This window comes from Rhipicephalus sanguineus, chromosome 9 (assembly GCF_013339695.2).
Source record: "Rhipicephalus sanguineus isolate Rsan-2018 chromosome 9, BIME_Rsan_1.4, whole genome shotgun sequence".
Lineage (NCBI taxonomy): Eukaryota > Metazoa > Arthropoda > Arachnida > Ixodida > Ixodidae > Rhipicephalus > Rhipicephalus sanguineus.
This window is the reverse complement of record NC_051184.2, coordinates 27,103,561-27,175,649: the sequence shown is the minus strand read 5'-3', so window position 1 is coordinate 27,175,649 and position 72,089 is coordinate 27,103,561. Positions and strand designations below refer to the sequence as shown.

The 72,089-nt window shown below is 46.1% G+C and overlaps 1 protein-coding gene across 1 annotated transcript; it reads right to left on the bottom strand.

Moving 5' to 3' along the window:
* Nucleotides 1–26,417: 26,417 nt before the first annotated feature.
* Nucleotides 26,418–71,779, bottom strand: LOC119404831 (terminal uridylyltransferase 7). The gene is made up of 28 exons (XM_037671505.2): nucleotides 71,634–71,779; nucleotides 70,995–71,072; nucleotides 69,885–70,638; nucleotides 66,918–67,021; nucleotides 66,210–66,327; nucleotides 65,949–66,126; nucleotides 64,716–64,856; nucleotides 63,856–64,052; nucleotides 62,421–62,534; nucleotides 60,154–60,201; nucleotides 58,910–59,081; nucleotides 57,903–58,114; nucleotides 55,581–55,958; nucleotides 54,665–54,715; nucleotides 54,455–54,551; nucleotides 53,367–53,453; nucleotides 52,329–52,429; nucleotides 51,020–51,181; nucleotides 50,778–50,867; nucleotides 48,874–48,987; nucleotides 45,844–45,924; nucleotides 43,934–44,111; nucleotides 40,722–40,769; nucleotides 39,514–39,605; nucleotides 36,851–37,035; nucleotides 34,186–34,529; nucleotides 32,874–33,202; nucleotides 26,418–28,366 (listed from the first exon to the last, which is right to left on the bottom strand). The coding sequence occupies exons 5-28, from the start codon at nucleotides 66,261–66,263 to the stop codon at nucleotides 28,028–28,030; spliced, it is 3,792 nt and encodes a 1,263-aa protein (XP_037527433.1). The 5' UTR covers nucleotides 66,264–66,327; nucleotides 66,918–67,021; nucleotides 69,885–70,638; nucleotides 70,995–71,072; nucleotides 71,634–71,779; the 3' UTR covers nucleotides 26,418–28,027.
* Nucleotides 71,780–72,089: the final 310 nt, after the last annotated feature.

The window sequence follows — 72,089 nt, the reverse complement described above, 5'->3', positions numbered from 1 at the left end:
CGACAAAAAAAAAAGCTGGCGTACATTTTCATTTACTGTTTTTCAAGGCCGCGGCAACGTCAGGAAGAACTCTGAATGATTGTCAGTTAAGTTGCCAGGTGTCAGCAATCATACCAGCGCTCGTAAATATACGGCTCGTAAGCGCTTCTTTGATTAATGAACCAGGTGCGTTGTGACCAGCGACAGCATGCTGTCGCGGGTCGCAACCCACCTGGTTCGTCCGAATTCTAGCATGCTTTTTCGGATGACACAGGAGTACTGCGGCGACAGTGACGGAAGGAGTGCTTTGACGGGATAGATCAAGGCCACAAAAATTTCAGAACCATGGCCCGATGTTATGCTTTGGTGATCGCGGAGGTGTTTGGGGTGTTTTTGGGAGATTTACGGCCGTGCCCGCACAAGTGCGACCTCAACCGGCGCGTATGTTCACGTTGTGAGGCCTGACTCTTTCGCCAAGACCGTCCTCGCCTGCTTTCGGCCCTGGTCCTCCCTTCATAGGTCTTCTGGTGCACGAGGCAAGCACGTCTTCACACACACGACAGAAGCCCACGTCGATGCGTCAGAAGAAAAAAAGCAGGGCGCCAATGCCCTCTGTAATGTAAACGCGAACGCACACAGAGGCACAATAGAGCCTCAAAGATTGGCGCACACAATTTCGGAGGCCATGACGCACCTCTGAAGATTTATTCTGACCGCAAGAGAGGTATTTCTCTTACAACGCGATTCTGACGATTTGGCGGTGCCCGCGCTTGCGTTCCCGCGCTCGCACGTGCTTGGTGCATCTTCCGTGACAGCGCGGACATAGCACCTCTTCGTGCCTGGGCGGTAGGGTACATTCGTATCAAACGTCGCGGGGTAAAAATTTGTTCGCAACAACCATACTCCATTACATTGCAGGCCAATGGGCCTTGGCCAGGACCAAAGAAAAATTCGTATCACCCTGAAATTCGTATGAGCTGTGATCGTATCGCCGAGGTTTCACTGTAGTGTCTTGTAATTACCAGTACTCACTAACTTTACGAGGCAACGCTTGAAACAAAAGATTTTCAATAAATAACCAACGCTTTTCAAAACGTACTGCCGGAATGTCACGACCGCACTGAAAGAAAGGAAAGAAAGGAAAGTGGCGAATGGAAAAAATTGTTTTCTTAGGTGACTAGGGGGGGGGGGGGTCAATGTATGGGGCAGATTTTGCGCCCGCCTCTTAGGAGAGTAGGGGGGGCGCCCCCCTGCCTCCCCTTGCGCTCGCATATGCCCCCCCCCCCCCACACCAAAATGCCAAATGCGATGTTGGGGCCGATTTTGCAGCTTCTACTGGCAAGGCCAGTGGTCTCAAACTAGCCTCAGCTAGCGGGGTTCCGGAAAAAACGTCCCCGGAAAAAATGTCCCCGGAAGATACGTCCGCTGAATAAACGTGCCCGGAAAAAATGTCCCTGGAAAAAATGTCCCCATTTGCGTTGTCGGAAAAAAGGTCTCCAGAAGGGACCATCGAACGTTGCGCCTTCCAGGCGCCAATTCTTCATTTCTCAACGCAAAAAAAAAAACAAGGGATATGCGCGAAGATTGCAGTTTACTGAAATAATACAGACGCCATAATGACATATCAACTTCAGCCACCCGTCATTAAAGGAAAATTAAAGGAAATAATTAAAGGAAAATTAAAGGCAAATAATTTATGTCAGAGTGAAAGCTCAATGTATGACAACTTCTAAAACGGCAATATTATCGACAGCAGTGCCATACTTATCGAAAATTAAGGTAAATGTATCACACGATGAGCGCCACGAGTGGGACGTTTTCGAAGTGATCCCGATGACGAGAGTCTGCCTACAATAAATCACCAGTAATCAAACTAGCAGCAATAAAAAAGGAAACTTCCGTGCATCAAAAGACGTAATAAAATGCTGTTTGTTCGTTTCCGTTTGATTCATGAAAAAAAAAGAACCTCTGTGGCGTTGCCATGGGGAACAATCATGCGGAGGCCTGGAACAGAAGGCTGGGAAGCATGGCCCAGTCTCGAGTCAGTTCACCCCCAAAGAAGAGGAACAAATCAGCGGTCATGGCCATGCAGCAGCGTGTTCATAACCTATGTGAGGACTATACTGCCGGGAAGACGAAAGTTGATTTCCTGACGGCTATCGGGCATACGATTCGGTTTTATTTCACTTATTTCACTTTTCGAGCAAAACGTGGTCGAAAATTTGAGAAGTGTCGAATAAAAAATGCAGTGTTTTGTCAAGTGAGTTCGCACAAGATAGGTTTTTCGGTTAATTTTTCACTTGGGGACTTTTTTTCCTAGACAGCAATGCCAGAGGGGACGTATCTTCCGGGGACGTATATTCCGGGGACGTTTTTTCCTACACCCCAGCTAGCGGGCCACAGTCACGAAATTTAGTCCCACAAGGGCCGGGACAGTGAAGATGGTGGGAGCAGGGGCTAACATTGTCATTTGAAAGAACGTCTTTCCAATATCACATATATGGGCATTTATGAAGGGGCTTTGACGTCAGGTTTCGAAAAAAAAAAACATATCTATACTGATTTCCACAGTGACTGAAGTCTAAACGCCGATTCTAAAATATGGAATGTTCCTTCCACGGTGAAGTTTGTACACTCATAGTGACCGCTTGGTGTGCCTGACGAGAAAAAAAGAAATGCTCGAGACTAGTCCCGTTTTTGTAACTAACCCGAACAAAGCGCTATTAATTGCGATAGGCGAGACATTAATGCAAGTAATGTTTAGCCAGCTTTATTCCATGTGAGGTCACGTGTTTGAGACCCTTGCGCTAGGCTGTGTGCTCTGGGGCGCCTCTCGAAAACGACTGTCGGCGAAACTTGGGAAAAAAAAGGAGGCCTGTGAGTGAGTTTTCGCGATGGTCATCCCATGATGCTGGCGCTATGAGTTCTCGCAGCGGTGAGCGCGTGCGAATTTTTTTAAAGCAAACGTTTTGTGTGACCGCTTCGTTTACCGTTCCACTGTACCGTGGCTCTGAAACTGGAATGAAAAGATCTCCGGTATCATGCGCGCGAGCTGATCAGGCTATGACAGGTGCGCCGTCGCATTCGTGAAAGCGCGGCAAGTGCGCCGGTAGTGTGCGAAATTTCTATCCCAATAAAACTCGCCGGGTCCCTTAAGCATTCGCCTAAGACGATTCGAACGCTGAAAAGTCTTTCTTCTCAGTCGTCTGTATACTGACCCGCCGAATGCTTTCTGCACCCTACGCGGGTTTTGCATTGCCTCCGGGATCGGCCCACCTTTGACCAAGCGACGATGTCATGTGATGACGTCAGATTTCGGCGATCTTTAACATCAGTATGACGTCATAGGGTGACGTCACCAAATGATTTGGGCGATTACACATTTTTATTATTCGACACTCCTCATCGGACGCAATTCGCGTCCGTCTTACGAATTGTGCTCTTCACTGCGTCGCTAGGACTCGTTTCATAACTCCCATACATAGCTTGCATTGACGTCACCGTGGCCGCCATCTTTGTGAACAAACTGTTGAGACGCAGGGTGAACGCTTGTTCGAACGCGCGGAGCAAGAAACGGTGCCATCAGATTAGTTCCGCTGCCCCCTCCAATCCTTTGTGTTCCCCCTTGGCGTAGCTAGCGAATAGAAGAAAGCGGGGAGAGCACAAAAGAACGCGCTGGGAGGGAACGACTGGGTGTCCTTAAAGTCCCTAGATTTGTCCTTTTTACATAAGTACCGACAACTGCCTCCTTTCCCGGCCCTCTCTCACGCGCAGCTGGCGTCCGACGCCATTTTCTTCCTAACTTGGAAGATTTACAAAGCCATGCGCGTCTAAGTACATTAGCCACGCATCTTTCAGCGAACAATATGCTAACGCGGAGCGCCTTTCTCCTCCCGTCAACTCCCTGTCATTAGTGAATGGGGGATCGCGTTTCACCGGGTGCTGGAAAAGCGTTAGGAAGAACATGGCTACCGAAAACGAGCGTTAGCCAATGAGATTCGTCGACGGCGCTTCAATGGTTGTCGGTACTTAAGAAAGAACAGGGAAAAATCTAGGGACTTTAGGTGTCCTCGGCTGAAATGACAATCCAATTAGATAAAAAGTCACGGTGGCCGCCATGTTTGTGAACAAGCGCGGAGAAGCTGTCTGTGACGTCACGTGCAAGCCATGTATACGTTTCGCTAAAGCTCAGCAGTGCATTCGTGTGTATGTGTGTGAGTGCACCTTCCAAGTATGTATGTTGCGTAGCTTGACAATAGAGTTTTAGTGCCGGGGACCCCAAGCCACCTGCGTACGCACGCTCTTGCGTTCCTTTGTACTCCCAGCCGCATCCACGGAGAATACAAAAGAACACAAGGGCTTGCGTACGCAAGCCGCTTTGGGGCCCCGGCACTAAAACTCTCTATTATCTTACCCTCTCAGCCTTCTCGGCCCGCTTGCATTACAATGTCCCACTTTCTGGGGAGCTTCTCTGAATGTAGGGACATAGGTATCAGGTGAAGCGGCCCCATGCGACACCAGCACTACATTTGCAGTCGAACCAAAACAGGTGGCAGCGGAGATATCTCTTAACTGCTTTGCACGTTCACATGATCCTGGCTGTTCCACGCGACCCAACACTGACGGTGTTCGGCAAACATACTCGAGAAGTTGCTACACAAACGAGCTCTCTTCCTTTTTTTTTTTTATAGACAGAGAGAGGGAAAGAGTTGGTTTAGAAACCGAACCATTATTTCCTGCAACCCTGGCAGGCAGCATGGCTACGCGTGCCCAACCGCTCTATTGTAAATTGTTATACGCTTCCACGAGAGCGAGAGGGGGCACCTCTTTTCTGGACAGTTCCACGGGAGTACAAAGGCTGTAATGTAGATAGCTGGCCCAGTGGATCCATGGAAGCAAAAGCCGCGCGAAAAGCAAGACGACGCACAGAGGGAACAGCGCTTGTTCGTGTCATTCCTTCCTGTGTGCGTTGTCTTGCTTTTCACGCTCTCTCTGGGCAGTGCACATATTTTTCTCGTCGAGCGGGGGAAAGGGGACTGTCACGCACATTTACAGCAAAGCTCTCGGGTGTCGCGAAGGGATTAGCTGCAACAGGAAGAGCCCCGATCATGGCAGAGAGAGAATAGATTAAAAGGAAAAGGTAGGGAGGTTAACCTGGTAGTAATAACCGGTTTGCTACAGCAAACACAAACTGATGCAGGTGGCTGTTGGTTGCTGACATTAAAACAATGTAGATGCCGCGAGGTGGGGCGTTTCGCGTGCAGTTGCGCGACACGCGCTCTAAAACTGATTTTAAATATCTTCCAGGCCATATTAGCCGTTGAAATATTGTACATGATAGCGTGTGTGTGCACACAAATCTATCCAACAAGTAATCTCGCCTTTTAAGAGCCAGGGTATAGAGGCTAGTTGGCTGTACCACCTGGCTGTACATAGTTTTCGTACTTGTTCTGCCCAGTCTCGCTTTTTTTTTTGTGCGTTCGTCTTAGTAGTGCGCTGAAATTTTCAGCTGTTCTGCTTGTGAATAGAACGACAGTAACTCTGTTCTCAGGCTGCCAACACTTGCAGTTTCTGCACCTGCTTTGCCGAACTCCCGGTCAGCTCTACCTACGGAATTTTCTCTTGCCTGTATGGGAATTCTCCGCTCCCTTTGTCCTCTACTTAACGGACACCTTTCAGAAATGCCCAGGCTCTCTGAATCATTCTTTCCATTCACCACTAATCCCCGTCATAGCTTTCTCTCGTTTCTCCCTCTGCACGAGCGAGCTTAGAATGAGGCATGACATTCCTGCACTATCTTTTGGAAAGCCTTAGTCACGGCTCATGCATTCTCCCTCAAACCAACTGAATGAAAGGTTGGCCTTGTGGTCACTGCACCTGCCATTGCCACGTCAAATTCAACCATCGGGCGAGGAGGACCGGTCCGGCAAACAACGCTTTCCTCCTTTCTAGCTCGTGCGCGACGGCGCACAGTGTGCATGCTGGTTCTTGGATGAGTGGCGTTGTCGAACAATTTTTGCGAGCTTTTAAGTCTACCTGCGGATTTTCTCTTACTGCGATGTCAGCCAGTGAAATGTGAACGGGAAACCACTGTGCCGTTTTTGGTTGTTCCAACAGCTACAGAAAAAAAAAAAAAAGGCTGCTGTCCGAATAAGTACGCGACCTGCATCACCAAACGCGGAGTGTTTGCGGACTCTGCAAGGTACATCGTTTCTGTTACGTTGCAGGTCCTAAATTGGCAAGTGCCGCAATATATCTGGACTGAGCAGCGTCCCACGCAGTCAAATGATAATCGGATATGGCTAGATTGGCGAAGAAACATAAGCGATCAAGTACGGCCCTGTTCGGTAAAATGCAAAATATCTAAGCACACCTCGAGTAGCCACCTGTGTTGTTTTCGCTTCATTTTATAATTATGTTTTAATATGATGTGTTTGGTCTAACAATTAGCTTCGTAGCTCGGATCAACACGGTGATCGCTGCAGTTGATGTATACCAGTATTAGCACGGACGAGAAATCCCTCACTTCTCAGCGGGGTAACAGGCATCATACATTTAATTATTGCTTCGTACCAGCCTTGTAAAACCGAAACATTCACTGAAGACACTGCGATATCCTTGTCGTAAGCTTACAAATTCCGTAAGAGAGCGGTGTGTATCGTATACGACATGCGATATGAAAGCCGAATAGTCAAAAAAGAAAAAGGAGTACCGCCGCTCCGTCTGTAGAACAACTACCTCAGGAAGACAATTTTTCACGCGGTCAAAAACAGTGTCCGACAAACCGCGTTGTTACGCTTGTCTAGTGTTTCTATAACTGCAAATTTTGCTGCTTAGTGTTGCAAAATTCATCAACGAGAATTTCGCAAAAAGAGCACATCTGGTAGACGAACTCAAAAAAAAAAAAGAAAACACGAATCACCTCCGATGCCGATCATAGGTTCGAACCCGGGCACGCTTGGTGCCTCACCGGCAGAAGATACCCTCTAACCATCTTCACCTTATCGCCGCCGAAATTCAATCAACTATCGCGACTCTCAAAAGAAAAAGAGTGCGCCGGCATGTGAACATCAGCAGCGCTTTTTTTGTACCAGCACCTCCCCGTAAACAGCTCTAATTTCTTCCCCACCAGTGGGCAATAAAATGAGCGAGTAATATGCGGTCACTTGAATGTTGAGAAACGCGATAGACAACAGCATGAGAGCAATAAACAGATGCCGTCCGCGCCACGAAATCGAGACTGCACGCTCACGCACGACCGCATGTACGAGCGGTAGTCGGTTCGGCGCTGCATAAACACACCGTGAACTAAAAAACAAACTAAAAGATTACAGTCCAAGAAAAAACAATCATTGTATCCCCGAAGTGCTAGCACTTGCTTGCCCAGCTAGAACGAGTCGAAATGTTTGCGCGGTTTTCCGACAGAGTGCCGAAAATATGACACTGACCACTTGCGACACCTTCGCGCCGCCGTATAATTAAGGATAGACACCATTAACTACATACTACTGAGTTAATCTCTAACTTCGGTAAAATAAAAAATGAAGGCAGGAGCAAAGAATGCACAAACACTTACCTATCGCAGTCGTTGCGAAGAGCTCGCGCAGGTCTGCAGCTTGGCAAAGGTCCGTGCACTGAGATGACCACGTTCGTCTTGTCCAAACTTGAGTCCGAGCGTCAAAACGTGCAAAGAGCCTTTATGTGCACCTCGCGGGGGGTGTTGGCATAAAGCGCCGCCCCTAGTCCCGCCCACTTAAATCGCTGCCATCTGTCGGACACTTGACGAAGCCACCGACGCGGCGCCATCTTTGTTCGCTCCGAAGCTTGACTGATGACTCATTGTCCCGGAAAATCTTAACATGCGTAAAGGGAATCGCATGCACGGTAACGAGGGACAAAAGAGATCCACTGGTGTGGGTTCCACCCCCAGTGCTGCGGTGCACAAGCTCGTTTTTCCAATGGGCAAAGAGACGTTGAAGTAGTACTCGTTTCTCGGCGTTGTGGTGATTCATTTCTCGATAAGGTAGCTTCTCCTTTCCGCTCTCTTCTTCCAGTGCCCTTTCCCATCCCCCAAGGACACTGAGCCATGCTACCCCGTGTGGGTTGCAGAAATACGCGTCTTCCTTATCATGAAAATCACTAACAAAGTAGGCGATGCAGACACGCTGAAGACAAGATATTACCGGAGCAGCTTGCATATCACAACTTTCCTCTCGTACAAGTATGAGTGCGATAATCAAATTCTGTGTCACTCAATATAATCGAAGACGTGCTGACACACGACTGTCCTTTCCTTCCGATATTAATAGCACGTCATAAAGCCACTGTAAAGCTTGGTAACAGGCTTTTGATGTCGTAAGTTGGAACAAAGCCATTGCAAGGCTTTGTTCCAACTGTCCCTAGAAAAAGGTTTTCAGGCTTCTTGCACACTGGGAGAGCTCCCACCCCCACACCTGCCGTCCACCGTTGGACTGAGCGCTTCTACCGGCAGGTGCGGCAGCATGCCCGCAAATGTACTCTGCGTTCCTTTCTTCCTGTATACTCGCGTTTGAAACTTGCTGGAACCCTTCATTACTCATCATGCATCAACTGGCCCAGAAAACCACACTTCTTGACCTTTCCTCGTTTTTCAAGGGCGAGGAATGTGGTTTTGCGAGAGAGCGCTTCTGCCCGGGCGTTTTTCGTGGCACCTGTGTATGCAAATAGTGGTCGACAGGTGTGCACTAAGTGACATTGTTCGTCAAAACTTGACAGCTTCATGAAGGGACAAACCTCCCCCCTCTCCCTTCACTCGTGGCTGATATGGAGAGAGGATTAAGTGGTGACTGTGATGTGACTGTGCCATTGTATCAACACCCTCTAGACTTGTTGTGTGTCGTCGAAATGGGGAGATTAGCTATACTCAGCTGCGCCGTGCGCTCTCAAGGGCGGAAGAAATTAGCGTCATTTCACCCCCCCCCCCCCCCGCCCCTAACGACTACTACCACCACCATACTCACGGCAAAGGGCAGCAAGGGTAAATTGACGGTCTTCAGGAAGCTAACGGTGATGCTTATTTATTTATTTATTTATTTATTTATTTATTTATTTATTTATTTATTTATTTATTTATTTATTTATTTATTTATTTCGTACTGCCGGCTTCTTTTATTAGTCATAGTCAGTTGCAGATGTACCAAAAACATTTTTCATGCAATGGCATGAGAAACGCAAGAGACAATGGTATCCAATAAACACGTAGGATACCGTCGGAAAAAAATATTGACAGTAAATCCAGAGATCAGCAGAAGAAATAACGACAATCAATGTAGGACAAATAACAATAAAAAGAATAAAATATTCAGGAGCCCTTCCGCCATCGGGGAAATGGGGGCAAGCGTAGCTTGGCGGTTGCGTGCCTAATGTATTGCTTTTCCTTCTTTCTTTCTTTCTTTCTTTCTTTCTTTCTTTCTTTCTTTCTTTCTTTCTTTCTTTCTTTCTTTCTTTCTTTCTTTCTCTAAAAGGGAAAGCAGGAGGGTTAAACTTTTTCGAACAAAACAACGAAGTCGGCCATTTTTTTCTGGCCCTTGGGAGGCCCCCTACAACCGGAGGGCCCGGTTCATTTGAACCCTTTGAACCCTGGATAATCCGCCCCTGAGTGGCGGGAAAGGTTAAACGTTCTAATCGGTATAGTGTGTCGCGCTGCAAACGGCGCCTCCTCCGTAGCGCGTTGTTTCGTTATGTAAGCCACCCTAGTTATGTTGAACAGTTTTGCTGCACTGGCAGTACAACGGACGCTTGTACAGCAAAAACGCTGTTTTTTGTTCACACTGTTTTCAATGCCATGAAATAACGCTCCAGACTATAGGCGTCAATACTAGCTGTCATTAGAAAGCGGAGAACGTAAACTTTCTAATGCAATACAACTCATATTCATCCATTGAGCAGAGCAAGCACAGTCAGCCAGTAAACAACGACTAAAATGTCGAGCGCTTGCCACTGGAGTGGGACAGCCACCTTAACCGCGGTTAGGCTAACTGTACGGCAGGGGCGTAGCCAGAAATTTTTTTCGGGGGGGGGGGGGGTTCAACCATACTTTATGTATGTTCGTGCGTGCGTTTGTATGTGCGCGTGTATATATACGCAAGCAAAATTGAAAAATTTCGGGGGGAGGGGGGTTTGAACCCCCCAACCCCCCCCTTGGCTACGCCCCTGCTGTACCGCGGTTACGGTTAACCACGGTTAGCTACACGGCAGACGTAACCTCCTAACTGTGTTTCGCAAACCGAGCTAGGTAAGCACGGTTTATCTTCCCCAGCATTGAAGGACTCCGCTTTCACAAACCAAGAAGCTGACAATATGGCGGACAAAGACAAGCTGCGAGTGCACCAGCCGTGAACCGGCGCTTCGCAGAGGATTTGTGTTTTACACCGTCGGGTACTTTCGAGAACTACCGGTAATGAAATTGGTCCCTCCGTATTGAATATGTTCGATATTTTTTCCTCGTAAATTATGCAGTTAATATGAAAACTAAGTTCTTTTTCGGGCTACTGGGTGATATATGTGCATAAAATATAAAATACTCAGTCAAAATCTAAAATATTCATTTTTGGATCCGTGTCCATCTTGTGGAATCACCCGTTTGCGGTAACCACGGTTAGGACACTAACTGCGCTTATGTCTGCCGTGTAACCGTGGTTAGCCGTAACCGTAGTTAGCTTATCCACAGTGAAGGCTGTTCGTGTGACAGCAGTATTAATGGGCTTTGGTTGAAACAGAGGGACGCCAACCAAAGTAGTGAGCGAAAAGTTTTTTTTTTTTTTTTCAACTGGGGCTGTTTGTGAGGAGGTTGCTAGGGCTCTTGAGGGTAAGGTGCTCACTCATCACGTCATTACATGGTTCCCGGCGCACGAGGGCGCCGAGGTAGGGGGGTTGGCCAACGTTAATGAGTTGGCCCATGCCCAGGCGCGAGGTCTTGCCGGCCGCGCCGGGCACTGGGAAGCCGGTGTGCCGGGTGGGACCGGCGACGGGCTTGGTCCGACCTTTTCGGAGGCTGACCCACCCCGCTTCAGGGACATTCTCTCCACCTTTAACGAGATCACTAGCCACTACCAGATGAGCCGCAGGGCTTTCCCCTTGCCACATCGAAATCTCACGAGGCCCCAGGCCGTGACTCTCAGGCTTCTGCAGACAAAGTCGTATCCCACACTCTCCGTCTTCAGTAGGTACACAGAGGTCTCCCCTCTGTGTCCCGACTGTGGGGCGGTTAGCGACTTTAAGCACATGCTCTGGGCGTGCCCCTCTTTGCAGCACCACACAGACCACGGCTTGACGGAGGAAGCCTTTTCTACTTTCCTCACGAGCCACGACTGGTTTGATCAGCTCCGGCCTGTCCAGAAGGCCCACGATGCGGCGGTGAGGCTTGGCCTCCCTGTCCCAACGTAGGAGCGGCCCGCAGTCTTGCCCCTATAGACCGTTTTCACGGAGAGGAGGAGCGCAGCCTCGAACCGGTGTATTTTCACCGCTTTCTCTCTCTCCACCTCGGCCGACCGCTGCCGCTGGTGTGTGCGGATTCCCGAGTTTAGCACTGCGTGGAGCGTGGGAGGTCAGCGTGTTTCCATTTTTCGACGCGCTGAAGCAATTGTGCTGCCGCAAATCGAAATGTCGGACGAGAACAAGTCGACAAGCTACCACTGCGCTGTGTTTGGCTGCGGCAACAGCAACGGAAGCCTGAAAGACTGGCAGCCAAGGCATGCGAAGTGCACAATGCTTTTAAATGACTTGGCTTTTCTCAGGTCGCACGCCTTCTCCCGCAAATAGTGTATTATATGTGGTGTCTTCACTTATGGCCACATTTTCAAGTCATCACACCAGCTTGTGATTGTGCTTGGGTGCTGGTACACTTTATCATCTGCACCAAAGAGAACCAATGTCAAGGCTGACGATTAATAAACAAAATGTTTGGCCAACAGTTGTTTTCTCATAACATCAACCTCTCTGATATCTATGCTACAGCACATGATTTACAATGCCTGCGGCTGGAAAATGTTCCATCTTTGTGCGTGCAATTTCGAGGTTATCGAATTAGCACTTTCCAATCTACATAACAGAAAGGCCTGCATGACATGTGTGCTTTGGCGCAGGTGCGCGTCTCGAACGTTTCGTCGAGAGCACGTTCTTTCTCGACTTGACAATATTGTGACGATAACTAAGGTAGCGTTATGACAACCGCACCTTTTTTTTTCTTTTTCGCGCGACAACCTGGGTGTCGTGAATAATCGGCCCACGTTCGTTAAAGCCAGGTCGTTACCTGGACACGTGCGCTCGTCGTAATGCTTCTCAAATACTCGCCAGAAAACAAACTAGTTGACAATAATGTTACCAAAAGCGGGCGCCCTTTTGGCACATCGCTAGCGGCGGCGGCTCGCGCCGATGCGAACTTACGCCATGTCATGCTTCCAGACGTGCAACAGGCTTATTTTAATTTTATCATCGTGTTGTTTCTACGTCGAATTTTGAGCTCACCCGTCGTACATCTGTTTCTTATCCTGTGCAACGATCAGAGGCCACAAGCTTTTAACTACGACGGCGACACAAATGAACACAGGCATCGGTGTTTGTGCTCCTGTCGTTCCATGAACATTGTATTGCAACGTGCTAAGCGGAACCAAATGGTCTGTTAGGGATTAGAGTTACGTATAACTTGCATAATCACGGCACGGAAGCCCGAGAGTCATCTTAAACTCTAGTGCGCGCACCTAGCGCGCAGCCGGACAATGGCCTACGTGTTCGCTCGTCTCCATTTACGTTCCTTCGATTACTTCGAGTTGTCCTAAATATTAACGCTCTCTTATAGCGCATATTCCAAGAACCACACCGAGGTCAGCTATAACAAAGCATACAAAGCAATTGCCAATTTTAAGAACTGCACTGGCATTCTACTCATCGTCGGCGCTGCTGCGGGAACGTCTCGTGGGCCGCCGCTGCTTGCTGTTTCAGCCATTTTGAAGCTGACAGCTAAGCGATTATTTACCAGCGCCTTTAAACTCGCGAAGCGTTGCTCTGTTTTGCCCGTGTACCGCGAAGAACAGCAATACCTTGTGAACTGAGCGTATACGCTGCATACACCGACGCGGAACCCCACACACCGGAAGGGCGGCGAAACATCGCAGACGCTAGACGGCGCTGCGGCGGTGGCGAGCTTTAAAAATGGCAGCCTCCTTGTGAAATTGGTGTATAAAAACGGGGTGAAGATTCTTCCGGACCTGAATAAAGTTAACTATCTATCTATCTATGCGTTACAAGACAAAATCCGACGTTTCGCGTCCCACTCGCATCCTTTTCCAGGGTTTTCTTCCAGCCGTGGGGGGATGCCTATTCTCCATGATGTGCAGCCTCCTTTCACGGCCCTCTCTCACGCGCAGCTGGCGTCCGACGCCATTTTCTTCCTAACTTGGAAGATTTACAAAGCCATGTGCGTCTAAGTACATTAGCCACGCACCTTTCAGCAGACAATATGCTACCGCGACGCGCCTTTCTCCTCCCGTCAACCCCCTGTCATTAGTGAATGGGGGACGCGTTTCACCAGGTGCTGGAAAAGAGTTAGGAAGAACATGGCTGCCGAAAACGAGCGTTAGCCAATGAGATTCGTCGCCGGCGCTTCAATGGTTGTCGGTACTTAAGAAAGAACAGGGAAAAATCTAGGGACTTTGGCCTGGATGGGCCAGGATTCCACAAAATCTCGACGACGCGGGTGCTGTCAAGTTCGATGCGGTGGTCGTTCGCCACGCTGTGCTCAGCGAGCGTACTCTCTCCATCGCGTCTGCTGCCGCTTCAGCAGAAAACGCATGGAGGGGCTTCAGTGTGTACTTCTCTGTCACTCGAACTTGCGGACGTCGTTTTTATGTTGTCGCAGCCTCTAGGGGAAGTTCTTTGTTTCCCCCACGTACGAAGCGTCACGAACAGCACATGGTGTGGAGTAAACCAGCCCCTGCGCTTTCTCCTCGGGAGGCCTGTCTTTTGGGCACGAGAAGGCGCAGGTGCCGGCAATCCACCTGCTGCAACCCACTTCCACCAAAAGCATGTCCGTACAGTTTCTCGTTCATGGCGGATTCCGCGGCTTTCTTGTCAATGCCTCGCAGGCCGACAGAAGTCCGCGACGCTGCGACAAAATAATTCGTCGGGGCGCGCTCTGGGAAAACGGCACCTACAGGATGAAGAAGTAACGAGTAACGTTACAACCACACGTATGTTACCGAAATGTTTACGTAGGTACGTTACCCGTTACAGTTCAAAAATTGTAACGAATACGTTACTAAGTTACCGAAAAAAGTAACGATTTTCCATGCGATGCGACGTCCGACACAGCGGTGGGGTAACCGGATTGGTGACCTTTCATAGCATCGGACAGCCACCATTCCCTCTCCCCCACCGCCGCGTCGGCCGGCACGTCGCATGGAAAATCGTACCGTCTGATCTGCGGCGACTCGTGCGATGGCGATCTCCTCCGCTCGTGCTCCACTTTTCATCTCCTTCTCGGTGTATGCCTCAGCCGTGCCGTAAGTAAACGAACGACTGTGCGCGTAACATTTCACAGTATCCTACAATGCCTACTGCAAGTAAAGTTGTTAAGTGCCCACTACGCCATAATTATTGATTTTGCGAATCAGCGAAGGGCCCACTACGCGTCCGTAAGGCAACACGCGATCATACGCAGCTGTTCACTTTGTTGATCCTTTTGCTGCTTCTGATGATGATGATAAAATATGTCTGAGCGCTTCGTAATGGGTGGGCCTTTAAAACACCCATTCGTTTCGCAATTCACAAGTTTTGACGCCTGGCGCGATTCTACGCTTCTGCCACGCAATAGTACGTGCGACTCCTTCCACTGCATCGCTTCACTGCCAGGCCCGTAGCCAGGAATTTTTTTCGAGAAGGGGGGGGGGTATTTGCTGAAAACCTTGACTATTTCAGAAAAACATCTATTTTCTTTAGTTATTTTCGGTAAAACACCGCCCTCCGTCAAATTTCGGGGGGAAAGAAGGGGGGGGTCGCTACTGGCCTGTCCAGTGTAGAATATACAGGTAGCATATACAGTAACTCTAGTCCAGTGAGCCTGTTGAGGGCCTCTGAGGAGCTCTTCATGCCTCCTTATCTTAAGGAGTTACTTGAGGGAGCCAGCATATTCTAAAAGCTTCCTTCAACCTTCCTTTCCTAAGGGCCGCCTCAGTAAGTACAGTAAGGTAATGCGCGTGTTTCACAAGTCTGGGATCGAGAGTACGTGTGAAATACGGACTAAACGTCCGTTTTCAAGCAAGAATAAGGAAAACTTTTTAGGCATAACGATGAATAATAATGTGTACACTGCTTTTGTGGGAAATATTGACTAAACGTCCGTTTTCAAGCAAGAATTAAGGAACATTTTTTGTGCATAATGATGAATCTGTACACTGCTTTTTCGCGATATGGGTGCACAGCCTTTTCCATTTACTTAACTTTCGCCTGTTGCAGAAGACAAAAACAGGATGGTCGAGCAACCTTGGAGCTCATTGCGTTCATTGATGCATTTCAACGGCCTGTTATGTGGGAGCGAGTAATAAAGATCGTTTAAAGAATTGAAGACGTGGGAGAAATTGATTTTCATAACCGAGCAGAGTTAAGCTTGTGAAATCTCACTTTGGTGCAAATTTGACTCGAATGTACTTATGTCCAACTAAATTACTATGTTTACATTCGAAACAAGGGCGCGTCTATCGGGTCGTGCATCGCGCTTTCGTGGATTGACCTGTTTTTATTTATTTATTTATTTATTTATTTATTTTTTGCTAAACGAGAAAATCTTACAGCAGCTGTTGCCAGGAACCGAAGTCCTGAAATTATTCAGATATTTGTGCGCGATTTCTTAGTAGTCTTACAGTGTGCTGCCTCGGAGTTGCATTATGAGTTGTTACAAATGGTCGGAATATTTGAAGAATGTATATCGCCCGTCGTCACAACAAGTGATATTCCCTTCTAGGATTCTGTCGGGCTCCTTGACCTTAAGCTCGATTTCACCCGTGATCATGTTTGCTGGACATATGAACCAGGCTCGTACAAGCTCAACTCCGCACAGTAAGCTTGTCAAAAGGTTTATTGTTCGGGCTTGCTTCTACAACGCATTAAAATAGTCATGCTGCCACAGAGTAGGCGCCAGCTTTCAGGCACAGGTCAGTCGCCTGTATCACGACGGATTACTAATCTCAGTGGCTGCGATAATTCGCAGAAAAGGGTTTTCTGGGCACACATTGTAGCGCATGCGGCTGCACCCCTCTGTTCGCCGAGACCAATGTGTTTCTCTTACCCGGACGACCGCACCTGTCTCATTGTGGAAGCAGCCCGCATGACATGTGAAGAATGCCATTGTTAGCCTAATCCAAACAAGAACTGCCATTCCCAGCACGAACGGTGTGCGATGAAGGGGCCTACCGTTTCGCATTGCTTGAGTCTGTTCTTTTTTTCTCTATTCCTCTAAAATGCCTTGTCCTCTTCGCGCTGCGCAATCTTGACAAAAAATGTTGACAACCGTTCGGCCGCACGCTCAAAAACACGCCTGGCAAGCAATTTTCCAACAACGACGAGGATACAAATGCAGCGAGCTTGTGCGGAAGTGCAAGGCATCGGTCGAAAATAAGAAATCGGACACACTGTCGCTGACAAAGTACTGCAGAGAAGCGCCCTTTCAGTGCAAGTAGCAAGGTAAGGAGGCCTGAAGGTAGCCCTAGAGCTACCTAACTTGAGGGAGCACCAAGGAGGGCCTCAGTGAGGGAACCTTAGTAAGGAGCGTTCCAGAATACGTGATAAGGGGTCCTCAAGCAGTTAAGGCCCCCTCACTGAGGTAAGGAGCGTTTCAGAATACGGGCCACACACAGTCCCTCCTCCGTACGGGCTGTCCATTCTTAGCTCAAATTTCTATCGGCAGAGTTTCCAGAGGCGTAAGGTTTTGGACCCTTTGTCTAGACGGTCGGTATAACAGTAGCTATGATTTATCAGGGGAGAGTTCAAGGCCCGTTGTTTGAAAGAAAGTCTTCCGTAGCCTCCAACACGCTTTGTAACGAGTGTTCGAGCATGGCTCCGCCCGGTACCCATATCGTGATGTCCGCATAAATGACGTGACCCACGTTCGGTACTGCAGCGAGGCGAGTGGAGAGCTTGTGCATGGCTATATTGAATAAGAGTGGAGAGAGCACAGAACCCTGCGGGGTGCCGCAGTTTCCTAGCTCGCAAGGACCTCCCGAGACCGTACAGCCGGAAGTGTGCCTATAGCGATCCGCGAGAAAGGATGTGGTGTACTCATGAAAACGCTGACCAAGGTTAAGAGAGGAAATCTCACTCAGGATGTGTCTATGCGCGACCCTGTCGAAGGCCTTGGATAGATCCAGTGTGTGGATTCCCCTCACGTCGCGAGTCGTGTTATCAAAAATGGCTCTCTTATTAAATTAAGCAGAAGCATAGCGTCCTGTGCGGACAACGCCTGTCTAAAGCCAATTATGTTGTGTCCAAAGAGGTCCTCGTTCTCTATGTGTTCAGTAAGCCTGTTACGTATCGCACCCTCCGTAACTTTTCCGATGCACGATGTAAGGGAGATGGGCCGCAGGTTGGCGATATGTGGGGGCTTGCCTGGTTTAGGTATGAGTACTTTTGCGGTACGCCATTCTACCGGGACCTGCCCAGTTGTCCGTACGTCATTGATTTCGGCCGTGAATATCTCGATTGCCCTATCGTCTAGGTTACTGAGAAGTTTGTTCGTGATTCCATCGGATCCCGGGGCTGATCTGCCATTTAGATTGAAGAGAACATGTCTGATCTCTGCCGCAAAATTCTCAGACACACGAAGGAGCGAGTGCGCTTCTCAGCGGAGATGGACCGGCCGAGGAGAGAACCACAGCGTTATGGAGGAGGAGGGGACGTGGAGCGAACGAACGGGAAACAGTGGAAGAAAAAAAAAGGAGGGTGGGGGGAGGGGCAGCAGTGCAATGCGGGTACGTGGTGTGAGGAGCGGGGGCGATTGCTCCATCTGCTTGTGCTACGTGCGTGCGCTGCGCTCTGAATGACCACCCGTGTCTGCATGAAGTGCCCGTAACCAGTGCCGTCATAGGCGTGCACACAGGGGGGGGGGGGGTGGCAGGGGGGGCGGCCGCCTCCCCTAATCGCTTAAGGGGGGGGGGCAAAATCTACCCCGTACATTGACCCTTCTAGTCACTTAAAAGGGGGGGGGGGGCAAAATCTGCCCCGTACATTGACTTAGTAGGGTGGGGGGGGGGGGCTGCCATGAACCTTTGCCCCCCCTGACGAGGAACCCTGAGCACGCCTATTAGTGCCGTAAATATAAAAAAATCACAAGGAGTACACACATCAGACCATGGCGGCCATTTTGTTTTAATACATAAGGGTTGTATTTTTATTTACATAAGAATTAAACCATGGTTTGAAATAAAATATAAAAAAACAAGCATGGGGTCCCAGCTCGAGTAATTGCATTGTTCTATTCAGTCTTCTTTGAACCGGTCGAGCGGCTTTTGCGGTTTTTACAGTCTGACACAGCTGAGGGCCTTGAACACAGGTCAACACTAAAAAATAATCAGCCTTTAAAAACGTTGAATGCGATATATTCAACTGTCAAGTAATTAATATATATGATGTTCTAAAGCTAAATCTCAAGAGGGGACATTTGCAAGGGGTGTCTCCCCCAGCCTGAACACAAGGAGGGCCAGGACACCCTTGACCCCCCCCCCCCCCCACCCCATGATTTACGCCAACGCACGTAACCGCTGTTTGGCTCTTCGGAAAATAGTGCCATGTAGAGCGTAGATATCGTGAGTGCCAGGAGTGTAGCCAGAAATTTTTTTCGGGGGCATGATTTACATGCCACGCTCATGGTGGACTCGCGGCTATTTCTCTCGTTTGATATAACCAAAATTGGCACTGTGCGATGTGACTGTATGACGAACATAAATGACAGGTCCTAACATGCGAATTATGTTATGCATGTCATGTACGGTATGATTTACATGACACTGTTATGGTGCTCTTCCGGCCGTTTAGATAACTGGATATATACCAAAATTGGTATTGCATGACAGGAGTGCGTTATGAACGTAAATCACCGGTCATGCAGTGTATATATACCAGAATATACGTTTCATTGGCATGGTATATACCACATTGTGCATGCACGCGTGCATGGCAAACATGCGATATATGGTGAACTAGATGCCATGGCATGAATGATTTCATTCGGCTCAAGAATAAACAAAGCGATATATGCAGCTCTTTGCTGGCTGCTTCGCATTACATCGATTCCCACAGTGCGTGGGATCTGCCGGATTTTTTTCCGGACCATCTCTTCCTCCTTTTCGACTACGTCTACGGGTATAATTATTTCTGAACGACCTGCGGCCGATTTTCATCAGCGCATTATCGGTGGAGAGGCGCTGAATCGGTGACATGCACACTTGACGCATTGTACCGTATTAGATGACCAAACAACGGGATGTTTTTTGTTTTTTTTTTCGCAGAATGCTAGGAAACGTATCTGACTTTAACCAGAGTAAATAAAGGAAATTAAAAATGTTCTCTTTGTAAAAAATTACTTTTAAATTTCAACATTTATGGTAAAATGACAAAGACCATTAAAATTACCTCAGCCCAAGTAAACCTCTGCATTACTCGTTTATTTGGACATTTATCGTATATGCAGGGGATGTTATGTTTTTTTTTTTTTGAATTCATATCGTGACAAAGTGCAAAGTGTAAAAAATACTCACGGGGTTGCATAATCATTTTTATTCGAAAAGAATAACGTCATCAATCCAGTGCACCATTTTCGCTCTCGAAATGCAGTAAAATCGATTGCGAAACCGACCGACAAAGTTCTCGATGGTTATTTTATTTTTTATGCAGTTCTAACAGTTTGTTTTATTATTTTCTTTTAGAAAACATTAGAATCTTTGTTCTGGATCGACAGTCTGCGACAGAGCCTTTAAATCGAGAATGGTGACCAAGACTACGGTCGTTCTGCAATAATCACCGTCGTATTATGGCTCATTCACACCGGGGAATCCGCCGGCCACAGCGACCGGAATTCGCGCGCCGCCGAAATTCAACATTGTTCACACCGCTTAGCAAACGCACCGCCGAAACTAGGGCGCCTAGTTGTCATCGTCCCTTCGCGCGAAGGAACGCTGGCATCGACGCGCTCTGCGTTGTGTACGGGTTTCGTTATGGCGAAGCGCATAAACAGAAGCAGGGTCGTGGAACTGCTGGGCCTGCTGGAAAGGAACTTTCTGGTGATGTCTGACGAGGATAAACATGCATTCGCCGAACAAAAGAAACGATGCAAGCAGCTGTGGTTGGTTCGTCCTGATTTGCAAGACGCGAGAAGCTTGGTCGAGCCGAGATAATGCTACCCATTTTGCGAGATCGCGATGATGTATTGCAAAGATGCTAATCGCGACACTTGGCAGTTGTCGAGAGCTACAGGATGATTACGAAAGACTTCGCTGTTGCTGCGGGCTTCGACGACTGCGATATCACAAGCGCGCCGCCATTTTTGCGGTGAGGGAATCCGGCGGCAGCTGCCGCAAAAATCGGTCCAGGACCGATCGACGCGGAAAGGGTTTTTCCGGCGGATCTCGCTGCCGCCGAAAGAAAGGATGCGAAGCGAGCCAGGGCCTGCGCCCGCCTCGCTATCCAATTGCAGAAAAAAAGGCAATAAAGAAAAGGGAAACAGTACACCACCGTGGTAACGAGAGGTCCAAAACGGGACATTCCCACAGAAAGAGCCACAACGCGTGGAGCAGCACAACGCGTGGACCGACATAATTAACGCGGAAACAGAAAACAAAGAAGATTGCCGTATAGCGGAAAGCCGCCGACTAACTTTTAGGACCTCCTCGTTTATGCGGACTTCGTCGTGGTGCCACACTGCGCAGAAACTAGAGTGACCTAGAATTCTAGGTCACTCTAGCAGAAACTAAGCTATACGTCGAACGGCTATCCGCCTCGTGCATCGGTATGGTGGCGCCACCGCTCGGCTCCCCTGGTGACTAGCGAGGAGAAAGGAAGATGTGCCCTCTCCCAACGCCCCATAGGATCCCATGCATTTTGATTGAAGTTTGCAATTCCGTTGCGCAGAAACAAACTAGCGCCATCTGTTGACAACACACCACACCGACGATGGAACACCTCTTCTTGCTTCCACCGCTCTGCAATGTCGTTAGTTAACCTCTCTCTGCCTTTTTATATTGTTTTTTCGTTAGCGTAGCAGCGCGCAGGGCTGTTCGCGGAGCGCTCAGAGCCTCAGAGGCTCAGACGAGCCGACGAGCTGCGAGTGCAGCGTTGCGCTGGTGGGACCCTTGCTGTGGTCGTGCATTGTCAATAGGTTTGGGCGTTTTTGCGGTTGTGTTTCAGTGCTCTCTAAATGTAGGACCGCGAGCCTTAATTCGTTTATTTTCGCGGTTAAACGCCGTTGCTTCTTCCGCCGCACGACGGAAATATCGTTGGCAGATAAGAAGGGTGCATCGCAGCGGAGCTCTTTTTGTTTCCCACGAAGTGCGCGCTGCATATGCGAGTCTCGCCCCGCACAGGCTGCCAAAGCTGCCTCTCCGGCCTAAAAGAAAGGAATACATTTGATCACATTACGAAATACATCGTATAAAATAATCTACCAGAGAGCAACAAAGAGAACGGCCGCTTACCTTGTTCGTTGCACAGCCCTGATCCACTGTCCTCTTCTGTCATTTTCGTACTTCCTCCAGGGGAATCGGTAGAATATCACCTTTGGCAGCTTTCCTGCGGTGTTTTTATAGCTGTTGTGGCACTCTCCAACACAACAATACACAGAAGTGGCCTTTTTCGACCGTTTATCACTGCGGTCCGCCATGGTGATTAACCTAGTTTGCAGTGGTGAACCGGTCAACCGTGAGCCGGCGCCACCGGCACATCTGTGTTTTGCCACTTTTGCCGTAGATGGCGCCACCTGTCCGTTTCAAAGCAGCAGCGCACGAGGCGGATTGAAATTCCAGACGCGGTGTCGAGAAAAGAGGCAACCATGAACCACCATGCACTCTAGCGTTGCACATGCACGCCCTCGTTTTCGTTGAAGACTTAAATCGCTCCAGCTTCTCAATGCAGCAACATCAAAACTTTTGTTGACTCGGCGCTAACCCTCCACTTTGATCGTGTGCAGCCCGACGAGGCAGCTAGCGCTCGTTAGGCCTAGCGTGCGGGTTGAAACTTGGCATGCCGTCGCGGGAAGCTTGCCCAAGACAACACGGATATTGGGCGTCAGGGGCGTAGCCAGGGGGGGGGGGGGTTTGAACCCCCCCCCCCGAAATTTTTCAGTTTTGCTGGCGTATATATACACGCGCACATACAAACGCACGCACATACATAAAGTATGGCTGAACCCCCCCCCCCCCGAAAAAAATTTCTGGCTACGCCCCTGTCGGGCGTAGAAGATGTCGCCCTCCCGAGCTAAACAGCGGGCAGCACGCGTGAAACGAAGTTTCGGTCCGCGATCGGGAGAAGTCACGCCAACTATCCTGAAAAGGTCTCAAAAGCTCGGTCGTGCATTGTCACTTGCGGGGGAATAGAGGTCGCACGCACCAGGGGCGTAGCCAGGAGGGGGGGTTCAACCCCCCCCCCCCCCCCCCGAAAATTTTCAATTTTGCTTGCGTATACACACACGCACACGCAAAAACGCACGCACGAACATACATAAAGTATGGTTGAATCCTCCCCCCCCCCCATACATGACATGCATGTCGTGGTTTTCATGTTACCACCTATCATTTACGTTCGGCATACATTCGCGTCACGCAATGCCAGTTTTGGTGTATATCAAGCTAGTGAAACGTCCGCGAATGCACCATAAGCGCGGCATGTAAATAATGACATGCATGTCATGGTCTTCATGTTACCACCTGTTATTCATGTTCTTGATACAGTCACATCGGCGCAATACCAATTTTGGTGAATATCAATCTAGCGAAACGGCCGCGAGCGCACCATGAGCGTGCCATGTAAATCATGTCGTACATGACACGCATATCATGATTTTCATGTTACCACCTCTAATTTACGTTCGTCATACAGTCGCGTCGTGCAATACCAATTTTGGTGTATATCGAGCCCGCGAAACGGCCGCGAATGCACCATGAGCGTGGCATGTAAATCATGACATACACGACATGCATGTCATGGTTTTCATGTTACAACCTGTTATTCATGTTCTTCATAGTCACACCGCGCAATACCACTTTTGGTGTATATCAACCTAGCGAAACGGCCGCGAGTGCGTCATGAGCGTGGCATGTAAATTATGTCGTGCATGACACGCGTGTCATGATTTTCATGTTACCACCTCTAATTACGTTCGTCATACAGTCGCGTCGCGCAATACCAATTTTGGTGTATATCAAGCCAGCGAAACGGCCGCGAATGCACCATGAGCGTGGCATGTAAATCATGACATACATGACATGCATGTCATGGTTTTCATGTTACCACCTCTGATATACGTTCGTCATACAGTCGCGTCGTGCTATACCAATTTTAGTGTATATCAAGCCCGCGAAACGTCCGCGAATGCACCATGAGCGTGGCATGTAAATCATGACATGCATCTGATGGTTTTCATGTTACCACCTGTTATTCATGTTCTTGATACAGTCACATCGCACAATACTAATTTTGGTGTATATCAACATAGCGAAACGGCCTGCGAGTGCGTCATGAGCGTGGCATGTAAATTATGTCGTGCATGACACGCGGGTCATGATTTTCATGTTACAACCTCTAATTTACGTTCGTCATACAGTCGCGTCGCGCAATACCAATTTTGGTGTATATCAACCTAGCGAAACGGCTGCGAGTGCGTCATGAGCGTGGCATGTAAATCATGACATACATGACATGCATGTAATGGTTTTCATGTTACCACCTGTTATTCATGTTCTTCATACTGTCACATCGCGCAATACCAATTTTGGTGTATATCAAGCCAGCGAAACGGCCGTGAATGCACCATGAGCGTGGCATGTAAATCATGACATACATGACATGCATGTAATGGTTTTCATGTTACCACCTGTTATTCATGTTCTTCATACAGTCACATCACGCAATACCAATTTTGGTGCGTATCAACCTAGCGAAACGGCCGCGAGTGCGTCATGAGCGTGGCATGTAAATCATGACGTGCATGACACACGTGTCATGATTTTCATGTTACCACGTGTCAGTTATGTTCGTCATGTCGAAATGTCTCGTCATACCAGTTTTCGTATATATCCATTCATTTAAACGGCCGCGAGCGCCCCGAGACCATGTCATGTAAATCATGCCGCACATGACATGCGTGTCATGATTTGCACGTTAGGACCTGTGATTATGTTCGCCATGAACTCTTGTCACGTCATACCAGTTTTGGTATATATGAAATTAATGGAATGGCCGCAAGAGCCCCAAGGCCGTGGAATGTAAATCATCCTGTTCATGACATGCATGTCATGATTTTCATGTTATGACCCGTCATTTATGTTCTTAATACGGTCATGTTACTCCATACCAATTTTGGCATACATCCGATTAACGAAACGGCCAGGAGAGCACAAAGTCGTAGGCGGCTAGGTAGATAGATAGGTACGCTCAAACTCGCAGAAGTTCGCTAAGAAATGCTTCGCATTTAAAAAACAAAAACAAAAGGCAAATGTGGCAAATAATTTCGGATCAAATTAACTTGGAATCCGGCTGCAAAATTCTGCCAAATCAAGTTGAGAATAAATGGAGGGCCCTAGAAAAAATAACGATTGACGGAAAAGAACGAAGGCACGAAAACTTGTCTGCGCATGCCCATGCAACAGGCGAACCTCTCAATCCAGCACGCGTGGGGGTCTACGTGGAAGATAGCTGTTAAGGCATTTGATTTCATCTTTATGCAAGTTAATCGACGGTTGGCTCATGAATGCGCTACCACTATTCTCGATATGCCATATGCTTCAATCGTCAGGCAAGTTTCTTCATTTATATGCCGGTACAACACTGCGCATTCATTGAATTTTGGCATGCACTTACAATCTCGACAATATAAAGATAGATTAGAAAGTGAGCCTCCTGTTAGCGATCTCTTATGTTCCAACAATCTCTGGTTAATGCATTGGCCCGTCTGTCCTACGTAGAAGAGGCTGCAGCTGAAAGGGACCTTATACAACTCGCTCATTCTTCCTCTCCAAAGCGGCACAAATCTTACCTAGCTTATTGGCAGCCGTGAAAACAACATTAACACCGTATCTACTTCCTACTTTCTTTAGCCTGTGAGATACGCAATGAATGTACGGTATACCTACGACACGTTTCTTCCTATCGATTTCTTGTTGACCAATGTGTCTTCTCTGTAGCAACTGGCGCCATCTGCAAGCGTTTTATGTGCGATTACTCCACAGAAAATGTAGAAAGAAGACCTCCAGTGGCTGTTAACATGCAGCATTTTACACCCACTAAGATTAAGAAGAAATGGGCCAGAGAGCAAACTATCTTCATACTTTCTTAAAGATGAATTAGGCTGAATAACGACATTAAAAAGTCAATCTATGGAGTTTTGTTGCAATCTAGGGTATTATCGAGGATCAGTCTAGGGATAAAACGTTGACATTGGTTGGCATCACTGTGCAACACTACAAGCCGTTCTTCTTCTGTATGAAGACAACCTGCAAAGGCATGCTGACAAACAAAAAGTATTTGAGAACGATCACCGATAAGCATAAACTCAGACAATGTGGTTGTGTCTTCAGGGGTGAAGTTGCAGCTGCAGACGCGTGGATCCTGGCATTGACCGGATAGCGAGAGCCCAATGGCCACTGCAGTGATGAGCTTGCCAGATGCTTTACAAGCTTTACACGGTGTCGCAGCTTTACAAGCCACCAATCACTAGACTTGTGGCACGCAACACAGCTAGGGCAATTCATGGTGTCCGAGAAAAGAAACCTCGAGATAAACACTGTCGCTCAGCTCACGTCAACACGGACCATGTTGTAACACAGGCAGACAACACTAGCTGCCCACTGGAGTTTCAGCGACGTAGACTGAACGTTACCAATAAGATCGGTCGCTGGGTGCCACGCAACATGGAACAATGCTACGTGGAAAGGGCACGAGAAGTTGAAACTCGTTCGGCTGAGCCGCTGCGATATGTAGCGATTCACATGCTTAAAGTCTTGTAATAAATTACACAGTTGACGCAGACAGCTTAAATCAGTCTGCAAATGATCCTTAGGGCTTGCCTTACTGGCTCAATGCATTTACTATATAAAACCAAAACCATTTCAGGGTCCCTTTAAGAGCATTTTGGCCATTAGAGTATCAAGAAAGGCCATCAGAAAAGCACTTCCAAAAACAAATGAAGGAAGCAGGACACAAGAAAATGCATCAATTTCTATTTACTTACATATTTTACTACAATCGTTCAGAGTTATTGGCAGGGGGAAATATTGTTTAGGCACCATCATCATCGTCAGCCCGATTTATGTCCACTGCCAATGGTCACCAATTTACCCCTTCTTGTGTAAGCACTTGTGTGCTTTTGAAGTTTTTCACATACTATTTACAAGAAATGGTAATTGCACACATTTTTCTTGCCGTTGCGGCTTACAGAAATGTCCACCATAAAATCCTGATGATGAATTTTATTAAAATCAATCAACCCCGCCCAACACTGCCACGATGTGTGGCACCATGCAATGTCAAAATCTGCGTTGGCATGGTAATGTCAGACAGCTCACTCACGAGTTAACATTTTCCAAAGACTTGTACTTGGTACATGACAAAAGATGTCAATGACAAAGTGGCCTTGAGATCGAATGTGTCTGATGAAAATGATTGGCTTGTCTAATTTACAAAAGGCGTACAACGCCGAGGAAGGCTGTGCACCCCAAGCCTGCGGTCGAGACAAGTGGAGCACTCAACAAACACTGCCCGCCCCCCAGTACCTTCTGAACACACTTCCCTTTAAAACTGCTGTCTATGTAATCTTATTACAAGGAAACAGATTCCTGCAACCACAATTACCGCCACCAAATTCTGGCTGGACAAACACTTTTTTTTTTCTTTAGAGGTACTGCCCAGGATGACAGAGATTCCTTGCACAGCACAGACTACAGCACTTACCGGCAGTTTCCGTCACAGTGCTAGCAATGACAGTATCCAGCAAGCTCCGTTCACAAGCCAAATCAAGCGCAACAGCTTCTTTTTTACCACATAATTACATCATCGCATGCAAACAACTTTCTATTGTAGAGCATCACTGCAGGGATGAGAAACAGGGCAGGTCAAAGGGGAAGCTATGCTTTGGCCTAAAAATTCCAAATCACAAGCGAGACAAAAAAATGCGAATAAGATTGCTAAAACTGTATTTTTGCCATGTCGACCTGAATTTATCTCATATGAGAAGTGATGGTAGAGGCTAAGGCAAGAAGGAAAAAAAGAACTTTGGAAGGCACCAAGTGATAATATTCCAGTACCATCACCAGTAAGTCATGATGGTCAATGGCTAATCTAAAACAATGTATGTAACAATGACAAAGAAAAGCTGTTCTTTACATGTGCAGCCATCAGGCACCCCTGGAAGCAAGCAAAAGGCCTGGAATGAACTGCACTTTTGACAATGATGTACGCTGTCGCCAAAATTGAGCTTTGCCCAATGGGCAACGAAACGACGAAAATGACAAACTCTTGCACAAAGAGTGATAGCTCCTCCTCTAACAGCCCTGCACCCCGACAATCCCAATCCTAAGCACAGGCAGTATACACAGTGTAGTACCATCAACCAAAACCAGTCTTTTTGTAAAGGACACGAATCCTAAGAACTTAAAACAACAAAACAAGCAAGTTCGGGGGACTTGTTGAGAGATGCCTGTGGCATTGGAGTCTTTGGGAACAAGCATCACCACAGGAAATGAAGGGAGGTGTGTGAAAAATTTGTCACAAGCAAACGGCGGGCTGGGTGTGGGGGGAAAAAAGCTCTTTCAGAGATTCTCTAATCTTGGGACGGTACAGACTCAACCTCGTGGCCCCGGTGTGGTGACTGAGTGTCCCACTGTTGCGATGGGTGGTCACTGCACAGCGCTCCAGGGAAGACTGGCTGGCTAGGCATCGCACTGAATGGCGGCTTCGAAGGGGGTCCACAGAGAAATGATTGCTGCTGCTGCGGTGATGGTGGCAGAGGCATGGCCTGTGGGTGCGGCGGCGGGAGGTTGTGGGACCCCCTTGGTCCGAGGAAGTTGCTGAAATGTTGCAGCGCCTCCTGGCTGTGAGGCGGCGGTAGGCTTGGAGGCCATGACGACGGCATGGTGTGCCTAGATGGTGGACCCAATGGCTGCAGCAGGAATGGGGGGAGGGGGCAAATGGCGTGGTCAGGAACAAGATGGTATTGACAGAAGAGACAGATGCATGTCGACTTTAGTCCCTTTTTAGTCCCTCTTAAAGGGACTAAAGTCGACGTGCATTATTGAAATGTTGTTCCAGAAACCTTGTAGTGCTTGTTTCGTGCCAAGTAAATACTTAGTTTGAAAGAAAAATCATGTTTTAGTTGTCTGGATACCGTTAGCACAGTTCAAACTGTCTGCATCTGAGAATAGCCTTCCGATGTAGCATTTGCACTGCCCAAGAGCTGACACAGCGAAGCAAGGGGTCTCAGTGGAGCATAGCCTGGTGAAAACAGGACTTGCATCATTCTCAAGGGTAACGTAAAGTCCTTTTTTTGCATGGATCACACTGAAATGCAAAGATTTAATTCAATTCTGCCTTGTAATGCACTGAAATTTTCTCTTCTGTTATAGGTAGTTTGAGCAGTTGTGATTAATTAATTGTGCTGAGGCCGTAAGTTGCATGCCAGCTTAAGTTGTTTATGCACCACCTAAAACCAACCAAAAGCAAGCCCTACTACAGTCATCAGGTGCGTGTTCCAGAATGCCCTACTGGCGGCACAAATCATGTCCTACATTGACCTTCATTTCTCAATTACTAAAGCTGCTGCTGTGTATAATATTGACGTTTTAGATGTTATTAAGCACTGACTTTTCACTCCGACATAAATCGTTGTTTGCCTTTAGTGTCCCTTTAGTGAACATCAGGTAACAGAGAATTCTGGCATGCGCAAGGCTATCAGCGGAATACTGGGTTACCACATGATGGCACCGACATATTGAGAAGCCCAGTCTAGCCACAATTACAAATACTTTTTCTTTGTGCATCTTCAACAAGTGTTCTCACTGAAAGCAGATTTAAAAAGGCACACTGTTTGCAATCACGCCTGTGCCAATAATTTACACCAAGAGCGAAGTAGCACACGCTATGCAACAGCCGATAGTAGCTGCATTTTTCCGTTCTCGCTCTGCGCCACTAGATGGCATCACCACCTTGACCACTAACATTTACATGCTCTTGATAACACACTATTCTGCTGATGCCCTGAAGTTTGTGAACAAATTAAACCCCTTCAATTCCCGACCCAGCTTTCCCATATCTACAATGGAAAATCTATAACGTAGGAAACATGGTATACCATACTTATACCCGAAGTAATGCGAAGGCAGAGTTTAAGAAACTAAAATTATGAAAGCTCACATTACAACAAAATAGATATGGTAATACCAAGTGTGAAGATCTCCCAAATACAACCACCACAGTGCTGCCAGAGCTTCTTGTCCAGGTCACTGTACAGTGGGAGCGACTAAAAAGCCACCAAAACATGCCCGCATTACCAGACCACTTCTTGGTGCTGTCCCTAGGAAATTCCAAGCGAGATGTACCTAGCCTAGTCCCGTGGCTCTACGTGTGTGCGAGACGTTGATCATGCGATTTAACCATGGAAATGCAGGTGGCTTGATTTAATGGACGCACGAATTAAGGTGCATACTTGCTGCTTTCTTTGGCAAGGGCCACTTTTTGACTAAGGGGCAAGCAGTTCGCAAGGAGGGGGAATCAGTTTTGTTTCAGCACAATGAGGTCAATTATGCACTCTGCGAGTGCAAGCATAGCCACACAGTGCATTAGGTTTCATTTTTGTGTTAACGCTGCTGGCGTATCAAGCGCATTAGTTTACGAAGCTGATTCTTTTTGGACGACGAAGTTTTAGACATGATCAGAACAGCTAGCATGCTATATATATTCATATGAGCTGCTCTTTGGGCCTTGTTTTGTAGTTCCAGAAAAGCCAGCTTTTCCCTAAAGGTGCCTTGGAAAAACGTTTAGCTCCAATATTCCGTGATAGTCACCGAATAATCAATATTATTGCTTGTTTTAAACAAATGCTTGTGGCGATTGAGCCACCACGCGAACGAGCGTCACACTGAACCTGGCCTCCCTACTTGGAGCACAGCATGTGTGTAGGCGCAGCGATGCAGATTGCTTATTTTCTCATCAGATCAGTGGAGTTTCCGGTGCCTACCGAACACATCGTGGTGATGGATCTAGGCCATCCTCAACCGGTATATGTCGCATATGCATACTTATGGCTCCCATCGCATGCGTGCGGTATCAAGCAGATATATGAAACACCATTGTGAATAACTTTCTCTGTTGTATACGGACTTATGAACTCTGCCTAGCTGTTCTTTATGAAATATTTTTTTTTCATTGCTGTGCTTTTGACATATCCTATCATCAGTGAAAAGGAGTAGCCAGTGCTATACAGGAGCACCAACATATCCTAAATATCATATAATAAAAAAGTAATTGTTTACGCCCGGAAAATCAATGCTCCTTACCACATAATGCTTCGCTGAACCGACCAATATGTTACGAATGTCTAGAAGGATCCGTTGATGGGCGTCTCGGACTGTCCCTCGAGACAATTGTTTGTTCTAAAGATGCTGTGAAGCTGTTTTCCTGTTACTTATTTTTCATCAACCTGGTCGTGTGAAACGTGTACGTATCGGACCAGAGAACACTTTGCGCCACTGAAGCAACCTGGCGATACTCTTTCCGGCAACTAATTGCAGCCACAGGTAGCAAGCTTCACAGCGTGACATTTAGTTTTTGTCGCATTACACCCCTGTGTAGCGGTGAAACTTGCAAAGCAATTCCTTCATTGTGGAGCGCAAAGAAATCTGTGCTGCGCACGCCGCCTATATTTTGAGTCGTACCCTGCTTGTTTACGCCATGCTTGCACTGCCCCTTATTGGATTCAATGCACTATATATTTACATTATATATACGTGCTACAAGATGACATTCACTATAGTCAGCTTTATGGCACTGCAGCTGTGTTAGGCCACAAAGCATGTACTGTGCATTACAGTATCGACGATTCGCTGTGCAGCGAAGCCCACCAGCAGGGGAAATCATAACTGCCACATACGTTACTTGATGCTTTGTCTTCTTTAATTACAAAAAAGGCTCCCACGCAGTTTCCAGTCACCGTACGAGCAGCGAAACGTCTATTAAATGCGCAAGTGCACAGCAAAGGCTTCTTCAATTCTTCTACCTGCCACACAAACGAATTAGCTGACACCCTCTTCATTAGAGAACAGACCAAGCCACTTCTTGGAATAGTGTCATGGAGAAACTTAATTATGCCAACAGAGATTATTACAAGATACCAATGAATCAGGTGGCCTGAAGCATGATCGCATAGCGAACAAGTGCTGCACAATTGTGACGAGCCACTACGGATGTCTACTTCAAACACCAGCTCAGCTGGTACATTTCAGCAGGTCAAGTAATAAATGCACAGATGATGGATTCCTTAGCGCTGCTGATAGCCTTAACAATCTGTATAAATTCAAGGGAACACGCAACGCACGCTCCCGAGTGCCTCAAGTTTCACCTCACTTGGCGACTTCCCTAGGGAAGCGCCAAGTGAGGTGAAACTGGGTACGCGAAGACACTAGTTTTGCTCGGTGGCACAGGGTAGCCACCATGAAATGTGCTTACACCGCTAATATTGGGCGATGTTTTGGTGGCTTTTTAGTCTCGTGCCTGTACAGTAGCCTCACAGTAAATGGAAACCTCTTAAACGGAATAACAACTGCCCCAAATATGATTGGTTTCGTGCTTTAATTCTGCTTCCTTGTACATCTCTCAATAAACGGAACTCTAGTTAAACGAAACATATTTTGCCGGTCCTTTCGTGTTCCGTTTAATGAGAGTCTACCGATGGATATCTTCGATCCCACAAAGTCATCCTGTAGTTTCCATACGAAACTCCTCAAAAGAAAGTAAAGACTGTAGTCTGTCTTCCTCCAAGTTGTTGATACAACACTAATGAAAACCAACAGATACTGAAGCCAAGGAAGGTATAGGAGACGTTAATTTGACTGTTTTAACTGTATTGTAGTAATTATGATATAAATGCGAAGGAACTAAAAGCGGACGAAAAGACAACTGGCCGCCAGCAGGGAACAAACCAGCAACTTTCGAATAACACGCCCGATGCTCTACCAATTGAGCTACGGCGGCGGTCGTCCTCTCGTCCACTTTATCGGGTATTTATGTACATGCAAACCTGGGAGTGTTAGTGCTCAATTGGTAGAGCATCGGGCGCGTTATCCGAAGGTTGCTGGTTTGGTCCCTGCCAGCGGCAAGTTGTCTTTTCATCGACTTTACTTTCTTCACATTTATATATCATAATTACTACAATACAGTTAAAACAGTAAAATTAACGTCTCCTATACCTTCCTTAGCTTCATTATCAGTTGGTTTTCATTAATGTTGTATCAAACAAAGAAACGAGCCCTTAAAAATTTCCTTCTTTAATTCATTCAAGTTATTGTGTGGATTCATGAACAGATATCGGAATCTTATTAGATGAAGATGTTTGGAAAAGATATTTTCCTCAGATCAAGTACGCTAGTAGACTTGACTGTCACTGATTCACTCACCCACTGGCCATATCGCTGGTGCCCCATCTCCTGTGGCAGCTGCTGCGGTGGCTGCTGCTGTTGCTGCTGCTGCTGCATCCTCATCAGCAGGACCTGCACGTCAGGATGAGGAGGTGTCTGGCCGTTAGCGCCTGGGAACGGGGGTGGCCGAAGGGGCGGTGTAGCCATAAAGGCCGGTGGCGGGCCCATGTGCGGAACAAAGCAGCGGGAGGCTCCCATCTGGAGACCCGCTGTTGCCATGTTCTGCAGTGTCCTCTGCAGCTGTGCCTGGGCAACGCCGGGTGGCGCGATGCCGCCGTGCGGTACTTCAGGACATAGACCAGGATGACCTGCAGAACATAGAAAAGCACTCATATGGCGCTCATGTGACTCCCATAGAGAGGGCACCCAGTGCTGGTGGAATACAAAAGAAAGGCCTCAACATCTTCCAGCCTTTTGTGACTTAGTGACGCACCAAATCCGAATTCATGCACCCAAACTCGACACTCAGTAGAGATAAACCTCGTTTGGACATGAAGTTTGGTCACCTGGCAAGAAGTTGTAGTTAACACTCGGGATGATACTTTGACCCTCATTCTCTCTTTCAGTAAGAGCCCTTATTCTCAAAATTAACAACAATAGAGTTCTCAAATGATAATTTACCAGTGTTAACTGACTTAAAACACTTTTCCAAGTAATCATCGAATGGCTTCATTAAAGGAGCTTATTGTCTCACGAATAGACTGCTGCAAAAATCTGCCAAGTACGAGTGGAGACACATGGATCTGTCGCACGTTTTAAGCGCTTTCTCTCTCACCTTTAGTACCAGTGAGCGCGCTGAAAGCTACGCTGGAGGGGGGTGAGGGGGAGAGATGACAAGGGGGCAAGAAGCCACGTTCGTACGTCAGCGCGCGTCATGACCTTGAGCACGTTCCTTTTTTTTTTCTTCGAACACGTGGCTTACTTTCAGTGTGATGGCGAGCGTGCGTGGAGGCACATAGCAGCATTTCGCGGCAGCTGCGGTAACCATGCAGCTCGCAATGCTCATATTGTCCAATGGCCATGGACTTTGAGCTTATGGCATCATTTGCCGAAAGAAGAGTGAGCGATTTCTAGCCGACTTTGAGCATTAATTGCAAATTCCAGGCTGTGTGTTGTGCTACAATGTTTGTCCCACGTTTTCTCAAAAGCCTTGACTACTGATCGGCAACGTTCTCCGAGCATGCTGAAAAAGTGTCGCAGGGACCCTTTAATACTTTAAAGGGGCCCAACGTGCACGATTGCCAAACTGTCAGAGACCAAAGCAGAGATCGCCTATGGCCAGGAGTCTTACCCTCAGCTGGCGCACCCTGTGGCTGGTGGTGCTGCGCTTGTTGCTGTTGGTGCGGCACCTGTTGCTGGTTGTGTTGCACTTGTTGCTGTTGGTGCTGGTGTTGAGCCTGTTGCTGGTGGTGTGAGGCATGCCGCTGGTCCTCTTGTGCACGATTTCTAGCCTGACGCGGTGGCAGCGCTCCGGCTCGTGGTCTCCGATGTAGCATAGGACCCAGCTGCGACTGATTGAGCCGCTGTGGGTTCAGGTTCTCCCGATTCGGCTGCTGCTCCGCGTTCATCTCCTCTGGGTCGACATTCTGCTGATGCGGCTGCCGTGGCCGGAACTTGAAGTTCCTAGGCCCACCACTGCAAAGGGAAAGCCGGTCAATTCACTGAGCAAGGCACTTCCACCTTCTGAAGAGGAGAGGCTAGTTGGTGGTGCTGGCTTTAGTGGCACAAAACAAAACTACTGTTACAATGTGCCAATAGAGGTTTTTAGCTTGTTCATATACTTTTTAACATTACCGGAACACATGTTTTAGCAAATTTTTAGCTCCCCATTCGTAATACGTATGCACATAAACGTACATGTTTGCACAAATCACTAAATAATAATAATAATAATAACGGTTGTATTTACACCAACACAAAGTTGTTTGAGGGGACGGGAATAAAGGAGACCATCCGCTTGACTACGATCCCACTCACCTACATACAACAGGCAGAGGCGGTGATGGCAACAGAACACGAGATATGGTGAAAGTACACAACACTAATTAAAATGGGGGATACGCAAATTTCAAATACATGGCAGATTGCGGCGGTAGCAAGAAAACGCATGATACAGTAAACATAAACAAGCACAGATCAAAATGATGATGATAACTGCATTTAAGCTATACTTAATTTAGATAAGATTCAATCACCACTGCATAAAAATCGTAATATAGGCTTTTAGTGTATTTGGTATTCCGATATACACAAAGGGGTACGCGGAATACCGGGTTACCAGACAATCGTGTCGCCATCTTGCGACGCTTTTTGTAACCACAATTATTACAAACGTCGCAACGTCAGAGTGTTTTCAAATGGAAAAAGAAGATTTAAAAGGCAGCTCATTCAGAATTATGCCACTGCAAGGAATTTACACCAGCAGGGAGGTAGAATGATCCGTGTTTTCGCAATAACAATTTCGTGCTTGCCTGGTTCATCTCCGCCTCGCCAGATGGCACCACCTATCCAGTTTCTCATGTTTACGGCTACGATAACCTAACTCAAACAATGCAGTCGCAATTTGCACTCACACTTTGACTTATCTCGACCATTTTATAGAGGAGGCCGTGATCGAGATTCAACGGCTGTAGTCTCCATGAACAGGATCTCGCAAGTATCCACAAATAATGTGAATTCGCGAGATAAGGCCGTAAACGTAAAACGGCGAGTAGTTTACGTTCCGTGAAAGCATGTCTATGTTCCATAAAGGCATGCGCATGCACAGATTTCATACGGTATTACGGGAACATACAAACTAAAAACCTCTAACGACAAGGTACTATTGCTGAAGAGTTATGTGAAATGAGAAATGGGGACAAGTTTTCTTTAAATCTTATTGAAGACTTGTGTTCTCTAAGAAGCTAAGTACATTTTCCCGGAGCACTGCTTAACCCATATAATGCCCAAACTCAGAAAAATTGAGGAAACATATTTTTCTTCACAAATCGGGCACTTGTACCCTCAACAAAATGTACCAATTTTTTACTTACTGACAGGTAAGTGCAACACTGTTTTCCAAGCCGTCCTACATGTAGGACACTGGTTATATGGGCTGCTACGTGCTAGTGTGGTAAACCTTGAAGCATTTCACATGCACACCAACGTTGCACATTGCTCACCGAGTTGTTTTCTCGTAGAAGTGAGAACACCTCGTCTATTTGCAATTAAGGGCAACAATATGGTCAGTGTGGTCAAAACGACTGTGCCTGAATGGTGGACAAGAGAGATTTTCGACAGAACGGCTTCCATACGTATTTCTTGAGTTAGGCCAGTGCAATCGACCTCCGAAATGGAAGATGCTCGATGTTTCCATTCTTTTTCTTATACATCTGTACAGTGTTGTTCACAGATGCGTGAAGAAGGTAGGCAAACGGAGAAGAGTACCATTTTTTCCCTTTCATTGACTTTTTTTATCCGTATCGAGCTTACTTTCCCGTACAAGAAGTGAGATGACGTCACTCTCAAAGAAATTCTTGAATGCTTCCGCCGGAGTAAAAAAAATAAAATAAATAAAACTTCCATCGTGTTGGTCACCTGACCACTCGGTCTGGAGTAACTTTGCACTCAAGACTCGCCTTTTCGATCGAGGGCTGGATTTGTGACTTTTTTTGGCTGGCTCACTATCGTCGTCTTCACTGGACGAGGACCACTTGTCCAGGTCCACAATTTCCGCTTGAAGGACACTTCCAGGCAAGCGAGCCATGTCAGTGTCATTTTCACGTCATCACTTTCTACGCCATTCACTACGTCATTCTACGTCATACGTACAGCTGCAATCTTTCACTCGCATCTCCCCCTGACACCTTATTTGCCCACTGTCCTAAACGCAGGACGGCTGGGTTGACCGTGTTCCATTTTATTGCACTCCTATTCTGTATAACTAGAGGTTTACACAACAAGCTCAAAACACATGCCTTTGGTCCTGCTGAGCCCATGCTCCCCGATTGTTGCCTCCAGTTGCGTCTTTGTCCTTGCCCCCGTTGTTCTTGTTACGATTTGGACACTGTTTCATGCGGTGGCCTATCTTCCCGCAGATGCGGCAGCCTCGGTCATTCGGTGGTGACCCCTCCACAAGGTTCCGGGCATCGAAAAAGTATGCCTGGAGAAATAACAGGCCGCCAAATGTAGTACAAGCCTTGCTTGCAGCAGTTGCATCTGCTTAGATGGCAAAGCGACAACTGAAAGACTAAAAGTGAGTACAGTGAAATTACATTAACATGAACTTCTTATTATGTTGTATTTTTTTACGTTAACAAACACCTGGAAGTACAGTAGACTCTCGTTAAACGGAACCTGAAGGAACCAGGAAAATGTGTTCCATTTAACAGGAGTTCTATTCACTGAGAGATGAACAGGGGTGCAGAATCCATGTACGAAACCAATTGTATTAGATGCAGTTGTTCCATTCAAGCAGTAGTTCTGTTTAGTGATAGTCTACTGTACTTGTGCATTTCAAACATGATCAAGAAGCATTTACCACTGTTGGGAGTCAAACCTGCAACCTTGCACTCAGAAGTGCAAAAGCATAGTAGCCAAGTCAAAATAATGGGCAATCAGCTTTTTAGTTAAACAAGGCATTCTTTTGTTAATGACATTAATTTTTTCTGACTGCCCAGTTATTAGGACATCTACCGAAGCCAATTTTACCAACTTGCAGCAGAAAACTTCATTATACAGAAATTTACATTGTTGGAGTGTTATTTTTCGTCCACCTGCAACGAAGGGTCACCAGCAATGTTCCCCATTCTCTCTCAAGCAATTTTTACTGCAGCAAAACCTCGTTAGTTCGAATTTGAAGGGTCTGGAGAAAATCACCGAATCAAGCAAATACTAAATAACTGTTAGTATCAGGAAAACGATAAAGAAATGTCTCTTAGATCAATATACTTTTATCTTCTGCATGAATAGGCAATCCTATCCTTATTTTTAGAGGTGTGCGAATAGTGAAATTTCATCTCGAATCGAATTCAAATCGAATAGTGCCGAATAGTGGCCAAAAATATTGAATATCGAATACCAAAGTTTTTATGGAAAATTGAAAGAAACAACAATGGTAATGTTGTGATTCATCGTCATGAGTGCTAAGGGCCCCAAACCTTCGGGCGCCCATTCACAGCAGCGTTTTAACTGCGTGCCGGAACGATGGACGTTTCTGAACGTGTGGTGCGGCAGTGACACAGCGTGAACAAATTTTCCCATGTGAAGCCAATCAGCGAGGATTTCGCGGGTCAAAGTCGAGACGTAATACGGTGCTTGCGGCACACGCGACCGAACTACGCAAGAAGTCCGTGCTTTCGTTTTGGAAGCGAAGTTGTGAAGGCCTTGACAGTTTTCTCGTGTGTGTCTTTTTAACTGCAGAAATGACGATCTCCTATGAGATAAACATGCGCTCGCCTTCGAACCAGGATATCACTGAAAGTTTTAACGAAAGGCTGACTGTAACGATGTTAGCATTAGTTCTGGCCACACCACCTTCACCAAGTTGCATTATTGACCTTTGTCGTGCTTTAGATATTCGTCCTGTCGAATTATACGAAACTTCGAATACTAGCTAACTGAAAGTCGAATATTCGCACACCCCTACTTATTTTGCATTAGAGCAGTGTAAAAGCCACATTTCTTGTCATCCCGCAACTTCCTCCACAATGCGACTACGGCACAAGACCTAGTGACTAAATAGTCCAAAATGTGCTCTGTACCCGTCCTTTCTCCCATAATGCCACCACTAATACCACCACACGCACACGCAATACTGTGGGCGACATGGCCAGCAACATATCGTTCGTCCATCATTATGTAGCAGGCAAGTTATACACCAGCGTGCGGACCGTGACTGAAACACCTTCGATCTTCAACAAATTCTGCCATGTTAGAGTTTTGTGACATTGCAAGCAACATGCACATAGAGTCATAACGAAGCTTCTGCAGAAGAAACCGTGGTTGCTAATGGCGCAATCACAGGCAGCGTCCACACAGTTCTCAAGGTACCCGCGCAGCGTACACGCACACAGTCGAAACGAAACTACTGAGCGCCGTGCTGCATCTGCTGCGGACAAAACTGTGACTGCCAACGATGCAATCGGAGCATCTACTCAGTTCTGAAGGCGCGTGCAGCCTATACACACCAAATCAATAGAGAACTGCTGCTTTCTACAACCACTGCAGAAGAAAACTAACTTGCATCAGCATGCAGCAAGCTAGGTTTCTAGCTTGCATCAGCGAGTTAACTTAAGTACTACCAAATAGGTCCAAATTAATTAGGTTTGTACTATAGGCTTATGGAAATGTTTAACGGGACTTGCATGTATGCAATGCACAGGTATTACGTTAAATCGAAACTGTGGCACAAAGTTACTTCACTAAGCTGAGAAAAAAAGAAAGACATACAGTTTCCAATGGGGCTAGGACTGGGAAATGAAAACATCGTTGATGACAGCATGGATTTAATTTCATCATAGTTTGTCAACCTACGTTTGACTAGGTTGTCGTAAAAACGAACTTATGCCTGGAGCCACACTCTCACCTCGATAAGGCCATGCTAAAGCTTTCCAGCAGCATCAAGTTCCGCAACACTTACAAGGAACGTGGCATAAGGGGCAGGCGGCCTGCGAACGGGCGTTCCGAAGTGCGACCTTCCTTTGATCAAGGTCTTCATGATGTATGTGCTCACTGCAAACAAGATGCACGAGAAATAAGAAGCCAACCACTGAGGGAAACAGATGCCAATTTTAAGCAGGAAGGCATCCACACAGGGGCCCTGCAACACTTTTTCAGCACGGTCAGTAGTCGAGGCTCCTGAGAACACGCGAGCGAAACATTATAGCGCAGCATGCGGTTGGAATTTACAATTAATTCTCAGTCAGCTAGAGATCATTCCCTCTTCTTTCTACAAATAAAGCCATATACCCAAATAAACGTGCCATATGCCCAATTTCACGGCCATTGGCTGATTTGTGCATCGTGGGCTGCATAGTTACTGTGGCCGCCGCGGCAGGCCACCACGTGCCCGCGCGCGATCACATATAAAGTAATCCGCGCGTACAAAGGAAAAAGAAAGGCAAAGTGCTCAAGGTTATGACGTGCGCGTGACATAACTTCTTTTTCTCCATGCCATCCCTCCCTGCTTAGCTTCCAGCCATTCATCGGGACGAGAGAAAAAAGAAAGCAATTACAGTGTGGAACATATCCGCTCGTACTTGACGGATTCATGAGGCAATAAACTTCTTTAGTGAAGCCATTCGATGGTCACTTGGAAAAGTTTTGCAGGGCCCCATTAAGGGATCTGCACAGACATGCAACTACAACCAGCAGTTTGTCTTGCATTAAAATACCACAGCATTGCTATACATAAGCCGTAGTGGGCTTATAGAGCCGCAATGGAACTTTTAGAACTTTATTTTTCCTCGTTTTTGTGCTTTTCCTTGCATTCATAAACAAAGCATCTGATGTATCACAGTAAACTTAGTGTGATGTAGCACTTGAACGAATACATCTAGAAGTTCAGAGCAAATTAAGCAAGTTTTAAGCACTGGCGTTGCTGTGGTAGAATACTTGACTGCCACACAGAATGCCCGGTTCGATTATCGCTCGCACTAGGATTGTTATTCCTTGCGCCACTGGGATTTCTCGCTCACAGACAGTGCCACTGACGTGAACACCACATTTTCTGTCGCGCGGCCTCTTTATTATCGCATTATAAGATGCAAAACATGACATGCAGGTCAAGCAGACATTCTTTAGGAAATGTCGAAGCAACTCGAACTTCCACATTATTGGAACACTTACTGCTCTTCGTCACTCCACTGCCAAGGTTATGATCCAGGTCAAAAGGATCTGCAAACAGAACCAGTGACGGGGTTTCAATAAGCAGCCATGCGATGTAACTACCATACTCACTCTAACCTAGCGCGCACATTTTTTTCCAATAGAATGGTTCTGCAAATTGTCTGCGCATTATTATGCGCAGACAATTGTCTGCGCATATTATGCGCAGACAACCAGAACTGTATTCACAGCTCTGGAATTATCAAAACGGGCAAATGCACTGTAATCGCCTTTACAAAATGCCAACAGAGCACAGTTTGTTGTGGGTTTGCGGAGGTCGATTTCATGCCCACCTGTAACTCGGTTGCGCTTATATCTGTTCGAAATGAAGTGTAAATGGCGATGCGACACTGTCATCATGAAAGTTCGTGTCAGAGGAAAGTTATTTTGCAGACTGAAGATAGCTGCAAGGTAGTTGCGCACGTCTATTTCGTATTACACTCAAACCTCATTATAACAGTCACATCTGCCACGAAAATAACTTTGTTATATCCGAAAATTCGTTATAAACGTTTATTAGTAACACTGTGTCTCTGACGAGACTATTCTTCATTTACTTCGTTATAACCGATAATTCGTTATATTCGTGTCCATTATATCGATGTTTAAGTGTATTCTGGATTATGCGCGCCCCCAATTTGAAACTCCAAAATATGAAAAAAAAGGTTTGCAAATCACGCAACATAAGTTGCCGGAGTCGCAAATATCCACATTATAACCAAAACAACATTTTTCAAAGGCTTCACATGCACACAACTTGTTGAGCAAGCAGCTGTGTGTGTCGGAGAATCGAGGCATGCAATGCCTGGCGCTTAAAACCGTTTAAATTTCCAAATGTTGAAAGGTTAACATCCAAAGACCCGCGTTGCCAACAAAGTGAACGCAGGAAGAAAAAAGACTAACAAAAGAAAGCACCATTGCGGAAAGTCGCCGACTACGTTTCAGACCTTCTCGATTATGCACATTACACAGAAACTATGTCGAATGACGACCGAAATTCCGTGTGCTGAATGGTACCCCATTCGATTTCACAGCCACGGCAAGAGCCCGCCATGCTTACAAGTCCGTGTACTGGCAGCAAAGGCGAAAGTTTGCATTTGTGGACGAGGTCACGAGCACGGTATCTGTTGCACTCTACAGCAACGCAAACATTTATATTTTCCTGACAGGAAACTAAAAGTGCAGTCGATGAGGTCATGGACACACATGGGGAACGTGCGCGGCTGACAAGTGGTCGGTGCCACACCGGCGCCGGTGCAAAGGCTTCTCTGTTGCCTAGGCCCTCCTTCCTTAATCCGTGCACCTGCGAAGCGCTACTGCGTAGCTTTTCCTTTTTTCTTTCTCCTCCCTGCGCTCTACATCCCCTCTTCCTTCGCAACGACATCGTCACTCTTCCCCCAGCAGCGCATCTCCTTTGAGAAGCGCGCTCTCTACCGCTTTTGTTAGCAAGATTTTTTGGCAACCGCATTATAACCGGTCTTTCATCTTGGGTAACTGCACAATACCCATGTATGCGTATGTGTACAGTCGAACCCATGTATAACGAACTCGAAAGTGCCCCGAAAAAAGTGGTTGTTATATCAGTAGTTCGTTGTCTATGGACTTGCCCTTCACAACGTGCACATATTAGCAACCAAGCAGTTTTTTTTTTCCCGTGCATATTTATTACGAAGTGACCTCTCCGGTGACAAGTTAAGCCTCTCCGCGCCGTTAATCAACGCCCGCTGCGCGCTCACGAGTGAATTAAACCGCCTTTGCAATGAACTGACACCATCTCACTGAAGCGCCGTACCGCCACGTGGAGCCGATCATCTCTGGCTAGTTGCGTGCAGCGCATTGCCTACTCAGCTCGCATCATCACTGCCGGGCCGCTTGCTGTACCGCACGCGTGCATTTGCCATGGCTGTGTTCGTGCTTGGTCCACTCCAGACTGTGGACAGGTGCGGCAAGTAACCAGTTGGTTCAACACAGCAAAGACAAGCTTTCTTCAAGCGACGTGCACTCTACGATGCCCTGGCAGTCCTGCATGACGAGGCGCGGCACGCTTGGTTTTATCTCCTAATAACATGTGCAGTATGCTCTCTGTTAGTGCATCGACATTTCTCGGTGCCCATGCTGCTCAACTAGGCTCCAGCGAGCTGCTTTCTTTTCTACAAAGCGATGCGCACTTCCAAGTGGTCTAACACGACGTGGCAGCAGCGAACTTGCGAACAACAGCATGGCACGGTTCTACCGCGGTCTATGTGGTATGCCACAGGTGCAGCCGAGCAGATAGCTTCTGAAGATTGTGATAAGGCCGTCAGTGATAAGTCACAATGGCTCATTCATCGCAAGCCGCCACCTCGCCTTAGCTCTTTTCTGATGCTTATCCGTGAAGGCATCATCGCAATCGTGCCAAGTCGGAACCATTGAACGACCGGCATTTGCAGTTACCAAAAAGACTGAAGACTTTTTGCGGCATATTGTGACGTCGACAGGTTCAGGGACGCAGGTTATCGCTTCTTGTGTTTTAAGGCATTGTTTGGTTCATCACAGGCGGTCATAGCGGTAGAGAACGGCGTCAAAAAAGGTTTCCGTGTGAAAGCATGACCGCAAGGCTTCATGCTGCCCTCCTATTCCTTTTTTCCTCATCGACATTCTGCCCCTGTAAAAATGACTGAAAAGTAAGCGACCTCTCTCGCAGCATCAGAAATCTGCGTACGGTGCCCACCGATCTAGGATATATCTTCGTCGCAATTAAACTGGAGCAAGGCACACACGACTACGCGTGCCTCTCATGCCTTAGAAGGCCTCTCTCTCTTTTTTTTTTTTCTTCGTATGCGCCATATTTTTACCACACCCATGATTGAAGCGTTCGATGTAGAAGTAGAAGGCCTTGGAAAAATGTTCGCTATATGTGGGCGTAGTTTCAGTGGTTAGCATAGGAAAATCGTTAGTGCATCGAAATATGGTCATTTTAGCAGATAGATCTTTATATATGGGATCGTTATAAGTGGGTTTCGGCTGTACCTGGCATCCTAGGGGAGGGTAAACAGGACTCAGAAAAAACCGCATTATAGTCGGTCCTGCACTATAAAGCAGTCACGTTGTAAATGCTCTGAGCTGTACAGTACTTTACCATCAGCCTAAGCTGATGCAGCATTTTCTTGTTGTGTCCCCGAGTGAAAGCCTACCTTCAATGGCAATGAACTTGGACGTCCACATCTTCTGGAGTCTGGTCAGAGGAGCCTTCTGTCGGATGCTCACAACATGCTCTTGGAAGTTGAACTCTTCTGTGTAGAAACGGAGGAGGCCGAGCCACAGCTCTCCGACAGTCTCGTTGTTGAGACCGAACTCACTCCACACAGATTGCTGCAAGGGAAAAAAAAAAAAGATATTTGGCGAGTCGATCGACTGACCGGACATTTGGCTCCATCAGTTTATAGGGCCCAGCAAATAAACTAGCCACCGATTGCTGCCTCTCTGAGGATACTTCCTTGTTCAGCTATACTCGAGCATGTAAGTTGGACAATAAAAATCTAAGTTGTCTGACTAAACGAACTAAATTGCAAAAGGCGCTAGCAAGCAAGCAAGCAAGCAAGCAAGCAAGCAAGCAAGCAAGCAAGCAAAAACTTAGAGGGGCTCACAAGAATTTCAAAATGGGATCCACATATCTTTCATTCTTTAGTTCTTTTTTCAGTTCTTTTTAGCTTTGCTGGCATCTGGTCACAGCGAACCCTGCAAATCTGGTACCTGATGAGATTTGCAATAGTATGCATGGGAGAGTACCGTCAGACTGGGCACAGCACAACACAACTGCATACCTGCCAAGTTTGGAGAAACGGAATCCGGGAGATGTACTCAACAAGGGGGGGGGGGTATAAAATATGCCGACCACGGGGGGGGGGGGGGGAGGTACTGCGATAGCAATTATATGGACACTGTCAGCAGGATTTTACGGTCGCCGCTGATTTGTACAGAGCCCAAACCGATAACATCGCTTACGCATCGTCTCTTTCATGTGCGAGTAAAAGCGCGCTAGCGCTAGAGACGAACGAGGTTGAAGCAGAGATGAAACGACCCGGCCGTCCCCGTCGCGCGATGGGCGCATGTAATAACATCGCTCCGCGTGCGAGGCCTGTCGTCGCTTGCTTACCAGTTATTTCGTCGGGCAAGAGTGAGCGAGCGAACAGTTAAGCGTATCAAGGCTGAAGCTCTGCGGGCCCCACTTGCCTCCCCGAAGTGCAAGAAATTGAATTCCTCGAGCCAAACTGAGAAGAGCATCACCGGCAAGACGCAGCTGCAGCGCTATGACACGTTTGCGCTGGCAGCACAGCGGCGCGAAGTGCACAGCTACTTCATGCGCAATGAAACTGAGTTGAACCTTTCTACCATCGTTAAAAAAAAAAGAAGAATCCTTTCTACTACGTGGCCAGACAACTTTGCTCATGTGGCCAGACAAAGCACTGGACGCGCGGAGCAAAACTGGATTTCCGGGAGATTTTTCTATGACCCGTACAACCGGGAGAAACGTTCAAAATCCGGAAGTCTCCCGGGTAATCCGGGAGACTTGGCAGGTATGCAACTGACCGACACAATTGGAGCATACAACATTTGAATGAGCATGAATGTTGCACAGTGGGCACCGCCTCACATGCATGCAGGAGAAAATAAAACTACAAGCAGACCACCGTCGAATGCAACCAGACGAACTATGATGAAACGTCTTTTCTTTTTGACATCAAATATTTCTCAAACTCTACTTGTGATTGAGAAGTCAAACAGCCCATGATAACATCTGAATTTTCAGATACCTGAATTTTCAAACATGAATTCATACCAACTCGGCTAGCTATCAGTTTTACTGCAGCCCATGAAAAGCCTGATTTCTGTATGGCCAATTACAACACAACGAGAAAGAGAGAAGGCGATTTTGCCCGTTCCCGACACGACATTGCAAACTTTCTGCAGCATGTAGAGCAACAATAACACGGTCAGCTAACACGTTCCCAAGAGCCTTGTTTACAGAACAACAACCAAACTGCTTCAAGACACCTTCAAATTTAATTTCCTTTCTTTCCTTTCCAGGGACGCCAGCACTTACCAGGTGATCAACGTCGTCATAAAACCATGCATTCCAGCCTTCCACCATGACCTCTGGCTTTTGCTCCCCTTCTGGGTACAGCTGCAAGGCACAAGAGCACGCCACTGCAAAATTACGGAGGTCAGCACTGCATTTCTTATGGCAGCTTTGCACTAGTGGTGCCAAGCCTGAAGGAAGAGCAGAGCTGGGTGGCCTTCCTGGTTTCTTTTTTTTCTTCTCTTTTCTCTTTCTCTCTGTTTCTTGTATCTGTTTTTTGTACCTGTTGCTTTCTATTTCTTTTTTTCTCTATCTATTTCTTTCTCTTTCTCATTCTTTGTATCTTATTTATCTTCCCTTTCTCTCTTTCAGTCTTGCTCTCAGTTTTTTTTTCTATCTCTTTCTTGTGTCAGTTTCTCTTCCTTTCTCTCTCTTTCTATATCTTTCTGTGTCTATCTTTTTATGTCTTTATTCCTTTTATTTCTCACTATTTTTCTTTCTATTTCTTTCTCTCTCTCTCTCTCTTTCAAGTGTCACGTGCTTCACTTCACGAGCAGAGTTTACGTTTAACGCTCGCACCTGCTGTACTCAGTAGTGGGGCTTGCCCAATTCCTGTGGCACATACCCACCTGTGGTCTTCTGCGGACACCAAAGTTCTTACGGCCGGATCATTCCATGCCAAATCATCCAGCATTTTTCCAACCATCACAAATATGGCTGAAAAAATTTCCATGTTTTTCTTGAAGTTCGAAACTCGTTCTGCTCGTTTATTTCTGCTGCGAAAAATTTTCCCGCCTATTTGTGGGAGTCTGTAGTTTTGCGTCGACTGAGCTAAAGGGCATCAAACAACAATTTTTTTAAAGGGGTCATGAAGCACCCCTTGGGCTTGTTGAAAAAACACATCCTGCGGAAAGCTGACACGGCTATGAACTGCTCTGCCAAATACTACAGTCGTGCGCGCCGCGTAAAGGCCACAAGCGGAGCGCGAAGTTGCCGTTTCCCCAGGCGCCCTCTTTTCAAACAGAGGCCGGTTCTCACTCTCGTCGGTGGGCGGGGCGTCTGGCAGTTTACGTCACGGATCTGGCAGTTTACGTCGCAAGAGACATAGCATGCTTATTGGCCGATAGCCGATGTAAATCGAGAGCGGCGTTCGGATCAGATGCGCTTCTTGCCGCGGGGTGCCGCCACTTGCCGGCGCCGCACTCCTCAGTACACGGTAGCCGCACTCGCGCGAGCGAATCACAGCGGGAGAGCGATCGCGTTTCATGACGCGCGCTGACGTAACTTCTTTCCCCCATGCCATCCCTCCCTGTCTAGCTTCCAGTGCGCTTGTCAGCACGAGAAAAGAGAGAAAGCGCTCGGAGCGTGCGCCAAACCCCCGTAACTCCGCTGATTCTTGACGGATTCGAGAAATTTTTGCGGCAATCGATTCGGGAGGCAGTAAACTCCGATACTGAGGTCATTACATCATTACTTGGAAAAGTGGTTCATGACCCCTTTAAAAGGATGTTTATGGTATGCACTCAATAATATGTTATTTCCGGCAAGCTAAGGAACTGATGTAACTGTAAAAATAATGACTTATTTACGTATATCGATTCGAGAGCTTTTCACACGTGCAAAATTGAATAAAGTTGCAAAGTTTGATATTTTTTTTCAGGAACAAGGCAATCTCAAAGGGTAGAAATGAATTATATACTTGTGGCCTGCTCGACATACTACAAAAGAAAAATAATTTAGGTGCTGAAGGTGTAGCAGATCGCCTGAAAAAAAAATTGCGAATTTCACTTTTTTTTTTTTAGAAAAGCTCTGTATTCAGTGTCAAAAAACTTGCCTTGGTGGTCAGACTAAAAATATGCACGATACTTCATTTGAAAGCTCTATGTATTAGCTGAACATAGGAAAAGTTACAAAAGGGTATTATTTTTTTAACTTGAGAAATATATTTTTGAAATTTTGTATCTCCACCAGCTTTTCGCTGACGTAACTCAAGCAGCATGAAGCATTCGCAACGACAATCTTCAGCCCATGCCCACTGACATGGGATGCAGACGTCAAACATGGTGCTGTCTTAAAGCAACCCCATTTCCTTTTCCATTGATTTTCAAGTGCATCAGAGGCATATATGGGTTATACAGCTTCGCTGTTAAAAAGGTAACTTCTGCGAATACAGCCTAGACCACTCATAATGATGCCCGCCGGACTTGCAACTATCTGCACTATAACTGCAACAACCATGTGCTGAACACTAAGCAGCCATGCACTTCAGAGAATTGCAGTGTGCAACCCAGATGTTCGAATGCATTTAAATGAGCAAACACTGAAAGGTTTTCCGACGAATCGCAATGGCAAAAAGTTATTGTGGAGAAAAAAGAAGCTTCATCGAGAAATATCAATGACGAATATTTTCAGGCCTTCTCGATCCCAAAGCCACGATCAGGATCAAACTTCTCGGCTGCAACTAGCTCTTGTCTGCAACTTGTGCAAACAGCCCAATCACGATCAAGGAACTATCACAATCACGACCGACAGAGATAGAAATTGCACTTAGCTGCAGCTGTCTTCCAATGTAATGACGCACTCTATAAATTTTTGCCACTGCACAAAGCGAAAAGACAATTACATCAACAAAAGCATAGGAAAAGTTAACTGTTTCATTAAAACTAACATGTAGAAAAGATACAAATGTAAAATAGACGAAAAAACAAGCTAATTAAGCAAACCAGAGGAAGAGTTATATGCTTCCTGAATTGAAATGTGGAAAGAGCAATGCAAAGAAATGAAGACAGGCAAAAGACCATCGTGTGTTATTTTCTTAAATGAAACTTTTTTTATCCATTCTGACTTTCTTTTTTTTCTGTCATTTTATCGTTGCATTTCAGTTAAAATGATAGCTTGTTTTCCTTGCACTTTTCTTGGCTTCGTGATGGTGACACTGAAAAATTCATGCCCCTCACTTCTCATAACTTTTCTTGATCATCTTTGCACTCACACCAACACAGAAATCGCACTGCCTAGCAGCTGCTGCAGGGACTGCATAGACACCGAGCTTACCTCCTGGAGGACAGGGATCACGGGCGGTTTGCACTGCTGGAGATAATACAGCGTTAGAAGGATGTATGCATATGAGGAAAGGCTTCCCCGTGACGCGTCACCGATGGCACAAGTCTGGAAGTAAGTAACATGCCTCGTAAGTTGATGGACTCTGCAAACACTAATTGCTAAATGATATGACCGGGTAGCTTTACAATGGATGACAATGCTAGTCTGTTATGCTTTTAAAGGGTGTAATGCTGATGCTAGTGCCTGCTCTGCCTGAATTCATTCCACGAAAGAAAGCAACAGTCCCCCTCTAAATTCAGACTCCCAAACTGCAGCACAAACAGCGTCAGTAACACACCCCTTTAGATTTGACTCCCACACAGCAATGTCAGTATAGCTCCCTTTCAGATTTGACTCTTGCACTGTGGTTGGTGTCAACAACATATGGCAGTGCGATTATACAGTTTAAATGATACACCCACAGTGTGGCATCAGCTCTTTCAGTAACTTTCCTTTTGACTATGGCTTTCCATCACGCTCAAAAAGGAGAAAATGTCACAGTTATGAAATAAGGGTGAAGTAATCTGCAGCCTTCAGTGTCAAAACCACAAGACAATATAAAGTAAGGCGAGCAGCTCCTTTAGCATCCGATCTGGCGTAACTCAACGAAACGCTAGCGTAAGAAAACGCAGCCGCTGCAGCGAGCTAAGCGACTTTTGTGCTGCCTATGGCTTCAACGCAAACTTCTTGATGAGAACAAAACACGTACAAAGGTATGAGCTGTATGCCTGAAGTAAGGCTAGCAGCTAACTCCTTTAGCATCCGATCTGACGTAACTAAACAAAATGCAGCCACTGCAGCGAGCTAAGCGACTTTTGCGCTACATATGGCTTCAACGCAAACTTCATGATGAGAACAAAACATGTACAAAGGTATGAACCGTCTGCTTGAAGTAAGGCTAGCAGCTAACTCCTTTAGCATCCGCTCTGGCATAACTCAACAAAACACTAGCATAAGGAACGCTGCCACTGCAGCAAGCTAAGCGACTTTTGTCCTGTCTATGGCTTCAATGCAAACTTTGTGATGAGAAGATAATGTGTACAAAAGAATGAGCAGTCTGCTGATCCTTATCAAGATACAATGGGCACAGTGCCACACTGCCATGCTTCTCCAATGAAAAATAACACCAGCTCGTTCTGAGCTCTATTTTTTTCAGCTCAATTTTCTCAGTTTCATTTTGTGCAGATGCTTTCAGTCATCCCTGAGCGATTTCACAAGTAAGATCGAATCATTGTTTTTCGCACTCAGATCATGAAACATTGACAAGGGCTATAAAGCTGTCCATTTTTTTCTGCATATCATGCATATATTAAGACTATATATGTATAAGACGTTAAAAAAATATATATCTTGTGCTCATTGGAACATTAAAATAAACCAACAGCTTCATAGCAATGAATAGGCCATTGTGAATATGTCAATGCAAAGCCTTGAACTTATATCCTATTAATTAATCAATTTGGGGATGACTATAAGTGTTGTGACTCGCAAACTATAACAGATAGCTCAAAATCAATTTTAGTCACAGTTGAACCCCTTTATAAGAGACATGCACCGAAGAGCAATTCTTGTCTCGTATATGAAAGGTTTCTTATAGGCAGAGTACCACATTCTCATTTTCTTATCAACCTCCATCTCTATGTAGGCACACAGGCATCTATTATACCCAATTGTCTCTTATATCAGTGCCTCTTATAAAGGGGGTTCAACTGTATAATATCAGCATATCGAATCGCATTTAGGTGCCAAGTTTCACCAATTTTGGCCCCCAAGTAACCAAAGATAGCTTTTATTGTGACGTCCCCATTTAAAGCCACATCTCACCAGCAGTTAAGGAACAGGAGGGGACCCATTACCTTTGCGAAGTGTTTGAAAGTGTATCCAAGTACTCGGACCCGCTCATCAATTTGACTGTACACCTTGAGCAGCCTCGTGTTGTGCTGGGCCTAAAAAATAGAAGAAATGAAAAATATCAGGACTTCTGTTTACTTCAAGATGCGAAGTGTGCTTGAACTGAAGCATAGTAACATGTTTCATTACGTTTCTCTAAACACATCAACACGAAAAGAAACAGGCTTCTCGAACACTCACTACATACCAAAGTGTTATAGAAGCTGATGTCCCCCTCTAGTTGTGTTGGTCTGTGATAGAACTTGACAATCGGGACCTTGGCAGAGGTGATAGCAGTAATCCTCTTCAAGTTCTTGTGATCGTTGAGCTCCTTTGCGAGGTCCAGAATCTTTTCTTTGTGGCAAAAGTCCTACAAGCAACAGTTTTCTCTATCGTGCATCATTATATCATTTAAAAAATTAAGAAAAACAGCTACAGGCACAAGTGACAACATGTATATTCTTTCAGACCCAACAAAATCCCAGTGACACAACAGCTCTTGGAGGTGGTTCTAGCAGTAAACCAGTCTGTCAAGGTTCTAAATACTACTTAAGTACACTTGCTTGAACTGCGCTTGTGCAATCAGATTAGTACATTCATAACTGTACAACACCGAAAAGCCAGGAACAACAAAATCATTAAGTTACACGCTTGACACAAAGTGTCGCATGCGCCAAGCTTCTCATTACCCAAGATGACGTCAGCTTATAACTTCCAGTTTACTGAAGCGAATGGTGAGAACTGTCGTTCAATAGGGTGAACATGCAGAACACAAAATATGTTCTCACAGATTACTAACAGAGAAGTCATGCAAGTCAGACAGGACTGTAATGGTAGCTATTTGTTTTTTTTCTCGCATACACTGTTTAAAGGGGTGGTGCCACCATGTTTGTGGCTTGCCTGTTCTTTGCTGTAAGCGTTTCCTATAGCTCCAGGAAGAACGATGCACGCACCAAGATTCATGTATTCTCGCTAAATAATTTAGTATCGCCTTTTGATGTGGACAACTTTCGGTTTCGGTTTCTGGGCGCCGAGGTTGGGCAATGACGTAGAAGTGTAGGAGGCGTGGTCACGTGACCACACAAGGCTGTGACGCACTTAGCCAGAAAACGATCGAAACTCGGCGAGTGATGCAGCAACCGATGCTTTGCCGGTACTATAGTGAACTAGAATATATTCTAGTTCACTATACAGCCGGTACGTACATTGCGGAGGTGGCGGAGGTCCGCAGGTCACTCACGTCACTACAGCAGATCTGGTGTGACGTCACTACAACTTTTGTTGTCCATCCTACAGATCTACGTCAATGTTGGCGCGCTAGCGATGGGTTTTGATCGGGAGAATGGGCATTTAGGTACACTTTGGAAGTGAATTAAAATATATTCTAAACGTTTGCTGTGTCCGAACCTTCGTGTGGAGTGTCCTTGCATACAGAGGAAACCCACAACAGGCTTGTTATAGCCTCGAAATTTGATGGCACCACCCCTTTAAGCATAAGTTTTGGAGTAGTCACTTACCTTGCCATCTTTACTGTGCTCGAATGTCAAACAGATATCGAGATCACTACGGATTAGGCCAAAGCCGTTGCATGATGAGCCGTACAGCGTGAGTTTGGCATCTGTGTTCGATGAGCACATAAAAGAGTGCGCGATTATTCATTGTACTATAGGTATAAAAAAATGAAATGTTGACAAAGCACATAAAAGCAGGTCCCAATTTTGGGAAAAGATCAAACGGAGCTTGTTCCTTAGAACTGCTACTTTTAAAGTGTGCTGTCTATATGATATCTATGTGACTAGGAAGCTCGCTACTGGCCCGAAACAGCACCTGTGATCACCAGAAACTAGATTAACATGACAAGCCAAACCTAATTTTTTAACGCTATACAAGAGCCTTTGCATTTAAGAACTTTTACTACAGACTAAAACACGCAAGGAACACTCGCTTTAAGTCACTTGTCCAAAACATCACTTGCTCCTATCACGCTGCAATGTTGTACATTTTACACGTTTCTGCTTCTGCCTACTCTGCCTGGATCCATCTAGGGCACACAGCGTATACATAAATGAACAAATAAGAAAATAAGAAAATAAGGAAAAGCACTAAAGCACGGCCCTCATGGAGCAAATTTCTGGTATCCAAAATTTGTACATGTGCCACTGATTCACCATAACTGTATATTTTAGCGCGCTATTGGAAACGAGCGTGTGGCAACCTGCCTTAACCAATCAAAAGGCACCACTTCTAAATCCTGCCTCCTGGGATTTATGGCAGCAACGTTGGCGAACTTGGGTTTTTTTAACACTTGTGTGCTCCTGCGAACTTATTGCAGTATGCACTAACTGGACGGCATAGGATGAACCACTACAGTTGAAGCGATCGGTGAATAAATTAGCTCTACGGGGCTCCATGAGAAGTTCATCGCGACTACGTTTTAACTGTTAGTATGCCCAAAGCAGCTCCATATTAAAGAGGTTTTACTGTAATGTCGTCAATAATAACACATATTCAACACAATGCCTTTCTAGCAAAGTTCAGGAGAAGCCTTCTCCTACCTTTGTACTTCTTGCGGATGAATGATTCAAGTTCACGGAGCAGTTTCTCACGACATGCTTCCTCTTCTGGATCAGGAGTACAGATTTCTAGAGGTAAAAAGACCAAACCATCAATCTGTCGTTATTTACTCAGTAGTGCAGTGCTCTTATGATACAACCGCAACATGTGAATACTATATGTTTTGCACAAAATGAAACAAGAAGCGACTGCAACAACCATCTCAACCCATTCAAGTTCTTCATACTGCTAGGAAACAGTTTTGAGCAATCTAATGCACAATATCTGCCTGTGACATGCACTGAAATAGATGCAATGTATGACACTGTGACACATTTCTATTACACCACTGAAAAGCTTCAAAGTGTCTTAAAATGAAAAAGAACAAAGCATTTGGTGGCTGTGTCTCGAGATCTACGGCAAGCGATAAATTGCAGCGGCATGGTGACTCGTTCAAACTATGTGCGCAATATCATGAAGAAAAAAAAATATAGGGATAATTAACTATTGTAGAGCAATTAAATGCTCTTGCACAGCAATAAAACAACTATGAATATGTGGCAAAGCCAACCTTTTTGCCTGAATGTACCGGATCTCATTTAATATGCCATCATAACTAGTAAAAAAAAGCACTCCACATCGCTATCGTGAAACGCTATGTGGCATCATCTGGAAGGTATAGCCCTCATGGATTGACACACAACAATTTAAGGTGCATGCACTTTGATTTCCACCACCTTCATTTCATAAGGGTGGCTGTGAGGCTAGCCGGTGTTCCATGATGAGCGAGGGTGAAGCATGAAAAAAGGACGTGGACTAGGGCAGACAAACAAGAGGCGCTTACTTGCAGCTGAAATTTATTGTGAAAAACACGGAATATAGTAGGTGGTGGGTACAGTGATATCGAAGGCCAATGTCCGCACGTGTCATGACACGTGCTGATACTGGCCTTCTCTGTTATCCTTGGTTTCTTCTCTCTTACCGAGCTGTGCACCAAGTCTTGAAAAGGTTGTTACAGAAGACTGCTCTGTGCAAAAGTGTGTTCTAAAGCGTGGAAATGAAAACAGTACATCTGATAGATCAGACTCACTCATCACATCTTGACAGACGTCGTTGAGTATTTTGGTGTAACTCCGCGTCATGTCTGGCAATGGCTTCAGCTCAGGAAGGCGGTGATCAGGACAGTCCTGTATAAGAAGCAGCTTGCTTAGTATTCGACGAACTGTCAAACTCCGCAAATAAGATAAACACGGAGTCGTCGAGCTTGCAAGCAAGTGCTTCTAGAGTGGAAGAAACATACCTCATGCAAATGTCCACTTTTCTGGCAAGAGGAGCAGATGACAGGAGGAGACTGAAATCAAGTAAAAAAAAACATCAGTTAGACAAACTGCTGTAATAGATTAAAAAGAAAATCTGAACTCAGCAACAGCAACTTAAGATAAACTGGAATAAGCAATAGCAGCAAGCGAGTGCACCTCTATTTCATAGTTCACTTACTTCACAGGCTTATGTCACGCAGCCACACACTACATCACGCAGCCAGCTCCTGCAAGTCGGCTTCTACGAAGCAACAGACATCAACTATGTGCGATTTGCACACAAACCATGAGAAGCCGCGTGCAATTTATTCGACACATAATGGCTAGTGATGCTGCGCCGAATACGAGTCTTTAGTGGCATGCGAAACCAATATTAAATCATTTGCGTGATTTAATATTCATGTAGCTCAGTAGTGCAACAAGAATTACGATTCCAGGTGCTTTGATTCCTGAAAAACCACTCCCGAAAAGTTGCAAGGATTCAAAAATTTAGGTTTTGAGACAATGCAGGAAAACAAATAATGCCAATCTTGAACCTTATGTAACACAATATGTGAAAAATTGTTTGTTAGATTATTAGTAGCCACCAGGGATATAACCTGCATGACTACTGCGACAGTATACATCATTCAACAGCCTCATAACATGAAAAACTCAAGTTTTGTGCTTCTTTTCATTTAGAATATAGCCTGTTTTTGTGGTATAAATTACTGCTGTGGCCGAAACATCAATCCAAGGTGCAAGAAACTTGGTCAGTACTTGTGGCAATGCCTGTATTTTGCAAAAATGCTGTTTTCAAAAAACTGATTTTTTTTTCATGATTTTACATCTTGAAAGACCAGAGTCCTTCTTTAACAATAACTGAGAATAGGAGTAAGCCAAGAGTTTTTCTCGTACCCGCCCATTGGCCAGCGTCTTCCGCGAGAAGCTGTAGCTGAAGTCCTCAACGGTGCACATGTCAAGGTCGTCAAGAATCCGCTGAGGTATCGGCGGTCCGGGCTTCACAAACTGTTGAACAGGTGGAGCCTGTGGAGCTGGCTGGGAGGTTTCTTTCTTTTTGTGACTCTTCGACTTGACAGGGTCCGGCCCGAGGTCGAGGTTGGTGACGACCTTTGCGACCTCGGCGAACGACAAGTCCGGGTCTTGCTCGTCCGTGTCGTGGGCCGGGCCCGACGAGCAGCTGCTGGCATCGTCGTCGTCCTCCTCTTCCTCGTCCTCGTCATCCGTTGCTTTGGCTCCGGCCAACTCGTCCGTCGAGTCGTGCCGTTCCTTTCGCTGCGTGGCAAAGTGCAACAGAAAAAAATAATGTAATGAAACGAACTCAACTGCCGTAACACTGAAAATAAATAAACGGCACATAGGTGAAAGCATCAGTGGAAGCCAGCATATGAAGGAGTACAGATTTTTCGGGCATTTGGTTCTTTGCTATAAATAACTGCCATAGCCCTGGAAAGACAAGATGTGCGTTATGTCCTGTACATCCTGCAATATGGAGTCATTTATATCCAGCTTACGAGATTACACTTGTCTGGTAAGCAAGCAGGCTCACTTTTTAAGTGAAGCTCCTACGAGTTACAGATGTCGGTGCCGGCAGCACAGTTCATGAAAGACCAGGCAGAGGCGAATTTACAGAAATGCGGGTGCACACAATGGTGCGCCAGTCACAAGCGTATTTGTATGCGCTGTCTTCCAATAATGGATACTCTCTCAATTGTGGGCTTGCCGGCAGTCAGCCGTTTCTGATATGGCAATCTGATCTTTTATCAAGGTCGCTTGTCATTTCGTGTTGCCTTCAATTGTTGAATTTCATTGTTTCACACATGCACGTGGATGACGGTCCAATTACCGACATGGAGGGAGCATTGCACAATGCGATAGAAAGGAAGAAGGAAAAAGCGCAGGCCAGGCATGCACGTGCCAAACTTCGCTTGCCCCCATTTTCCCGATAGGGGAATGGCTCCTAATTTTTATTGAAAGTAAAGCCTTAATAGCAGCTCCCTATTAATTATAGCTCAGAAATTGCCATGGACTTTCCTGAGACACACCATTTGCCTAAATACTACAGTTCATACATTTACAAAGTAGTTGCTCAAGACACATTCAGTTTGCTCAAATATAATGTTAAGGCCAAGAAATTTCCAAGAACTTGCTTCGGATGCACTTCTGTATTTGCCAGAGTATTAGTACTCATTGTTCAAAAATTGCGAAGGATCTGCCCGAGATTAATTCTGAATGTGCCAGAATATTAGGTATTGTTTGAAAATTGCCAAGGAGTTCCTTGAGACACTCTGCGAACCCGAACATTCAACGTCGCAAGTTGCCATGGAGTAAACTAAAAAAAAAATTCCTTCACACACTCACAAACGAAAATTGCATAGCTCAGAAATTGCCAAGGAGTTGCCAGGAAAACACTCATTTTGCCTTTAACATGTAGTTAGGTCTCGGTGTTGCCACGGAGTTGTTTTATATTATGAGCACTCTTACATGTGCCCGAATTTCATTTGCCTGCAGGAAGAAACCTTAAATGACGAAATGAGCCTGAATGAGAGCTTCTAGTTACAAAACAAAAAAGTAGGAAAGCTTACTCATCCCTTTGCAACATGGCGTCCTCATTCAAAGACACGACTTACTTTTGCAATTTCTGTGCACTATTGGCAAGGAAGAGACCACAAACACTGGGCTAACGGTAAATTGAGCATTCTTGTTGCTTAAAGTTCCTTTATATCACTTCTGGTTCGAAACTTTTGCTACACATGATCACTTCGGTGAAGGCAGTACCACGTTCAACAAGACATTGAACCTGGGGCGTTTCGACCAAAATTTAAAATATTTTCGCACCTTTTTAGGAACGCTTGCTGCAAGCAGATAACTATCGCATGTAATTTAAGTGGGTCGTTGAATTCGGTTTAAGAAGAACTATAGCATGACTGACTGTACAATTATACTATTATTTACGCTGTAATTACAATTAATTGCTACAAAATATTGAATACTTCATTCTAACACTTCTACTTGCTTTAAACTTGGACTCCAGAACCTTGGCAACAAATTATGCAAATTTCACGCATTTATATACTGTCAATCATAACACGTGTCGCAAAGGGCTATCAAATTTTAAAAATCCTGAAGTGGCGAATTAATGCGTCGAGCCATGGTTCTTTCACAAAAGGAGCCGCTAGCACGACAACAAGATGGGGGAGACTGCCGCATCAGGCGCACCTTCGTGTTGTCCTCTTCCTGGTCAGACTCGGATTCGGACTCGGAGTTCTCTGTGTACATAGGCGGGCCCGGGAGCTGGACGAACATGGGCCCTATGTGCAGCTGCGGCTGCAGGAAGTAGATGGCCGAGGTGCAGATGCAGCGCTTGAGGAACAGGTACATTCGCTCGCTGGGAATCGAGCGGGCAAGGTTCCGCTTGCACGAGTACGGGTCTGCATGCCAGGCAGGCAGGAGAGACAAAGAAAGAAAGAGAGGAGGACACACGGCTATGTCATAAAAGAATGTGCTACAGTAAAATGCTGAGGCAAAAGCCAGTCAAGAAGACGCTGGACAAGGGAAAGAAGCGACACACACGACGACTGGTTGACCAGTGCTTGTGTGTGTCACTTCTTTTCTTTATCCGGTGTCGTCTTCACTGGTTTTTGCCTCAGCGTCATGTACCAACTGACCCATACTTCGACCTTATTACAGTAAAACCTCATTACAAGACACTTAAGGGATCCGGGAAAACATACTTCTCGTAACCAAAAATTCTAGAAAAATCAAGGAGTCCCAATGCTTTCCTTAGCTTCATTATCTGCTGTTGCCTTCGTCTGGCTGTGTCTAAAAAAAAAAATGAACCCCTCGATCAATTCCCCTTCTTGCTATTTAGCAATTACACTCACTGTCACCTTTCTTTTCAGTGCGAGTTCATTGTGAGGGCATTTTGGTGCCATCACCGCTAACAATAAGCACATGCTGATGAACCCGAGATAGCATAGCCATTCAGGAGTGAGACTGCAGCCAACAAAAAAAAAAATGTAGAAAAGTGGACAAGGAAACCGAATGAGGTGCGGACCCCGACGTGCTTTACGGTGCCAGTGCTGGCAGATATGTTTATCCAGCATGACGAAAACAGTGGTCCTGTTTTAAACGAAACATTCCGCGTTGCCTAAATACAACACTGGACAACCATAAGACGGATGTCCCGTTTCGGTGGTTTCCGTTCATCGAGAGTACTACCCTACCTTCAATGGCAATGTAGCGCTTGTTCCACTTTTTCTCCACGATGAGCATAGGCTGAGACCGTCTAATGCAGACCACGCGTTTGTTGAGCTTGAACTCCGCAGCGTAGAAGCGCAGGAGCTCCACCCACAGCTGACCTATGCTGCGGTCGTTCTTGCAGCTCCACCGGCCTTCCTGATGCGTAGAGAAAAACAGGATGCAAAGTGAATGCACTCTAGAAAAAGACGTTTACACTCCACATTTCTGCAAATTGAAATAAACTATGTCTAAATTAACGGGGGCTCAAGGAACTGAAAAAGTGCGTTTCCAATTAAAAGTAGTTCCATTTAACAAAAAGTATGTGCAAGGCTGTGGCACTATCTGTCACACACCATCTCAACAATGTTAAAGGGCCCCCAAACCACCCAGAGATCGAAATTTAGTTGTCGGTTTTCAGATTTCCCCTTTTAGAAAAAAAAGTCATATAAAGCTTGCTTCTACGGTACGGCTTAACGAGAGTCACGCTAATTCTGGCTTCGACTAACAAAAGCTCTTTGCACTTCCCCAATACAAAACCGACCAATCAGCATGACTGTTGCACTGTTTATGAGATTTCCATTCAAGGATATTCTACTGTTGATGCATCAATGCTGCAGCAAAATTGCAGCCTATACAGCCTCAATCTAGCCCGTGTGATTTACAATATTGCGTGCTTTCAACAATGTTGACAGACAAGCTTCTCGACGAAGCTACAAGCACCTTTTTTTCACATAGCATATTCATTTGGTTACTGGTTACTCTAGCTATTGTGAGTTTGCCAGGATACTTTGAAGCGTGCTATTACTTGCAGCAAGATAGACAAACCCATGACAGAAGATGACTAGCAAAAAAAGAAATAAACAGACTGGGGAAAGAAGCATTATTCTGAAAACACCTTAGTCCATGCAGAAAAATGAGTTCACCTCCCTGCAAACAATAGCATACTTAAGTAAATCACTTTTCATTCAAGTGACTGTAAAAAAAATTTCAGCTACAGTGAAATGCGGTGCGAGAAAAATGACGTCAATTGAACAAACTCATACAAACCAAAATTCATTGCTAAACAAGTCAATCTTACATTTTTGCCCAAAGCAAGGTGGTAACACAAGGCCAGAATGAAAAAACAATGCAGCGTACTTCATGTTGTGTCAGTTCTCCTGTCCTTGAATTAGCAAACAGTAATAGCCATACAATTACACTGCCACACTGATATATCTAGTCCACTTACCAGGTCTTTGGGCTTCAGGTACGACTCTGATTCTTTGCCATCTTTCATCTGCACATTTAAAAAAATAAGCAATACAATATAAATGCTATAGCTTGCAAACCTGAAAGTGTGCAGCAAAGTCACATGCTACATGACGCCAGCTGGCAAAAAAGAGCGTTCCACACTCACCACCATGGCTATGAGTGGCGCTGGCTAACACCCCCAGGGATTGCATGCGCAGTACAGTAAAAGCTCGTTAATTCGACTCTCGTTAATTCGGAAAATCGGTTAATTCGGACACGTCATCTGGTCCCTGTAAATATACGCATCACTCTATGAGACTGGGGCGCTTGTTATTTCGGACAGATTTGACCGCAAATCGGATAATTCGTCGACTTTCGGGCCGCTGGCGAGGCTCGAAAACGAAAAAAGAACAATTCGGAACAGAAGTGAAGCTCAAACGCAGCATCGCCATGGACATCAATTGTCGACTTGGCTTGACTTGAGACTGCCAGACTGGTTGAACGCCTTTTCTTCGCGTGTGCTTTGTTCCCGTTGGTGTGCTGCATCGTTGAACGTCGTTTTATCGAGGAACTATTCAGTACGGCTCCTTTAGCTTGATTGTTGCTGGTGCTTTTGTGCTGACTTTTCGTGTGAACGCACTCTCCGCCGATGGCAACGCCGGCGAAGCGGCCCAAGTACGAGGCGAAGGACTTCACCAACAAAGTAGAAATTTTACGTGCCCTGAAAAATGGGCTCTGCCGACAAGAAGTTGCTCCTGTGCCATGACGTCGGCGAACAATACGACGCGAGTCTCCTGAGCGCAGTTAGCATTCTTGCGTATGTGTGGCAGAACACGCCTGCGCACGCCATTGCCAACTGTTTCGGGCACAGTGGCTTTGTTGTACCCGACTCCAGCGATGCCGAAGTGTCGCCGGACTACGGTGCCGACGTTGGGCAGGATTTCGGAAGTGTTATGCCTGATGCAGTGACACTAGAGGATTATATCGGCATTGATGATGGCGTTGCCACTGCCGGCTGTCTGACTGATGTGCAAATCGTCAAGGAAGTGATGCATGGCAACGAATCCGAGAACGAAGAGCCTGAAGAGGAGCAGCCACACGGGCCCCCTCGCACTGTGAAGGAAGTCGCGGAAGCCCGCGTCGTCCTTGAAGAATTTTGGTTTGGCACTGCAGACAGCATGTGAGCTGCTGAGCACCTTAAAGGGCTCACAAAAATTGTGTCCGCGCGAATTTCTGCTCGAAAACAGACACGCATCCGCGATTACTTTGTAAAGTAAAGGTATGTTGAAAAAACTCTTGCATTTATTGTGTTTATTTCGACTATTCGATAATTCAGACATTCGGTTAATTCGGACATTTTTTCCGGTCCCTAGAAATCCGAATTAACGAGCTTTTACTGTAATACCCAATAAAGTGGACAGGGAAACGACCGCCGCCATAGCCCTTGTATAGCATTGGACGTGTTATCCGAAGGTTGCAGGTTTGGTCCCTACCAATGGCAAGTTGTTTTTTTGTCCACTTAATGCTTTTCGATTTATATCACAATTACTATATACTGCAGTTGAAAACTACAAGTAATGTCCCCCATCCCTTCCTTAGCATCACTGTCTGTTGGCTTCTTCAGACAATGCCACAGAAGAAACAAATACAGGTGTCTCAGCAGAGAGCTTCATACCTTAAGAAAAAATTCATCCTGGTTATTGAACCCAGCAACAATGCCATCCCAGGACTGCCAATAAGCTATCCTAGCTAACCAGGAGACTAGCAGGTCATAAAACGAGGCCAATTGTGGAACTCTTAGTACACTGGATATGGCAGACCAGTCCTGTGGAATCTTGCCGGGTGAATTAGAATGCTTCAATCTTCAAGCTTCCTTTCTAGCTCAGAGGCACAGCCAGTCAGGACAGACATTTAAGTCACGTACACGGACTTGTCTTGCATTCTCATCACCAAAGCTTACTGGCGCAACTAGACAGGAAACAAGAAACAATAAGACAGGGCGCTTTCGTATCTTGCGTTCCATCTTTTGTTGAGCTTAAGTTTCAAAGAAGAATGCATGCCAACCAGCCCTGTTACCCATTTTGCTGCATTCATTCTTGCTTCCTGTATCGCAGGCAAACAAGTGACTGTCGTACTAGCAAAGCTGTATGCAGCTGAAGCTGTCTGCACTTCAGCTGCATACAGTTGAAAGTGTTAGCAGATTACAAGCAGAGAGAACGGTGGTAAACACGAGAGAGAGACAAGACTGGCTGAAATGCTACCAACCTCATGCAGCACGGGCAGCACAGCAGGCTTGCACTGTTGCAGAAAAAACACGGTCATGATGGCGAACGCGTGTGGCGGCAGCGTGCCCCGGTCTTGCTGGTCCAAGCCACAGTGCTGCAAACGTAAGAGCCAAGACTTGTACAATTGGCACCCCCCAAAAAAGCTAGCTTGTTCAGGTGGATTACTACATTTGACATCAAAAATTTTAAATCCGGGCTACAATGGCTGCTGTAGAAGGCTCTGGACTAATTTTACCACCACTGACTGATTAATATGCCCTACTAAGAGTACAGAGGCATTTATGATTCCAATGCAATTGACACTGTCCTGAATTAGAATTAAACTTGTAAATCATAATGAGCTATAAAATGTCATTGGCATATAGCCACAGAAGCACAATACTATGCTTCGAGGCTATGGCCAAGCAGACTTGTTTGTAATCGACATGTAACTGATCGCTTGTAGTCAATTACACGTTTCGTCATTTTTATAATTGATCAATTACTTTCCTTACTCGGTAATGGTCATGGTAATTCAATTACTTCTTCCTGTAATTAATTATATGTAGCCAGTTACTTTGTTTGCAGGACAAGCTGCAACAGGAGGGGCAGCTTTTTTAGCATCTGTATTTGGCGCAAACTACAGTAGCATTGTGAAGGGGCACCTTGGTATAAAAAAATCAAGGAATCAAGCAAGCAATTTATCAGTTTTACCAGGATCCATAGGCACAGTGAACTAGGCACACAACATTCAGTGTACAGATACCGAAGTGTACAGATGCTGGAGATAGCATAGCCCTCTCACTGGAGCAGCCACAGCATTTTTCTAACACTCCACGCCGATTTCTGAATGCATTGTAGCAAGCTACTCTCAACATATACTCAACCTCCCCCCTCCAACACAAATGAGCTCAGCATGTCCACACATTTCGGAAACCTGCTACAGTGGACTAGTTGGAAGATGCGCACGGCAAAATATCCAAATCTTTCTCTTTCCAAAGCCGATCCAATCAACTCCATGCCTCTATCTCCCTTGCTCATGTTTATAGGGCGATACAATACCACAACACCACTTCCCAATACACCACTACCAAACAATGCAAGCAGCGCATAAAAACCAGCATTCTGCAATACTGTTTTGAATAAGCTTCTTGTGTTTAAGCAACATGCTTTTTCCAAAGAGCACCAAAAACAAGAAGACTGGCGATTTGGGACTGTTCTTTCAAAACTATTTAGGGAGGTGAAGTGTAAAAAACGCTTTAGAGTGGACATGCAATTCCTCTGAGCCGTTCAGGCAAGAATCGCAGAGGACTACTTAAATGCAGTTTGTCCTTTTCAGACGAGAAAGCAATGCTAACGTACACTTGGCAAATTTAAGCAAGGTTTGTTTGACACAAGACTCATTTGCAAAGATGAGGGTAGGTCTTCCCACTTACCTTGGCCCACAGCCGAAAAGCGACTCCCAGAATTTTAACCCTCCTGTCGAGTGAGGCGTAGTCGTCGAGGAGCTTCGAAGTCTTCTGCGAGTTGGAGTTGTTGAGGCTGATCTCACAAGAGAGCTTGCTGTCGACCTCCTTGAAGCGTATTCGCGGCACTTTGGACAGGTAGTCCTTCGTCACTTGGGCGTACTTGGCTACAGAAACGATCAAATGCCACAATGAATGTCAAGCCGCTAGAGCAGGAACTCTCAAACAGGTCTCGGGTGACACCCCGTAGTCTGTGAAAAGTTTTATAGTGCACGATAACACTTTCGATAACACCTTACTAAGCACCCTCTATAGACAGTGCGATAAAGTCTGATAACGCCACAAGCATCCACTTGCATATACACTCATGCTCGGATGAAAAGTTATGAATACAGCAAAACAATTGCAAGCTTCAGGGAGGGACTCGTGAGCACAAAATGACAGCTGAATTTGGCAGTGTGCCATTCACCTCAGCAGGTGACACACACTGTTTACTGTTTATCAGCAACACAACATCAGTTGAATAATTTTGGTCATTCTGCATCTATGGTTTGCTCAAGCATCTGTTAACACATTAATGCTTGGCAACGTTAAATTTCCTGCCCAATTTCTGTACGTATCAGTGCTCTGTTTTTTTAAGCATTCCTCCCGACAGCTCATACTTCTGGAAACTCTTGCCTGTAACCACTCTAACTACTCCGCATGCAGCATAGCATGGTTGAACAAAGCTTTAACTTAGAACTGCATTTACAATGCACTGTTACCGAAACATCCCCAAAGGACAAGGCACTCAAAGGACAATGATTAAAGAAAAAAAAAGGTATGCTTACGGCACTCCTGAAGGAGGTCACCTGTGCCAACGAAGAGCTGGGCACAGTCCGCTTTCCCAAGCGGAGTCAAGTCAATGTTGACATTGCTCGTCTTCAAGCCAAACCCATTTCCTGACGAACCGTGCAGGTTCAACCTGACATCTGCATTTCAATGTTGATAGAACATTTTAGTTGCTAAACTACATCGAGATGCATACACACAGTTCTTTGCAGCCTGCCTTCAAAATGTTCTAATCTCGCACATGACCATTGAGCCATTAGTGTGGGTCCTTTGAATCACTAACAAACCGATCTAAGCATGCTGTGCAAAGTGGGTATTATAAGGTTTTTAAGTATGCACATCCCTACAGATCGCAGAGCGCCACCACAGTGAGTTTTCAGCTGCAATGCTTTGGGACACCAGTAGTGCGACCAATCTGAGCGGCTTCTTTGCATTCGTACCAGAAGAGAAAATGGGAACAGTAGGGTCTGTGGCGGCACCTGGTGGTGCAGACATCAACCACACAAACACTGAGTGTGGCTTCAGTGATCAACAGTGCACCAGAGAAGGATCGCAGAAGGCAAAGCTAACCCCAACTGCTCGGCGTAGAAGCTTGAAAAGCCCAGCTTGGGAAGAGGGTAACCTTTAACCACCCATGGCTCTCGTGATACAAGATCTTTTGCCTAAATTTCAGTGTGAATTATTTATTCTAGCTGTAGCCCAACACCCTGCAATTTTGAAGAACCATTTCAGGAACCTTTTAAGTACACCAAGCCACTGATACAGTGACCAAAATAATTCACCATTCATTTCAAGGTCTTCCATATAATAACATTAAAACAGCATTATTATTCAGATGGGTGCGTTGTCCAGGGCGTACATGTCTTTTGACCGGCATAACGTATATTATTATTTTCCAACCATGAGAGCAGCTTAGTGGACACAGCAAAACCCTTCTTTATGCATTTCTCACTTTAATGCAGCAACACGATATAGTACCATGTTCAAAGACATGCTGGGCTAAAAATGTTGTGAACATTATGGATGCCAGACTTTCAAGCATGTTACCACGTTATGAAGAAAGATACAAGAAAAGTTTTACTCTATTACCAAGCAATGTCCCAGTTAGGCTGCATCAGCAGTTTGTTTAAGTACCAACAACATTTGCACGAACTTTCGTCTTAGAACACCTTCAAGCTAGGTTTGCACGGCGCAGACATGCATGTTCGAGTGACAAGAAATTTCCCTCTCACCCGGTAATGTTGCCTTGATGAACGTTTCCAGATCACTGACCGCTCTCTTCCGCAGTTCAACCTCCTCCACAGTCAAACTGTGCTCCTGCGCCACCTTCTCGATCATAGTGCCAATCGCATCACATTGAACGTCGACAGGATAGGGAAGGTTTTTGACCGCCAACCGCAAGTCGTTCACCTGGACACGAGGTTCCCCAATGAAGGTGCAATCGCGGGAAATAAACAACACAGAGGGACGGGCCCTTAAGCAACAGTACTCACAAGCTTTTTGCTAGCATGTTGCTCCTGTTCCAAGTGCTTGTCGACGTACCACATGTCATCGAAGTGCCGATGACAGAGGATGACAGTAGAACTGAGCCCTTGGGAAACGTTTGGATCTCTAGAAAGCACAAATGCGAGTCAGGGCCGATGTCAGTAATATGGCAACACAGTGGTGCACATTGTAAGAGTGTATTATGTACAGGGACAGTAGGCTAGGCCAGTACCACCGCATCAATAATTACACAGGAGGAACCCCAGTATTGCTCTTGGGATTAAACTAACATATAGGTTGCAGTAACAAACCATTTTCCAAGCCAGCTTTTATGACAGGCAGTTGGCCAAGTTATGCTGGCATATGAAATAGAAAATGCTCGTGAGACTGTTGTGAACAAAGTGCACAGGCATTAGCATACGAGCTCAGAATTTTATTCCAAGGGGGGATTGTTCTCGTTTCAACAATAACTCATATGCCACCTTAGTGAACTACACCTCTGATTATTATAAGTAGAGTCTAATTAAAATAGAACGCTTGTCTTTACACTTATGCTCTAATATCCAACTACTGTATTCAGCCAAAAACAAGCGTGGGATAATTAAACATGGTTATAGATATTATAGCAACCGAAGTGATCTATGGTGTCTCTTTAAATGAGTACGACAGTTGGAAGCACAGAAACAGAATAAAGAGCATTTAGAGACCACTGTCACCTTTTTCAAAAGAAGAACCCTGTGCTGCCTGAATACCGCCAGCTTCTCTTCAAACGCATTGGGGTTGTCGTGACGACCGCCATTGCGGTGTGAAGGTGCGGGACCTGCAAAGTATAGCACTGTAAGTACCTCTTCCGACAGCACGGTAGTGCCCAATAAGTACTAGACATAGATGTGGTAAATGTATTGAATAACACTACCTGTATGCAGATTACTGTTATAAAATGTTTAAATATTTTTTAATAAATTGTAGATCTTAACATTCTGAAAGTGCAAAGTAGATTATAAAGAAGACCACAGTAGGGAGTGCAGGATTACTTTTAACGAGCTGTAATTACTGTAACATGTCTCTTAATCTCGGTACACACAGGGTGAAAAGTTAATGAGATGTAGGTTTGGCAAAAAGACTGAACATCGACTTGCTCTGAACCCAAAGAGTACAGCACTATGTTGGTTGTGTAGGCCAACACACGTAGCACATTTGCAGATCAGGCAGCTGTGCATATTCAGGAAATATCGGGATCACTTCTGACACTGCCCATATGTACACAGTTTTACACTGAACCGCCATCAAAGTGGTCCTGCCATAGCTGGCAATCAAGCTCGCTACCTTGTATTTGGAATAAGAATGCGGCCTAGATACCGCTCTGCTGTTCAGAGGAAGAGCCAACATTCCCCAATGATGCACCCAACCTAGAATTCAGATAGCTGGAGCGTTCATAGCAGCCTTGATTAACTGCTTCGCAACACACGAAAGATTTCATCATGTCAAGGCCCTCATGGTGCCGCCCTTCAGCATATTTCTTGTAAATAAGGTGTCTGCCTCCTTCTCTGCAATGATGTCTCAGGTGTGAAAAACCAAGCACGGACACAGCATTCGTAAACAATGTTGTAGGCTGTGCTGAAAAAGCCGCAACGTACAAGTCAAAGTGCTACTGCCTATGACGTGCAATGCAAATTCTAGCATAAGCGCAAAACTATCACACAATTCATTACATCCAGTGAATTATGAAACAGTGTGAGGTACTGTTCACATATGTATCTAGCTAAACCTCTGAAAACTACACAAATGTGTACATATTTGCAAATGAGTCCTAGGGAACATGATGGCATCCATCCTTAGCACATAACCTTGAAGGTACAGTCGCTCTGGAGCTTCACGCTACACTTCCAAGAAGTTTATGATGGAACGGGCACATTCACTGCCCCATTCTGCCCCAACCACAAACTCCAACAATGAGCCCTTTTTCTCGGCATGCTCTTTTAAGGTTGATACGACCCAATAATTAACATGTACAAGTTTCGATTGCTCCAGAATTACTGTATTTATTCGAATCTAAGCCGATGTTTTTTTTTTTTTTTTGAAAAAATGATGTGCAAAGTGGGGGGGGGGGGGGTCTGCTTAGATTTGAGTACAATGACTAAGGTTGTTTGTTTTATTTTCTGGCCTTGAAAATTTCGGGGGTCGGCTTAGAATCGGGGCCAGCATAGACTCGAGTAAATACGGTACGATTGTGCTTCATTAGAAGTTCTTACAAGGACTGCTCTGCCCCTACAAGTTAAAAGTAATCTTTATTTTGACTAAGCAGCTTCAAGACACTAGAAAACACAACCTACCAAGCAAAGATTGTCAGTTTTGTTGCAAATATGTGGAATTCCTAATGCAAGTTGGACCTGGTGCAACTGCTGTATTTTGCCATTTACAAACTCGCCATAACGCAAAACACTATAGTCGGATACAACGTAAGAAGTCTAGAGAGGCCCCGCCCAGATGACCAAAGTGAGCCAGCCGATCACCTCCGCGACTAAACAAGTAGTCCCGCTCATGCACTCGGCAATGTTCTCCAAGGAGTCACCGGCCGTTTGGCTAATGACATCAGTCTGGAGTGCACGCCCATTGGTGCAGGCTTGTATGCATCCGCCTTTGTGGAGAAAATGCCGCGTACTTCTATAGTTGTATCCGACTATAGGCTTTAGGCCCGATTCCCACTCCAAAACACTCCATCACACCACTGTCACAGAATTGGCATCCATCGTGGGACTTTTCACCACTCTCTCCTTAAAAATCAAACACTGCCGAGGTTAGCAGCATCAGCCAATGTCACTAGCACGGCATTTCTGAGGATAAACCGACGTGGAAGCTCAGTCTCATGACAGATCCCAAACACGTGATGGGCAGTCTGAAGCAGACCTTACAGTGAATGAAACTTAGACCAAGTATTTTGTTATTATCATGTACTAACATCCACTGCAGGTGAACCCCAGGACTTGACTAAAACCCATGCCACACAGGCACAAGAAATGACATTCAGTAGTTAGGTCATTAAGTTCCTGAATGACATTTTTCGGCGGTGCTGACACAAGTCTAAATATAATGGCATTTGACCAGATGATGTCAATAACAGTGATTTGGCAATTAGAAATTTTAGGGTAATAGTGAAATATAAAGACACATTTTAACAACTTTAACCTGCGTTCAGGAATAGTGAAATGCAGAAGTAAGGATACCGTGGTGCCATAAGCTTGAGTTTGTTCCTGTCATTAATAGCATCACAACTGATCACAGCAACTTCAGTCATGGCAAGTTAAATCTGAAGCCTGAAATACCACATGGCGGCTGTCATGCCAAAGCCGTTGCAATTCTGAAGTGACTTTTGCTATAGTGCAACAGGGAAATAACATGAGATTTGTTAAAAGTCATATATAAAATATTTTTGATATGGTAGATGCCATTTCAAATGTTTTATGTGCACTGCAGTGAGCAAGCTTTGGTGTCGAGAGTATGCATTTCTCAGTTGAATGGGTTCTAGCAAAGGCATTAGGTGACGAATGGCATTAAGATGAATGCCATTTGATTTGCCCGTGTGGCACCACGCAAATGGTATTAAATATTAAGGCATTAGGAAGTTGCCATTTTCTGTGCCCGTGTGGCACAGGTATAAGCTAAAAAAAAGTCAAATGTCTCACCAAAGGGCTTTGCCTGTGAATTTTGGCGACGATTATCCTGCAAACGAGGTGCGCACTCAAGCAGCTGCCTCTCAAGGTCATGCAAAAACAGAAAGTCCTTGGGGTCATTTACACGAGGCCAAGCAGCGGCACTCATCAGTACTTCCTCGTACTGGTTTCGCGGGCCCTTGCTGTTGTTCTTCGGGCCCGGCGACCTGCGTCCAGTTGCGACAGGCTTGGCCTTGTGTGGTACGCACCCTTCGGCCATGGACACGGTGCCCGCGCCAATTTCACCCTTTACGGTGCTGTTCACTTCGGTGCTACAGTCCTTCGAATTTGCCGAGCCCGTCGACACTGGAACCTCATCGGCCCCTTCCACGGGCGGGAGTGCACTGGTATCGCGTTCGCCCGGCCTGAGGTCCTTCTTTCCGGAGGAGAATTTTTCCGACGCTCACGCTTTCCCGCTTTCGGTGGGATCCGTGCCAGTCTCTGCCGGCAGTCAACTTCGTCGCGAGCGGTGTTGCAGGCAGTGAACATAAACTGGACTACGGGTGACGGGTTCACTGATGGCAAGCCCTGTGCAGGGTGAGGCTGTATCAAAGGCTGATTGGGCGATTCGGGCTGGAACAGGTACTTGGGTGGTTGTCTGTCGTCCTGTTGCTTGGCATCCGGCGGCTGATTCCGACTGGTGGAAGCCAGCAGGATGCGGTTCAGGTCCCGTTCAATCTCGAGGCACATCTCTCGCTCGGACATGGTTGTCATGTTGACGAGTGGGCTGGAAGTATTTCAAGAGCCAACGTTAACCCTGACTAACCTTTAGAGGAAGTCGCTAACTGCCACCCCTCACTCCAGGCGAATGTGAAAAATTTAACTAGGCATGCTCTTGATCTGGACAGAGAAGACAGCGGAAAAAATGTTGCGACATTTGACGGCAAGTTTACTTTAATTTTCCGTTGTGAAGCAGTAATTCACGCCTTTCAGTTCAAGCGATATTGTGAGAAGCAACGATGGTGGCGTGACGACTTGGGGACGCGCGAATGCGCTTACTCGTTGTGAACGCTATCATTTCGCGCACGTCAGTGTAGGTACAGTATGCGACCAGCACGTATGAGAACGAAAAGGGTACTATACCGTAGCGCCACCAACCACGACAGCTGTACAGGAGTCAGCGGGTGTTCATCCTTTGCCGACACATCCTTTGGTTGTCCGCTGTGCACCGCCGCACATGCAAGCAATCAATTGACCATGTCAACGCCCACCAAAAGACAGACATGTGCTGTTCAAGTTACGCTTTATAAATGTTTATAGGGCTTTCTTTTTCCCCCACGGCCTCACGAACACCATCGACTGAATGCAGCTGCTGGGTCTGAAATCTTCTGCAATGAGACAAAGCTATCTGCGATACTAGGAATGGGAGATAATGCGCGGGGCTCGTTCGCTCTGAGATCAAGAGGGGGGGAATGAGTTTCCTCTAAAACTGGTTCCGCTGTCACGACAAAGGGCCTCGACGTTGTGATCTGGCGACGGTACGACGCCGCGATAACGAGATACGAATCGAATAAGACATTCGGACAACGGTATCAAAACTGGGCCTTCTTCATATATGTCATCTTCGTGGCAAGCCAACGCCGAACGCAGCGTCCGTCAGCTGCGTTTCTCGGGGAAAATGGGGCGCCCAGATTATCTGCGCTGGGATGGTACGTTTTCGAGGGGGAAGCCAATACCGGCCGTACGGACACGAAATGGGAAGACATTCCAGGAAGACCTTACAGAGCTCGTTCGGTAGCGGTCAGCACTTGCTTCGGATGTGGCGATTGTGAAGCACTTGAGTACGCAATTTGACGATAAAGCCCCCGTAGTCACGGTGGACGTATGTCCGCCATGTTCCAACAACAGGCACATTGTTAGCAGACTGCGATGCGTCCAACGGTCTTTATCCAGCGAAAAATGCACACAGTGCCATGACGGGCAATCGCCTCAAACGTGAGATAAAAAAGGGAAGAGACGTTGAGAAAAGATTCTAGTATCGAACGCTGCGTCCCTGAAAGTGGTGGTGCACTTGTGAAGCACTGCCGCAGTTTGCTGTAATCCTGTGGCTTTCGGGACATAAATCGGCACGCTTGACCTGCGTGATTGGTCAGAATCGCGCATGCGTCGGCAAGCGAACCGGTTCATTTTCCGAACTGTTGTACTGTTGTACATAGTTTTCATTGACGTCACCGCGGT

Bases quoted from the DNA above. Each gene is read 5' to 3' on its own strand.
- LOC119404831 (XM_037671505.2), bottom strand. From the start codon at position 66,263: ATGTGGTACGTCGACAAGCACTTGGAACAGGAGCAACATGCTAGCAAA. The intron at 58,115-58,909 runs GTAGGGTAGTAC...CCTGGCATGCAG, and splicing joins GCGCTACATTGCCATTGAAG to ACCCGTACTCGTGCAAGCGG. The intron at 37,036-39,513 runs GTAAGTGTTGCG...TTATTTCTCCAG, and splicing joins CCCCTTATGCCACGTTCCTT to GCATACTTTTTCGATGCCCG.